The following is a 72,089-nucleotide window of genomic DNA, read 5'->3' on the forward strand; positions in this document are numbered from 1 at the left end:
CAGAAATAATTACACAGGTGACTTCCACAGAGTATGACTGCAATTCCTTGTATTCCTTCGGAAAACCCAATGCCTGTTATTAATTAAGCTGCAAAAATAGGAATCTGCTGCAGTTCTTTAACCATCAAATAGTCTGCTTTTCTTTTATATACATATGTTCTTTGAAAGGATACTTGTTCCTGACAACTTTTTCTGCAGAAACAGAGTTTCATTTAATATTCAACTTATGGTATGTTTTTGTTCTATATCTTAATCTCTTGAGGGTACTGCTTTGAAACAACTTAGCCAATGGAAAGCTAACATGCAGTGATGTTTTTAAAGATGTATACAGAGCAAATAATTGTGCAGGAGAAATGACACTGCTGTGAATATTGACTGTAAAACCCACTTATATTGCAGAACATGCATGTGTATGAAAAATATAAGGAAGGTGAAGACATTGCAAAAACATTAGGATGTTTCTGCCTATAAGTGTTTGCTGCCTTTGAGGTGGTGGGTTTGGTTTGTAACCAGGAATCATAGATCATGCTGGCTTCTGGGTTGTTTGGTTTACTAGGCAGATTCAGACATTTTTCTTCTATTTTACTCTTTTGCTCTCAGTGGTCATTATTTGATATGATCCCACATTATTTGATATAATCTCCCATAAAAGGGGAGAAAAATACTTTTCAATTAAAATACTGAAGAAATAGCGAGTAGACAGGTCTTATATCTCTTGTGTCGCTATAGAGCGGCCCTTGAACTGCCGGTACCACTTAATTTGTTGGCATCAGTCTGAAGGCTGCTGTTAATGCTACCAGCAAGAGCCAAGATATGGCAAGTGGCTATAGCAGTGCACCCAGCCTTCCTCTTGTTGGTTGTCCCTTGCTTCTGCTTCTTGCTTCATTGTGTTCATGAAGGGGTGAGATGGACGCTGCTGAAGTCACTGAAGAGGAGTATGGAAATACACTGAGGCATAATCCAGGTATCCAAAGTGTGATGACAGTGCTCCAGGTATTTGTCTAGTCTTGTTTAGAGCTGGTTTGGGCGTAAGGTGTAAACATAAGCTCTGAACTACCACACATGATTAGCTTACACTGGAGAGCTCCTCCAGTTATCAGCTAACCTAATTGTAGATCAAATTTCAACCCTAAAGGAGACTGCAGCATATGATGCATTTAACAGTGAATGGAAATAAACAAGCAGTACAAAAACAAGCTTTGTGCCACAAAGATCTGTTTTTTGAAACAGATTTCAGTAGTGCAATGAATAAAGTCAGAAATAAGCATCAAAAATCTTCAGGGAATGGAAAACATGGGATTGGGTAGCAATCTTGCAAAGCCAGGTACAACATTTAGTTGACTGAGCTATGCTGTGGAAATAAACATAGGATAAAATAAGCACAGCAATTGGAAGAAAGGACAGTACTTGTAATTCTAGAAAAACGAGGAGGAAAAAATAAGGCACCAGGCAATTCTAACAGGTAAATGATGTACTAGCATCAATAAATGTCTCAGAGTAATATTGCAGAAATTGTCTAAGGGATTTAGTTAATGTTTTGAATACAAATCTATCAAAACTAATCTTTTTTTTTTACTGAGTTGGGAAGGTTTTTTTCCCTGAGTATCTTCTCACTGCCAACACTGTTAAAACTTATCTCAGCAATAATTCTGCAAGAGAAATCTTGTGCTAGCCATAATGGAGCAGTTTGATAAAAATCATGATGAATAGCAGACTTGACTCAACTGTGCCCCTCAGTTAATGAATAACATCCATTTTTTATTAAATGATTCAGCCAAAATATTAAAGATGGAGCAATCAGGCAGGTCAGAAGCCTTGAAGTGCTACTATATTTTATGAGTTTCTTATCAATTAAATAAGTTTGTTCTGCTATATGTCAATGTTGATTTGCTCTTTTTTTTTCTTTTCTGGCTGAAGTCTGGATTCCACATTCCTTATAAGCTTTGTCTCATGCATTATACAGTGGAAATATGCATCAAAAATTACTGGATTCCCTTCTTTAGATTTCCTCCTCTGCTGTTTCATGCATCAGTATTTCAGCTTTCTTCATTATACAGTTAAGCACCTGATGTGGAGACAGGGCAGGTTTGAATGAAGTAGGTGTGTAAGATTGAGGGGCTTGGGGTACACCTCACTCTTCAGATTACTTAGAGGTCACTAAACTTCTGGGGATGGGATCCCATGGCTTCCCTCTGAGAATTTTGGGCTCCCCCACCCAGATATGGCAGGGGTTCAAGATCCAGCTCTCTCCCCATGGCTGGATCATACCTAAGTTGAAATTGGAAGGTCTTGTTTCTAGTCAGTCTTCCCACAGTGTCCCCTGAGAGTGGCTTATCCCTGGTCAAAGGCAGAAGACCAATCCTGCAAATCCATACCTATTTGCTTAGGCCTGTTTGCATGAATAATGGCAGGAATGCTTTTCAGGCTTGGGTTGTTTAATTTAGAACACAATTATGAGATCATGGCTTATATTTTTTGGCAGTGAGCATGATCATTAATCAGGATGCAAGGTTTTCAACTCACTGGGAAGACCCCATTGTGGACTGATTGCTCTTTGGGAGCAAACGTCTTCCACAGCCTTCAGACCAGCTCACAGCTGTGAAATTGTGCCAATGATTAGAAAGGATAAAGATCAGTAAAAGACAGTTACAGTCATGTCAAAGAGATACACAATAGACAGATAAACAGAAAAAAGCCTGTATCTAATATCCATGTAAAGTTAAAAGTATCTTACACCAACAAATGCTTTCAAAGTCAGTGATTTGGTGGCTTGTTTACTATTATTATTGTTTACTACTCCTGTGGATAGATGCAGATTTTTTTTAGAATTATTTTAATTATTTATGCTTCAGCAGTGGTAAGCAACTTAAAATAGATATATTTTGATGAATAATGTTCAGATAAATATTTCAAAGGGTACAGATTAGAGGCAAAGGGAAGCACCGCGTCTAATTCATCTATTATGACAAACCAGAAAGTGTTCTAAAATACTTTTGCTTTCCAGGAAAAAATGTTCCACAGTTATTGATTTTTTGATAATTATTTCAAGGAGAGCTGTGTGCAGTTCTGCTGCAGAGACAGGGATACTGTGTCACTGCTCCAAACCACTGCAAAACTTTTCTTTTTTTATATGAGAATGAAAGATCACTTAATCAAGTTATTAGTTGAAATTTGTCAGCCTGATAGATATTGTTACACTTAAACTACATTTTTTTTTGGTCAAAGTTGTTGAGGCATTTTGCTAGTGTAAAAGCTGTATCACAGTCATTCTGTAATGTCTGTTTGTCACCCTGTGAAAAGTCTAACTGCAGCATTACTGATTTCAAGAGAAGGAAGAGACTGAGGGATGCTGTGTAGGGACACAAAGTCCGATAAAACTTTTGGGGGAGCAATAGGATTTCTGTGGGGATTGCTTCTGTCCAGCACAGTAACTACCATATGCTGCTCATCTCTATGTAGACAGTCTTATTCTCAGGTGCTTAAAGACATGACTTGTTAGCATTTTGGGATTGGGATAATCTTTCAGCCAGACTTTGAACTATACTGGGGTAGTAATGTGCTTCACAGCCATACTTACTTTCCAAATGAAGAATGGGGAAAAAAAGTAAGTCTCTAATCTTGAGAGAAGCATGGAATAATTTGAATATATGGCCTGAAATTCACAGGTAGAAAATGAGTTTACTGCTCCTCACCTGCTTGCCCAAAGCAGTGTGGCCCAGGTTCAGATGGGTCCAATTGTGAGCATGCTGCTGTGAGCAGTTTCAGGAAAAATACCAGGAAACTTTGGTGACATCATTGTGTCACTCTTGAAAGGTGAAGGAGGCTGGTATGGAGCTGACACTGTTTAGTATTGTTCAAGAAAATGACAGCTTGGTCTGAATAACATGGCAATCATAGTTTAAATCATATGCAAAATAGCACTAAACATTTTATCTATGGATTAGAAATGAATATAGCTGGTACTTGAAGTGGATTAAAAATTATGTAGAGATGGGGGCCATAAAATACCAACTGAGAGCTTTTAAAGATTATTGAGGAAGAAAACAACAAAGGTAATGAGGTTTGTATGGTTTATTGCATTTCGTCTTGTACGATTGCAATTTACAGTTTTTTTTGGAGCTGAAGTCAGCATACTGTTTTGTCTGTATTGTGTGTGGGCTATACAGAACTTGGTGGCTAAAAAACCTAAACAATCTATTACATAGGCTAATCTTTGCCTTTTCCTTCATATGCCTTTATTAAATGAGTATTTTCAAAAGAAGATAAGAACAAGAAATAGGGTGGATATCTTACTTTTACTCTGGAGAGAGTAATATTATTTTCATTACTGACAGCATGACAGTTTGCACCTATAAAAATGCTTTTCATCTATGCATCCTGTTCTCTTCATAGTGCAAGTATTATTCTAATCCCTGCATTATGGCTGGTGAAACTGAGTCATTGTGTAGTTATGTCTTTATCCAAGGCTGTGTGGCATGTAAGTGACAGATCTTGCAATAAAGGTACTGAAATGAGCTCTTTAAACTGGGTTAAAGACAGTAGTATCATCAGCAGCAAAAGATCTTGGAATTTGGGGATGAGATGAAATCTCAGTTGGAAGTCCCTGTGTTAACACATCAGATCAGGTTGAGACGTTGTCAGAAGCAGAGTGTGTTAGTAAAATGAAGTATAGTGATGATTCACTGGTGAAATCAAACCTTCAAAACAGCCTTGTCACTTTCTAAGTAACCCAGGAAAGTTTCAGCTACCATCTTCTTCAAATGATATAGTTTTCTTTGAAGTATCACATATTTAGAAGGTTTGTCTGTCCCAGTCAAGGTGTCTGAAAGCTGCAACATGCACAAGTCAGTGCAGTGGCCACAGGTTGCACTCAAGACAGCTGAGAGAGATTCACCATCACCAACAGAGGGGCTGGTTGTCCTCTGGAGGCACCTCATTCTCTTCACTGACTGTGCAGTGAGAGCGACAGATTTTGCCACAGTTATCTAGCCTCTTGACAACCAAAATTCAGAGAGATGGCTACCTCAGAAAAATAATATCTCTGAGCCACTCTTCAAATTTAAAATTTTTTGACACTTTTGTTGTCAAACTGCTTCAGTTTATGAACTACAAGATATTAGTGGAAGTTCAGATCTCATCAAAGTTTTGAATGGATGAGGTCTGGAATACATGTTGGAAAGGAAAGAATGCAATGTAAGTCAAGATAGCTAGAGGTGATGTGGCAGACTAAAGGGATGTTAGCATGCAGATAAAAATTTCTTAATCAATTAAAAGAAGATGAATTGCATTTAGTGTTGCAAATATTTTCATTAAATAGTCTGTTTGTTAAATATTTCTTGATGTTTTGTCATTCATATTTAGAAGTTAGGTGCTTGAGAGGTCAAGAAGAAAGTTTGCTTGGGATGTTTCCCAAGGCAGCTGCACAGGCAAGGAATGCTCTGGTGGCTGCCATCTTTTATAAACCAATGTATTCACTCTTTTGTGAATAACACCTGATTTTGAGTTATTTTATTATCTTTTAGGTCACTTTCAAAACTCAGATGTGCTGGGAGGTGCTGGAGGTGAGAGAAGTGCTTTAGGGAGTTAGGTTTAAGGCAAGAAGAGATAACCAAGTAGCATAACTGGACTCTGCCTAATACAGACCATGGGATTTCATGGAGTCAGTTGTGTGTTGAGCTCTAGCTGTAACTGCTCAGAGTGTCTTCCATCAACAAGATTTTTTTTGCCAACAGCATAAAATAGAAAATATACCCATATCCTCAGTATCTTGTTGATGATTGAAACCTTGTTAGTAGTAAGATACACAGTAAACAGCATACAAGATTGAAACAGATCTCCAGTAATTGAATGTTTTCTTAAAGACACTTAAAATGCATAATTTTAGATAGCACTCTACTTACTTTTACTTCAAGTAACCACTAAAACTTCTAAGTAAGAACCAGGGGAAATTTTTCTTTTCTGTGTTTAACTTTGCCAGCCTTTAATTTATCTTGGACTTTTTGGTTGCTTCTCTGTAGTGAATTCTTTGTTTTTGAAGTGGATGTTTTGAAACCAGACAAGGGAAAGGATTATTTAAATTTGGAAAATGTTATTACATAACTACAAAAAATTGGCAGAGAGATTCAGAGAAAATATTCCATCTGCCACTAGTTTTAATTAAATCAAAAGCCCAGAACGGAAACAATCAAACATGCACAAATCCAAAATTCAGTCAAATTACTTGTATAATCTGAGTTATTTTTATTGTAAAATAAAATGACCTCCAAATATCTTTTCCCCTTTTATCTACTATGTGTTGTATTATTGTATAAACCAGAAGACTTTACAAGTAAATAACTCTTTCCCAATCCATGCTATTCTTGTTAATTTATGTTTTGAATGTCTGCTTATTATATTGTGTAGCCCTCAAGCCATTTTAGTTTGTATTGAAATCATGGTTAGCCTTTTTACCACCGATTTTTCTTCTGTTCCCTCAGAATATAATCTTTGGATGGTTGTTTAACTGATGAAGAGATTCGTATTGGCATAGTGGTATAAAATTAACAAAGAAAGTTTTTTAAGTGCATGACAAAAAGTTTATTAAAGGTTCTCTCCATATTGACAAGTAGTTTATTTTCTAAAACTGCTAAGATGTCTACTGATGTCAGTTTGAATTAGAGATGGCAATAAATTAATGGGCATTATAAGTTAACATGAGAGGGGAAAAAAATGTGTGTTATCTGGCATTAAACAGATAGGAAATGAAAGCTGATGGGTGTTAGAACAGTTCTCACACTTGGAAAATATTTAGGAAATTTGTTAACTATGCATGTCCCACACTCACTTCATGAGCTACCATTTATAATGCTTTCTGTATGCAATTCATCACTGTTATTGTCAGCATGCTTTCTTTTATTCGCTTTTGCTGTTCTGCCTACTTGTGCGCATAAACAGAAACACATATTATTTCTGTTTCCTATAAATAATAGTAATTCAGACAAAAAAACATATAGTTACTATTAGTGTATGAAAAATACAGTGCAAACCATGTTCAGTTTTCAGAATGTAAGTACTTTTTTTTTTTTCTGTTCATAATTTGAGAGGTAAAAACAAATTCTGTGGTACCTCTGCAAAACCTTAGTAAAGGATTACTCACCTTTTTAAGAAAACAGTCTACATGTGCATTTGTATTGTGTAGATGCGTAGATTTGAGAACTCTGAAGTTTTTGGCTTCTTGTCAGTCACAGAGTAGGTTATGCTGGAGATGCAAGCAATAGAGAAATGCAAGAAATAGAGAAACTAGGGTTTCCCCAGATGTCACACCCTGTATCTGTGATGATGGAGGGATGTCTCAATGTGTCAGTTGCCTCAACCTATGGGGATATGTGATAGGATTTGTAAACATACTGGGAGTAACAGAATAATTTGGGTTGGAAGGGACCTTTAAAGGCCATATAGTCTAACCACCCTGCAATAAACAGAAACATTTTTAATTAGATCAGGTCACTCAGACCTCTGTCCAACCTGATTTTTACTCTCTCCAGGGATAATTTTTTTCCCTTGCTTAGGTTTTACCTGCATTTACCTCTTTACAGCATAAGATGTAAGGAATATATGAAACATTACTGCCAGAAACTAACACCACGGCGCTCAATCTTCAGAACCGTGATGGTGTAACACCTTTCCTGTTTCTTGAGATGCTGTTGGTTTGAGTCTAGTGCTGTGCTCAAACTGACATGGCTGCAGCAGATAATATTGAGGCAATGATACCTGCTGTGTCAGTGTATCCTGAGGTAGCCCTTTGCCTCAGACATAGGCAAGATGTGCTACTGCTTCTGGGCTAGGTCTGTTTTTGCTTCCTTTCTTGGGAGACATTCTCATACTGTAGGTGAGAAATGTGTGTGCAGTTTCCCCTTGGTTCTCCTTTTCCTGAGAATGTGTTATGAGGTAAAACTGTGTGTGTGATAGTGCCAGGTCTGGTGGCCTCTGTGGAGGTCCCACTGCTGCTAACAACCTGCTCAGCTGCCTTGGAGAGCACCCACACTCCACCTTTGCTTCCAGACCTGTCTCTGCAGCCATGGGGAGTTTGAGTCACCTCTGGCCTCAAGTGTTTCTGGTCAGTGGCTGGATGAGTGCCATGTATTGAGGTGTGTGTTCATTCCTCTTCTGGTCAATATTAAGGGATGCACCATGCTGTTGAGAACTGTGCTGTAAGGTTTTCCTTTCCTCTTGCTTTGGCTCATCTGCCACAAAGGAAGTGTTATCCACTGGTTTATTGAGCTTCACTTGACTGTCTCCTACTAGACTTATTTCTTATCACGTCTCCTAGCAATCGTATCTTTGAAGAATTTGTTGCCGTTTTGCCATGCATCAGTAAACTCAATTCCCAATGGGACTTGCACCTAATATTTTCCATACTTGTGTAAAATCAGTTTTTCAGTCCATCGCAATCTACTGTCTGTTGCATATATTCAGGAAGGTGGCAGTCTTGAAGTGTTTTCTGTTGTCTTAAGAATAGCTGGAAAGAAAAGTGAACTGAGTAAGATGGCTATAATTAAAAACCTAGCAATCTTAAAACAAGTGTAATTTTAAGAAAAAGGTGGTTTGAATAATTTTCTGCAGTGTATTTACATTAGCATATGTCTAATGCAGCTGAAAAAAGTAGAGTATTCCAGCATTGTACCAGAAAGATAAGTGTGAATTTTGATGGGGTTTTTTTTTGTGTTTAGCTCTTTCCTTCATGCTTTTAGTCTATCAAATTATTCTGTAATATTTGAAAAGCTGAAACATGCTGTACCTGAATAAAGTGTAAGCCACTAGCAATATAAACATACTTGATATATGAGGAAAGAAGAGAGATGCAACTTTTCATAAGGGTAGTGAAATGAAAAGATGACCTTAGAGCAATTTAGAATTTCATAAGGTACCAGTGAAGTTTCTAAGTTCTGACAAGTTGATTACTGTTAGTGTGTGAGAAAAGCCTCTTGAGAGTACTTGGGAAAAAGGAATTACAAGAGTTTTCAGTCACGAAATTAAAAGCGGTTTCCCTAAAAGGTGCTGAGATTTAATTTAAAATTTGAACCTTTGAGATATGTACTAATGACTCCTGCTCCCCATACATTGAGACGGTAATGAACAGGATTGTAAATTGCATGCCAAATGATTATAGATGAAATCATAGTGAATAGAAGGCTCATGTCTGTTGTGGCCTGGGACTTAAGTACAGCTCTGACACCCAGCTTAGGTCCTCGTCTGCTGTCATGGTGATAGTGGAACCCTGGAAAAAGTTAAAGATAGAATCTAAAATGTTAGGCTTTGTGCTTTCCCAGATCAACTGCACCTGCGTAAGCAGTATGATAAATTATATAATTGTTAGATGTGATGATTGTTTAGTAATTAAATGTAATTATTATATAACCATAAGAAGAATAGTGAGAAGCTATGTTGGAAATTCAGAGAGGGGCTAAATTTATATATACAATAGAACAACATAAGTTTAATAATTAACATGAAAGTTATGTAACGATAGAGTATAAAACATGATCATTTCGGATGTATGGTCGGAGTCAGATTTGGGTTGAATATACCCCGATTCCCAGAGCTCTTAATAAAAAGCACCACATATAATCCCCCGTGATTATGTGTTTTTGAACGCTAACAATGGATGCACCTCGGCTGTTCTGGGGACATTGTGGTGAGTGCTGTGAGCCAACTGGCTGCTTGATTTTATTTTTTCTGGGGAAAATGTATAGAATCTAGGCTAACATTGAATATTTGCACACATAGTGATCTAAAAACACTAAGGCATAAGGAAAAGCTGAGAAATACCACTGTCTTCCTAAGATTTCTATTAAAGGGTTTAATGTCTCAAGTTAGTTTCAAAAAGACATGAAAAATTCAAGCCCCATATACTTTAGAAAGATACTTTTAACATAGAACTTGTTTTTAATTGAGCTGATGTTCAACAAAGGTATTTAAATATTTTAAAAACCCTCTATTCATGTTATCTGAATCAGTGGCCCATGAGGAATTTAAATTAGTTAATTTCACAGATTTAAATAACAAAAAATTGACTCTGCATTTCTTTCAGAAATATGTAGCTTATTCATAATGATATGGAGATCTGTAGTGGAGTATCTCAACAATGATGAGTGCAATGAAGGGTATAATTCTCCAGATAATGAAAAAGCTCTTCATCTTTGATTAACTGAGGAGGTCCAAAACATCCACAATATTTTTTCAGGATGAAGAATAACTAGCTTCAGAAATGTTTTGCATACCCATTCAAGAGTAAGAGCATAGGCTAAATATAAACAGATCCCACTGGATCATATTGGATCTTTCTCCCAATTGGAGCATCTCATTGTAAACTGAGTGGCTGATTTTTTATTTGATCCTTTAGAATAGGTGCTATACTCCTGAGGATGATACAGGATCATTTATAAAGTCACGGTTACAGTTTTTCTTCTGGATTAGGTCCTGTTTGCAATTATTTACATATATTTTAGGAAATTCCTAAATGATATGAGGGGATCCTGTGGAATATAATACTCATACGACACTGAGAGAGACGCCGTTAGATAACTTTGTACTGATTCAGTGTTAAAAGGCTTTGGTGATAGACTGGGGCATTTGGACACTACACAGCGAGGTCAGACACATGAATTATAACACTGACTGTCTTGTACAGCAGCTAAATCCCAGTTTTGGCCACATGCAAAAAATTCTAGGTCCTGTTGATTTCCTGTATTTCTTTCATTCATGCATGGTATTATAGGGAATACCTACATAGATTTGTGCATGCCTTATCCATACGGTCTCATTTGATCCTATTCTGAGTATCTCTGAATTTCCTGGTTTTAGGCTATGATTCTCTCTTGTATCCCTGAATTTCATCAGCTGTGGGGTAGGACTAGTGATGCTTACGTCTATGTGAAAAGCTTTGTGTTCTTCTGTTGAAAAATGCCTTATGAGAGCAAGGTGTTATTATTTACAAATTTAACTCTGGGCAGCATTGAGTGATACCACCAGAATGTTAAAAGACCTGTAAATCTATTGTCCACTCCAATACATTTCAGAAGCTAAAAAAAGCAAGAAAAAGCAGCAAACTGCAAAGACAGGAAAACTACTGGCATAGCATGGCAGGCTGGGATGGCAAATACAATTCTCTTTCTTGCTTAAAACAAGAGGACATCTCATGTCTATGCAAGTTGATGTAAAGTAGGCCTAGGGGAGTCAAGGAGGGAAACAGCAGACACAGACAGCAATAAGGCACTCTTTGGAGCAACAACGAAACAGATGGTTCAATGGCCCCCTGTCCACTCCAGAGAATATACAATTACTTACAGGACAAAGCCCATCTGGTCCCATAATAATCTCAGAATTCATCATGGCTAAAACTGCAGTAGGCTTTTTGCCAGCTGTTTAAATTAACTTGCCCCTCTATAAACCCATCTAAAAAAATTCAATCCTCTCCACCCTTTAACCTAATAGGTTCACCTCTTGCCTTGTGATCAGAAAAATGGGAGAAACCTGTGCCACCTGTTAGCTTTGGGAAGGATGGCTTGTGCCTATTGGAAACTGCTGCAAATGAAGTGAGCCATCGTAAAGTTTTAGAGGCCACCCCATAAACTTGTTTCAAATTTTGGCACCGTGACTGATTGTCTGAGGCCAGAGAGACAGAGGAGATAGCCTGTAAAGCTGTGTAAAAGTGTAGCTCATCATGAAAGGACTGTATTTTCGAGGCACTAAGGCAAGGACTTGTGCTGCACTCAAATGGAGCAGGTGATTGTGCTGTAAATAGGAGCTTGTAGAGGCAGAAGGAGAAAACAATATAGCCATACTGGGATACATTGCAGATTTGGGAATTGTGGAACATCAATGGCTTTGTTTAATATTCAGGGCCTGTGAAGTCAGGGCTTTCTGCCGTTTGCAGTCACATCTGGACAGCAAGGTGCACACAGGAGACTCTCAGCTCAGGGCAGGAGCCAGTTTGCTGTGTGTGTTAAAGACTGTGCAAGGCATGCCTTTGTTAAACTGGGCCCTGGGTATTTACATGGCAAGACTGCATGTAGGGTGCAGGGCAAGAACAAAAGGTGCTCAAATTCAGGCTTCAATCTCCTGGAAGTATCCTTGGAAAGTATCCTAAGCACTTATTTCTTAAGTCCTTTCATGCACATTGTGTCACTTTGGAGGAGTCTCTGGGCCAAATAATATATACAGTTAACTCCTTACTAAATTTTATCCTCTGTGAACATTATTGCCATTTTCAGCATTGATCTGATTTTATCTTTGTAAGAGCCCAGCTGGTTTCAGTATGCAGTTGGCTTACAGAAACCCATTCAACCTTTTAGCCATTTACTTTAACTATCAAAGAGGCATGATTGCTACCTGCAGGAGACAGAGGGAGAGGAGAGGAGTGGAATGAAGAGAATATAAATATATATGTGAATATAAAACTCATCTGTCTGCATAGGAAACCAATGCTGTCCTAAGGATAAAACAAAAGCCTTCTCCCTCAGTCAGACATCCAGTCTTGTGGAATGAATACTTCCTCTGAACATCTTTCTAATTCCATCTCAATCATTTTCATACCTGTACTGCTGCTAAGATTTTAGTAACCAGCTGCCATAGAAAAATGTAGAGGCGTTGCAATATGTTTTTGGAATCTGGAATAGGTTTCAGGCTGTCACTGGCTCAATTTCAGGCTGTTTGACAAGCTATAATCTGTCCTTCTTGGAACAATTGACAATTTTGCAGGCAGGAGCTGTGCAAATAGCCCAAAAAATGGACAGCTCTTATTTTAAAAATATTAGTAAGAATAACAAAAAAACCCCCTAAAACTTGCAGGTAGTCTTATTTTGAGTGCTGTTTTTCAGATTAGTGAATGTAATTTTTGTATTCCACCTGGTGGTACAATTCTAAGTAAAGACTGTAAAACTATGACTAGTTTAGCACTTGTTAAGAGAGGAACATATGCCATTTATCCTATGGGAATGTACAGTGAGCTGGTATGCCAGATGACACAAAGAAAGGAATATAATTAGATATTATATTAACTGTCACAGTGCAGTCGTAACATCTAGGAACTTTGGTAATAAGAAAAGCTGCTACTGCATGGGAATTTGACATTGACACTAGAGGGTCCTCATCTCAATACTTTTTGCATGTTTCATCACCATGACCTGAAAACATCTCACTGATTCTACATCCTTTTTTTTTTTTCTTTTAAAATATATAGTGCACAAATTTTCTTTCAAAAAGTTCTAATTTCATTTTGTAGCTAAGATCTTGCCTGGTTTACCTGGTTCTAGTGTGGTTCTTGCAACTCTGAGTGCGTGTGTTGGTGTGTCTGTTGCGGATGGGCTTTGTTGCCACAACAGCCCCACTCCCAGCCTTGCTTATACCGTAATCATTGGGTATCCCTGAAGTACAGATGTGCCCTCAACTTTCTTCTACTTCAGCACTTCAAGTGTGCTTTTTCTTAATATGTGTTAAGAGAGTTGATAATTCCGTCTGCAGCGATTTTGTGCAGGAATATACACCATCCTGTGTCCTCAAGCAAGCCACGGTATTGTGAACAGCACATAAGGATCTTGTACCCAGAGATGAATTTTATCCCATTAAGACCCAGATGTAACTGAGAGATTCAATGATGCATGAGGTTTTCACAGGCTGCTAGCATACAATTGAATTTTATCTGCATTGACTACTGTGCAAACATCCCCAAATCCAAACCTAATGACTGTGGAAGGTATTAACCTCTATCAGTACTGTACATGACACCTTGGCATCCTCTGTGTTTACAGTTTGTAGTGAGTGCTTCATTAAGATTTCTCTGTGTGCTTGCTATTCCTGCAACACTGCAGGGACAGATTAGAATAATATGAAATGTTTATAAATCTCATTTAGGAATTAAAACAGTGAGCACAAGACTGCTACTTTCATGTAGGAGAAAATAAGATTTCAAAGCAATTATAGAAAGTTTAATGTATCTGGTCTTCTGTTGCTTCAATTCAATACCAGGTGTTACTGTATGCAATGATGATGGGAAAGCAGTTGCTACCTACTATTGAGCAACTGGAAAATAGTTTTGGTTTTTTTTCTCTCACACTCATTTCCTCTGAAGTAACACCACTTATTTGGCTTACTTTTACTCCATAGCATTCAAAATCAGATATATTTCTTTCTGTTTTTATTTTAGTTTGATTTATTTAAGGAAGGTCTTAAGGTGCATGTGCTATTCTGTGTCCTCAGATTGTGTATTATTCTTAGCAGAATTTTAAAAGCTGACCAAAGCACCTATTTTCACTGCTTCAAGCCTAAAGACACCAAAGTATGTTTTAGCACCTTCATACCACTTAAAGCTTGGTAAATTTTTGAAACTATCATTTTTATTTGAATATGTGGAGAAGACAACACAAAAAAGGAAATATGCTGTCATTTAGATTTCATTGAAGCTCCACGTCAGTAATTTAGCTAATTACACAATGCATAATACCGTGCATCAGAAGAGATGCAGGAACTGATCTGCTGGAGGGATGCAGGACTGGCTGTGCTGGTTGAATGGGGGAGAGAAGGTCTGAAGTTGCACTGAAGTTGCTGTTCCACCTTCTTACTGAAGTAAAGACCTTATGTACTTAGATAAGGCAATTTTCCTAGACCATGGTCACCCTGTCTGAAAAGTAAAAAGAAACTGCTGGAACAACCTCCTTCTGCTTTGGAATAATAGAAGGCATTACCTGCACAAACCCCCTGCTTTCTTCATAGCCTTTGACCATCACGACTACAAAGGCACTGCTGTCACAGATATTGAAAGGTTTTTAGGCACTTGTCTCCTGAAAATTTCACATTGCTCTGAATGGTTAGGATTGCTCAGATGACTAGGGTATCACATTTCTGAAGTGCTCAAGTGACATGGCATTTTGACAAGTTCTGGCTTTCCTATAATTTCTATGAAAGCTTGCTGCTGCTACAGATTTGAAGTGGTTTAAGTGTCATCTCTGGGAAAGCAACAAACAAAACCAGACAAACTTCTGGATACTTGAGACCCTTTGTCTGTCATCAGGTCTGAGAGAATATATGGATCTGTGTGTGACAAGTATATCAAGACATGCACATAAATTGAAAAAGGGCAGTGAATGTTGTGGTGCAACATGTAACTTTTGGCAAGTGGTCTAGCTGCATTACCAAGGGGTAAAAATCCTGCTCCACATATAGAACAGAAGGAGCATACACTATTTTCATGTAGCTGCTATGTGCATAACAATGTTAACCAGTGTTCTGTTATAACAAGTGTGATCCTATGTGTCTTCTAGAACCTGAATAATGGGCTCCATAGAGATAGTGTTCCCAAGACACAAAGCTTTTCCCTTTCCTTGGCTTCAACAGTTTCATAGCAACTAAGAAAGGTGCTCCTGTTGTATGAATCTTGCAAGGGATTAATTTCAAATACAGGTCATGTTTAGTGTACAGACTTGAGTCAGAAATATTCTTTTATAATGTCACAGAAATGCTAAAAGTAATGGGACTCAGTTCACTCAGTTTTGAGATGGGAAATGGGATTGGACTTGGCTATAACTGCTGTCATATAGTGGAGATGCTTCTGACTGCATTTATTCCAACCACATTTTCAGTTCAGGGGGAGATTGGTGCTAACAGTTCCTAGATCTGCATACTAAAAAAGAAATACTATTCAAGTAAAACTTCAAGAATTAATCTAACGTTCAGGCTGATACTAATGTATCTAGCGTTAATAGTTATGAAATGAGTGCAGTAAAGAAGTGCATAATATAAGCCAAATATAAGCCCAAGACCTACTGGTATAATAAATTTTCTAATGAAGATAAATATTCTATGAAAGTTGATCAGTTACTCTGAAGACACCCTGTGGCTTGTGTCTGGATTTTGCATTATTAATTATTTAGCTGAAAAGGAATCAAAAGATGAATGAGACTGAGAATGGTTATTTTTGTCACCCTTGTTCATCACTCCATTGTTAATTGTGTTGTAGGGAATAAGTAGAGCTTTAATAGGATCTAAAGGCAACATAAATGTGTGTCAGAATTTACAGTGGTCCTTGGAGAGAAACAAACCCAATATTTTTGTCATTCCTCTGAGTGATGCAAATGAAATCAGGCACTAAGCACAAGTGTTGCATGCAAAAATGTGCTCTAAGACACTGAGAAATACATAAGCAGATTGTTTACATCTGGGCTGTGTATTGGGAAGGGCTTAATCAAATCATCTCATATTTACATTGCACAGTCATCCTCTGTCACTGGTAGCATCAGACTCTTGTGGTGTTTTTAACTCCCCACGTGGTGTGGCAGATGTTGCTCCAGCACAGTCTGTCACTTGGGTGCTCTTCTGTGTAATGCAGAGCAGGATGGTGATCAGCTGCCAGATGTCCTTAACTCCACCCTCTCGATGGCTTTCTGCCTCTCCTTGGTGGCATCATGCAGCAGATCACTGTAGTCAATTCTTCTAGGTGCCTGTCACAGCACCAACACTTGGGCCATTTGTGTCAGAAGCTGTTGCAAAACAGAGAGCTGTCCCTCAGGAGCTTGTCAGAGGTTGCTCATTTCACAGAGGCTATAAAAGCTCATACATACTTGATAAGCGCTTCATATGAGATGACAAGACCTGAAGAAAAACCCTGCATCACCTTAACACGACCTTCAACAAATGAGTTCTGTCTTGTTTTCACAGTAGCAGCTACTGAAGGGACATCTGACACCTGCTGCATGTGGCTGCAATTTGATTTAATACTGTTCCTGTCCCTTGCTTACCTTGTTGATCACAAACAGTTTTTGCAAGTGTCCATTCCAATTTGCTTTCAACCAGAAGGGTGTTTATTAAATGATTGTGCCTACACCTCTCCCAGTTCTAGCACATCTTTTTTAGATCAAACACAAATGAAGAGGGGTTTAAAAGACACAGAAGATTGGAGGGGAGCAGGTGTTTGCACAGCAGCTCTGTGATACATAGCAACACTTGCTCTGTGGCTCCCAGGGTGAAGAGGCGCTGCCAGGGAGCCACTTCCCTCTCAGATGCTGCCACAGCACTTGGAGGCTTCCCCAAGAGAATGACATGGCAGAGTTCAGTAAGAGAATTTAAGGTGGTGAACTGAGCCAAAAAACCAGCTTCATGGCAACAAGCTGTGGTCATTACACAGTAGTCACACTGAGGCCATAGGATCCTAGCAGAGCCCTTGTGTACTGGACATTATAGTGGAACTACAAGATGTATTGTTTACTATCTCTTGGCCTTCACTTTTCCTTGCTGTTCTGCACTCTGCAGCAAAGGCATGGATTTAACCTGGTGTACAACCACATGGATAATAAGTGATAGGTAACAACCTTAATGAGCTAATGGAGCATGCGAAATATCATGACCTTGTCAGGAAGGGCAGAAGTTTCCTGTTAAATTACTGAATTTTCAAACAAAAGGTATAATGCTCTGAATGGCAATTTTATGAAGCTACTGCATTAAGTGCGGCTCTTGTGCTTTTAGCCATTTCAGTGAGCGTTTTATGTAAATTTTAGCCCAATAAGTCTCACAGGTTCTTTGATCTGAATGTATCTGTTGGACTTTGAACAGTGAATAATTGAATATTATTTTTTTAATGTTTAACTTGGTTTTGGAAGATGTGTCTGAGAAAGCATAGGCTATAATTTATTTCAGTACAAATAAAATATTAATCCATTGCTGTATGTGCTATTATTTGCAAGGGACTAAGTATCTTAGAATCTCCCCAGAGCTGCTAAGAACATCATTACTGGAACACTCAGTTATGGTGTTTTAATTTCATTTTTTTACTAACTGGCTTGGTTAATTGCAGCATGCTCTGTGGGGTGGGTCAAGGCACTATTTCATTGGTATACAATATTTACATAGAAATCTTTATTTTAGTGCCCTTAAGTGCTCTGGAGAAATATTTCTGATACATTTCCTAAAAAGCAATAGTTTTCCCATCCTTTTTTTCCCCTCTTCTCCCTGTTTCTGTGGGTGCACATGTACATTTTAAATGAACAATTAACCTGGCCATGTATTTGGGAAGTTTTCAAAAATAACTTTCTTATTGGTTTAAGGAGCAATAGCAAAACTAGAAAGCACATTCTGGCAGTGGAGGATGCAGCAGGAGAAGGGATGCAGACATCTGGTTTTGAAAACATCAATAAATGTCAAAACATATATTAGTCAATTCTCAAGTTAATAAACAAAGGTATTTTTTCCTGCAGGACAGATTAAATTTAGAACCAGTAAGGTAGATAATTTTAAAAAGTGTTTGGGATTTTTCTGTGTGTGTGGTAGTCATAAAATGAATGCATGAAAAGTGTTTTGAAGTCTTCACATAGAACTTCAAAGCAACGAGATATCAATCAAAAATGAAAGGAACTATTAAGTTCCGAGACAAATGTTGTGATCATGTCTTGAGATGGGTGCTGAATGTCTGCCTGCTTTCCAGAATTTGTACAGTCACATATTCACAGAGGAAAGCCTCTTGAATAATTCTCAATCTTTTCGTAGAATGGAAGCTCTTGAAAACCAGATTCAACTACCTGTGGAAAGGAGGCACATATGCTACCTATAGATAGAGAGAGTCATCCTCATCCTTGGTGCACATGCAGCTGTTGTGGCTCAGGTGTGGATTATTTTTTTTGTTGTCTAGCCCAAAGATTTACTGCTGATTCTGCTGACAGAGATACTTTTGATATTTCCAGAAGGCAGTCTGGGAGTATTTTTCCAGAACCACATGGGAGAAGTTTATTGGGTCGTTTTCCATTTATTTTGAATTCTGAATTTATCCCAGTGTCTACTCTTAAGTGTCACCTTTCTTTCAATGTGTGTTCTTTCCTCTCCTTTCACACTTTTCCCCATGCCTCTCAAGGATGCTTATTCTGGTCCCAGTGAACACAGGGAAGAAAAAAGCAAGAACAGTGCCCTCTCTGGGTATGGCCCAGAGCTTTTTTAAGTTAAAACCCCCAACAGCTTCAAGCTTGAAGTCCTCTATGCATGCTCTCACTGTTTCCTTTATTATGTATCCCCACATAGTCCCTAAACACTCAGAACTGACTGTCTGGGTGTACAGAAAAGGATAATGAATCAGAAGCCCCTCTAAATAAATCTGTACACTTTTAGCCAAAAATTTAAAGCAAAGTCTACTAGCAATGCCACCAACCCTGTATTTCTACTGTTCTTGAGAGTATCGCATTAAACATCAGTAACCTCCTGAAATATTTCAATATTGTTGTTTATTGCAACATATTAAAATGTTTTATATTCCAGTTGATAAAGAAGTTTTTCAGCTATAACTTTAAAAGCCACTGGTAAATTTACAGAAGAACCTGTAAGCATCAACACAGTGCTAAATTCTAATAAAAGAGGAAGGAGCCTGGAAGCTGATAAGAAATGTGGTGACTTAGACAAAAAAGATAGTTCAGGCAAGAGTAAGCAGAGAGCACTGAATTGTAAATAAAGAACCTAAGCATTTTCAGGAAGTCTAATGCAAATACTGAAGCTGTGTAATAGAGCTTTAAATAACACAACTGTAACATATGTAATACTAAGGACAACACTGATCTGGTATCAGTAAAGGTGTTAATCTTCATATAATTGTATGCATTAGCCCCTACATTTATGTAAGAATGAAATCTTATGCTTGAAAGTCTTCCATATTTTGTGTCTATGTTTTCCTTCTGTGGGTTTTACCACAGCTGTGAGGAAAAAAATAACACTGTAAGATTAAACAAGAAGGGTGAGTAGATGTTCAAGGGTGTAAAAAAGGTGAGTTAATTCTTCCTAAGACTGCTGAACTGTCAAGCAATGGGTTGATTTTGGTAGTGGTGGGGTAAAAAAGAATCGTGTCAAGGTGGGATATGCTGGTGCTTATGTTGGTGGCTGAGGTACTGTGGTGGTTAAGTCGAGGAACAGGAGGGGAAGCAGCTCTGGCGTTCCCTTCCCTCATACAAATCTCACTCTGATCTTACCCACGCCTCATACTCAAGTCACTTGAAAGCTGATGCCACCAGTCATTCCAAATTATAGGATGTTTTGTGATTTTAGAGGCTCATTGTGTGTAACAGACCTTTAACTGCTGCTATTGCCAAGAGGCATCTTCAGCACCATCTCAAAGAAATATTCCTTTGCTGTGGGTGGAGACCTGTGAAAGAAGGGAGGATTTCCTTGGCAAAAGTTGTAAATATGTACCTGGCTGAGGCTCAGATGTGCTGGGCTGCTCTCATCTGTGGAAAAGGATAAAACTGGTAGCATATGGACTAGGAAAGAAAGCCAGCATACTTCATCCCTGAGCCTTACAGAAAAACATGTCTACACTTGTTTCTCATGGTTTCAGGAAAATCTAGTATCATAATATTCTTCCAGTTCAATGGAAACTGTCCAAGTTTAATTGTTGTCTTTTTTTAACTGAGTAGACACTACCCTGGCAGCAAAACACTGGGAGTCACATCCAGTTTAGCATTTATGGTACAGCAAGCTAGCTAAAATAAAAAGTAAGGGTTTCTTCACAAAGGCAAGTTCACAAATTTAAAGTATTTTCTGTCTGTTTTAGTCTTCTTTTGAATCACAGATGTACTTGAAGTGCTTTTATTCAGTCAAATCAAGTGAAAAAACATAATAAATGCAAATGATAGAATGATATTTTCTTGTGTAATGAACCAGCTTGTATAAATGTGATGAGGAGTTTGATATTGTTCTTGTAGCCCCCATTACTGGTACAGTGTAAAACAAAATGTTTGGGTTTCTTTAAACCATTACTGAATTTTTAAAAATCTGAAGAATCCTTGATTTATAAGCTTTGAATGTAAAAGAGTCACAGATTTTCATGTCAGTGAAAAAACTGTAATAACCTGGATCCCCTAGGGAGGTGGTTTTTTTTGTTCAGTGGGGGATTGTGTAGGGAAAGTCTGTTTCTTACCTGAAACAATGTGTTGTCAATGAACTCAGATTCAGCTGTTACATTTATATATGCTGTGAATATTAGTGTACTTATGCTACCTGTGAGGAAAAGTGTCCCTTAAATAGAAGTATTCAAAATTTATTATGATCGTCTTATATCTAAAAATTCTGGAGTGAAAACAGATTTAATGAAATATTAACTACTTAGGAGTTTGATGATATATGCAATACTTTATTCATTTTTTCTTGTGCCAGAAAGAAACATTTCTGAGTAGGAGTTGACTGGTTCCCAAATGGAAAAAAGAGGAGGTCATAGTTTAATGTGTGATGTGAGTGAACAGAATCAGTGTTTATGCAGGTGACAATTAGCTAGAAATTTTAACCAAAGAATTATCTACTATTCTAAACTGGTGCTTTAGATTGTTTTTATTTGCTACATTTCACAGAATATCATATTCAAGATGTCCATCAGTTCTTCAAGAGAACAAAAATGTGTTAAGGGCATAATTTATGTATTTTATGTAAATGTATTTTTAGTGTGTATATTAGCCCATGTGCATAAAGCATAGCACCTTTGAGATCCGTGCTTTCCCAGCTCAGCAGGCTTTCATGTAACTTGCTTTGGAAGAATAGGGGCTCAAGCAATTTATTTTTATGAAAAGAATTATCATTTCAGAAATTGGATTTTAGAAGTCTCTAGATGACACATATTCTTAAAATTCCTGAACAGACAACTCCTAGTTTTTAACCAGGGAGAGAAATATTACAGTTTGAATGCACAGCACTATGAACTTAAGGGAATCAAAACTCACTTGTTTCACATACCTTTGAAACACAGCCTAAATTTCCTCCTGGACCTTCTATAGCATGTTGCACTTTGATAAAGCATCTACTGTGGTGGATCACCAAGAAATGAATATTTCATCACAACACCTTTGATTTTTAAAATTTCAAAATGCTTTAGTTTTATGTTGAGGCTATTTATTTTTTGATCATGCATTTGTTTCAATTATTAGCATTTCTAACCAAAATAAATGCAAATCCATTGAATTGCTAGATGTTGAAATGCTGAATGAATTGATTTGATAAATGATAAGCAAATGATTTGAAAAATTCTAATTTTGTTGTCCTCCTGTTGTCACTACTTCTACTTCTCTCATCTTCCCCTTTTCACAAGAAGTTCAATTTTATTAAATCTGCATTTTTTTAAAGTTAAAATAATTTGTGAAACAAGAGTGCTTGTAAAGGCACACTAGCCATCAGCTAAGTTGTTAGTACACATTTATTAACAATTTGTTGGTATTTGCACACAGTCCACTGCCTGATTTGAAATGGTAGTGGACATTAACTTCACAAATATTTGCTCTTTAATTAAAAGAGTGTGATTTTTTTTCAGACTCTATATTTTTTCAGCCTGCTATTAAATACATTTTGCAAGACTTCAAATTATTACATAGAGATGGTTTAAAAAGTTTTGGTTCTGCTTCTGAAATTCTTTCATTCATAGAACTTCTCTGAGAATTTTTCTATGGGAAAGATTCAAATCATTAAGGGCACATATAGAAAAAATAATTCTATTGCTGATGGTAAATTGAAGGCCCAGCAAAAGAAAAAGTTGAAGGTATTAACTTATTTTTGGATAGAAAAATGAACTTGATAAGTGCAAGTAGTGTTGCATAAATAAAACTGCCATCCTTTGCTTTAACTTTCTCAGTTGCTGCATCATCTCCCATGTATAGTTCTAACAGTATATCAATTCACCTGGATCACCATTGTACTCTCAGAAAGCTTTGCTTGCAGATCCTCAATAGGACAGAGAACTTTGCATGTTTCCATTTATTTCTGCACATTTTGTAGAGATTAATTTAAGTGGCAGTTGTGCGAGTTTCCTGCCACTGGGGAATCCAGATTTTAGTTGAACTCCAGGACAGAAGATTGAGTCTGACTACCTTTGCTTTAATTCCCCCTGCTTCTCATTTTTCCTCCTTATGACTCAGAAATAAATTATTTCTCTGGGGGTTAAAAAGCATAAGTTTTTGACACAAGTTCTTCCTCAAATATTAAATATAGAGGTAGTTCATGCTCTGTTACTAACCACATGGAAGAGTGCCTGAGACTAGTGTGTTTTGCTCAGAAATGTGTAATTCTAAAAGCAGGCCTGGGCCTGTATTCATATTGCCTAGCTGGCTTTGTTGGAGTATTCAGTGAATTAAAGTGATTAGATTAGCGGCCCTCTCATGATGGGAGTCTCTCTGCAGTCACTGGAGGGACAGAGACTAGGCTCTAGAAGTGTTTGCCTGCTGTGATCCTGTGGAGTGGGAACAATCCAGCCAAGAGGTGGCCACTGACACAACCCCTCGTGTGGCACCTGGCTGTCACCCTTGTCTTGGAGCTGGGCCTCCCTCAAGGTACTTGGGCCACACAATTCTTACCTCTGTTGATCACTGGACAAGTTTAAACTGTTAAAAATTCACTTTGGAAATAAAATGGAAGTAGTATAGAAGTATGTAAATTGCCTCAAAACTGATTCAGTCTTAGTTTTTCCCAAGGGGTGAGGAAGGTTCAAAGCCAGGCATTTAACATTGGAAGCTTTGTGGAAGTTAGGACAAGGTCAAAGGAATGTGGGAGGAATTTTAGTTAACATGACAACTGCTGATCCATGTAACAATCTTAGAGATTCAGAGGGATTTGTTTTCTTCTGTTATTTTCTTTTCCCTATTGATTTCTTGTTCAAGCTATTGAAATACTGATTTAACTGATTTAATCCTACTGTACTTGCAACATCTATGTGATGCCAAAATACAGAGGGTGTGCATTACATCTTTAGGTATAGATAAATTAATTTACTGTGGATTATAGTGACTGTCTCTTGAGCTACAGAAGCAGCCTTCAGTTCCTAAGCAGGGATAGTGAAAGAGGAATGCTGAAGCTAGAAGGAAGAAATGCAGAATCCTTAGTTTTGAGCCTGAAGTTACCACAGCGTATTTTTTTCCCTGCATTAGTTCTGCTGACTTACTGTAGCATGCACATGAATAATATTTGCATGTCCAGTCCTCCATATGGTTTTCTGTGCTGTTAACAGGCAATCTGGTTTTACTTCAGCTGTCATTCAGCTGTCACAAATCTTGCCAAGTCTCTGCTAAGGCCTGTATCTTGGCTGGTTGTGTGTGTGTGCCTGGAGCTGTGCTGTTCAGCATCCACTGGGCAGCAGGTAGCCTGGCTTCTCCTCTAAATGCCCAGCATTCCACGACACAAGCTCCCACACAGCACAACACTCACTTCTCCTTCCTCCTTCCAGACCTTCCCTGTGAGTGCAGCTCAGTAGCAGGACAAAGGGGGAAGCCATAAAACCACTTCTATTAAAGATATTCTGGTTACTTGTTCAGGTTACTTATACAGTGGGAGGGAGGCAAAAAAAAAAAAAGGGGGGGGGGGAAATGGAATGGGTAGACATTTGATTTCAGTGAGCATTTCATCTAGAAGGACATTTTTGACACAGATTACATCTTGTTCCCCTGTTGCATTTCATGTCTTAGAGCACAGGAAGCAGGGGAACCTGAGGTTGTTCTGGTGTTTTCCCCTTACTCCTGAATAGTCTAAGTAGAAACATAGGTGATGTTCACTGTTGTTTTGAGGGTGAGATATTATTACTTGGCTGTCAGTAGTCATAGTAACAGTTTTCCCATTACTATTTAATGCTTCGTGCTGAAGGTTTCTTTAATTCTGTCAAACTGTTTTTCTCTTTATTTTTCTTGTCAGAATTTTTTCCCCTCAGAGTTTAAAACTAATTTGACAAGTTAGCCTATAATTTAACATGTCATAAACTGGAGGTGCCTCCCCAATTTTGGTGCAGAATCTGTGTTGGTGCCTAATAGTTGTATTTGTTCTGCCAAATTCTTATAATGCCCTAAATTTAGGACACGCTTTTCAGCTGGTGTTGATGGCCCAAGCTTCTGCTGGGCTTTTAAGGCATGTCTAAACAGATGGGCACGGACAGCTGTAAGCTTCCCTGTCCACTCTGTGAGCCAGCCAAAATCCAGCCAGCTCTGCTCTGGAAGTTGTGGAGCTCCATTTGTGAGATGCTGTGCCCAAGCGTTTATCTACTGCTGCTTTGGCAGAGTTTGCAGGTCTGAGCTGGCTCCTGGCTGTCCATCCTGGAAAGTGAACAGGAATGTTCATGCCTGGCTCCATTCTGTGTGTGTGTGTGTGTGTGTGTGTGTGCCTGAAGGAGTCAAAGCCTGGCTCACGTGGGGTGTGCAACTGGCTTGGCTCTGCCAATCTGAGAGGAGGCTCAGGGGCTGCTCTCTTGTGTCCTTCAAAGCAAAACTGAAATACTGGGTAGTGCTGGCTTCTGCTCTAAGCCCCTTGCCATGTTTGTCACCTTTAGAAACCCTCCCATGGACTGGTGTGGCAGTCCCCAGCTCATCTTTGAGCACCTCCTTAGGTGGATTTGTTGGCTTTAAAATGTGCAATTATTTCATAAACCTTGCCTGGCCTGAAACCACAAGTGCAGGAAGACATGCTACCTGCTGTGTTTGAAACAAATTCCTTTGAATGCCAAACACACTGTAAGGAGCTCATGCTCTCATGCACAAGGCTTAACAGTCTTTTCCCATTTTCCACATCTTTGTGTGCCTGCCATCTGCTAATGTGCCTTCTGTAATTTGGATTATAAGGTCCCTAGGATATTGCTGTAACTTTTAATATCTTTCCTCTGAAATGTTGTTGGTAGTTATAATAATGATAGCTAATTAGAAGAAATAGAACATTGACAAAAGCTTTCTTCTCAATGATCTGGTATTTCTAGTTTGATTAGGTAGGTAGGCACAAAGCTTAGAGACACTTTCTGCTTCAAGTATAAATTTTGGTAGATGGTGCTTCTGGGAACTTGCACAGAGGGCATGTCAACACACTCACACGACTGTAATACTTCAGCTGAGGCTGAAGCATTTAGTGCTGCACAGCACAAAATGCTGCTGAGAGAAAGAAAGCATTCACCGCTGATACACAGAATTTGGTGCTGCTGCTGCTGTTTTTGCTTTTACTGTTCCAGATGTTGAAAATGAAGCTTTTGGCTGTCAGCTCTGGGGAAATATTCAAAGGACCAAAGAGAAGCTAGCTCTATAACTCCCACCAAGCGTGACCGTGTGTAAAGAATGTAGATAGCATGAGTAGGGTAATAAAAAAGTACAAACTATTTTCTGGGCTCCTGACTTTTGCATTTTTGCAGTGTGATATAAAAGTCAGAATGATGCCCAAAAACTTCTGCTTAAAAGATAAGGATCAGTCTATAGGTACTTTCCTCTATCTGGCTGCAGGAGGAATTGCATATGCCATGTATATAGGCCGACTGTGGACTGTCTAATTAGGAGAGTACAGAATTGGAGGAGTCTATATTATGCTAAATCCTAATAAGAAGCTGTGCACTAAATTATCCTCTTGCAATTCAGCATCATGCTCATAAGTATGGAATTGATTCAAAACTGTATTTTTTGGGCAGGGATCAATGTTAGACATTGAAACCAGGCAATAGAAACGTTTACTTTTCTCTGTTAACATTGGTTTCTATTTGCCTCCATATTAACTAGAAAACTTGTTTTTTCTTTACATTGTTTACATCTTAATAGAAAAGGAAGCAAGAGCTGGCATCAGGTTTGATTTACACAGAGAGAGAGAGAGAGCCTCCAGATGAGCATCAGATCTAGTGAAGCGTGTCCCACATCGCAAAACCATCCATCTCCTTTTTTAGTGAGCTGGGTTTCTGCTCCCTTGGGATGCTAGATCTAAATCAGCAGGTGATACAGGCACTGCTCATTTTGACTGTGGTTTTCTCCCTCCTGTATGATGGAGTTGATATCAGCTTTTCATGGGCATTGCAGCAGCATATCAGCACAAGAGGCAAAGCACTCAGGTCTGCTTTTAGTCTCGGTAGATCTATTCTAGAGAGAGAACAGAAGTGCCAGAGAAGCTGAATTGATATCACAGACTAAAAAGAAGAGGTCCTATTATGTCAGTTAGCACAGCTTTATAAACCTTGCAGTGTTTTATGAGAATATTATTTGGTTGCATTTCTGCCATGCACATTCTTAACCTGTCTGATGGTATCTGTATTCCCCAGTCCTTGATCCCAACACATTTGTTGAAGCTTTTTGCATATGCCCTCTACTAGTCTCCTTCAACAATTGTCTGTGGGCTTTTTGTTTTCCTTTGGCCAGTTTGTTGCAATTTTTCAGACTGACAGGCTTTGTGCATGTTCAGAAAGATTTTCTTTCAAATATGAAGTAGCGAAGTCTTTACTTACTGAACTTGAACATGAAAAAATATTCACTTACCCATACAAAATTGCAAGCAAGCATTTGCTTTCAAAGCAATGTCCCTTTGTGGCTTTTTCTCACATGCTCATTAAGCACTGCAAAGTGTCTAGGAACAGCTAAAGGGATTTAAGATGCTTTAAGAAAAGACAGCATTCTTGTTCCGTTGTTATTCATTTGTACTTGTTAGTGTGTAGAGATCCCTTTCAGGCCCACTGGAATTGCTACCATCCAAATATGTCATAATAGACAACCCTTGTCCCAGGGATTTGCCAGGCTAAAGAAATCATGGGCAATGGTCCAGAGAAAGGGACAGCAGAGAAATGGAATTGCTTGGCTGAGGGCAGCCAGGATTTACTGTGATCTGGAGAAGAGGGAAATGTGTGCCTCTGCCTGTGCCAGGGCTCTGTATAATATTGTAAGCCTGTCCCATTATTTTAGTGCTGAGCTGAACACCTCTGCCCTCATTAAGCAGTCACTGATGGGGCACGTTAGTTGCAGAAATTAGTAAATCTTTTTTCTTAATTTTATTAATTTACTGTTAAATTTCCTCCCCAGACTGATATTTTAAAAGATAATTGTTAAATTCTAGGCTGCCTGGTTCACCTTGAGGAACCGAGATCTTAGCAAAATATTTTTGGATTAGTAGATTTTTGTGACTGAATCACATTGGGGCACATATTCCAGCATATTCCTAGGTATATGTAAAGACACATGCCTTGTCATACAGAATTGGACCAGTGGACAGAAAATGCCTTTCAACACTGGGGAGCATGATTCTCCTCCCCATGCCAGGCTGCAGAAGGTGGTTATCTTTATTGTAACCTGCCAACACATGGAATTTTGTTGCTGAATAAGTAATGAAGAAGAAAACCAAACAATTTTCCACTTATTTTTTGTTGTCGCAGGAGCACTTTTTCCTCTGAATCTCTTTACAGAGAGAGTATGATTTACAAGGATAAACAGTGGATGGCTATACAAAATATATTTATTTGAGAGGGGTGCGTGTTTGAATACAAGTTAGAAATGGCATTAAGAAGGAAATTCACTGTCCCTTCTCTAAGTTTATTGAAAATCCAAGCAGAACGAGATATGTCCATGCTCACTTTCATGAAATGATGTGATAAGATATATCCCAAACAGAATAGAACTAAAACCACCAGGATTTTGTTAGTGGAAAACTGGTGCTTATTATGTATAAAATACTTGTATATTTTGTATGAAATACTTGAACACCATGAAAGCCTGGAGTTCAGAAGCATAAAGTCATCAAATTCCCTTTGCTATTGAAGGAAGGCTGATACACAAATAATTTTAAGTGGCAATCTGCTAAGGATGCTGAGTTTCCCGTCCATGTTATTCTCCAGTCTAGAAATAGACAGTGAAAGGCAGCAGGGCTGCTGGAGATACCATTGCCTATCACTTGGCAAACACGTGATCATTGAACAAACACAGATATCCCCCAGACGTAAGCTCTCTGAGTGCTCGGATGGTGCAGCTGAGGAAGGTGGGTGAATTACAGGGCTCTCTGGGAGCCACAGATACCAGGAATGCTGATGCTACATCAGCACTTCCCAGCAGCTCTGCTCTTACTCTGAGTGATGCTGCTGCTCCCTGCCCTGCCCCGAGTCTGTTAGAGGTCATTGTCACACCTCTGCAAAAACAAACCAGAACAAGAAATTTTTGTTTGCACCTATGTACAAACATGACTGTATTCATGCACCAGTGCAGTGGCGAACAGTGGTGTGCCCCGTTCTCTTTGGAGTTCCAATGAAATGGAACATAGATGTGAGGAGGTGATTGCACTCACTCATGTGTCATGTCTTGTAACAGTTATGATTGGGATGACTAGCAAAGAGAATTACTCAAGTGCCCTAATTTCTGGAGGAATGTGGGAATTGCCACATTAAATGTGATTAGTGCAATAATGACCAGATCAATACCACTTCTTCAAAGTGAAATAATATCAAAGTTAACTGTGCTTAAGTAACAGATTTTAGATTGCCTTAAAAATCTGAAAAAATACTATTAATTTTTCAGTTTAGCTCCAAAACCAGATCAAATTCAGATAAAAGATTGTGGGTTTTTTTCACTTTCAAACAAAGGGGCATTTTGAAAATGTGAGATTAAAATGTTTAACCTTTTAAAAATGCGATTTTTTTACAACTATATTTCACCCATGTAAACTTGAATTTGTGAATATCTGTTTATATCAATGGCTCAGGTCAGATCAGGTAAGCTTTGTGTGCTGTATGGCTAAGTTATTTGGATGAAAAATTTCCCTAAACCTTGAAAAAAACCAATTAAACCCCCTAAACTTCTGCTTCTAGCTACTATTTTCGTTTGAACCATGAAAATAGTTTATTCAGCTTTTCTATCACTTGTCTCTAGGCCAAAACTGTCAATATTTTTTCTAAATAAACATGGAGATAGTAGTTTTATTATGCAGGTTGAATGCTTTATATATCTCTCCTAGACTTGCTGACATAATGATGTCTTGTGGCAATGCTTTTCCAAGATTAGTATTGTAACATGTAAAAAAATATGTCCTTTTATAGATTTTCTTGTTTCTGTGAGCAGTGCTTTAGAGATTTAAAAAATGTTATTGGATTTGCCTATAAAGATAATGAGTTTTGATCCTGTGGCACCAAGTATGAGAGTATATTCATTGTTTATACACAGACAGTAGAGCTAGAAATGAAAACTTTAAAATATTGACAAAAGCAAAAGATTTTTGCTTTCCCTGACAAATGAGAGCATATTAATATAAGTTTTGACTTAATTTTACAGTAATATATGCTCATACAAGTATTCTCTGAGCCTTGCACAGGCACTGCTGTGTCAATCAGTACAACAAATTCCTTTGCCTTGATAAATTGATTTTTACCATATTTTGGTGCTATTGCAGGACCATTCTATGCAGGAGAGCAGTTACCTGAGGTCAAGCAAGCAGCATTTTATTTTTAAAGGCAAAATTATGTTCCCTGCATCTGTCTAAAAGCATTACCTGGAAAAGGAAAATCTGGACTTCCTGCTCGCTGGTGTGTCAGACCCAGCACCCATGTTGTCACATCTGTGTTAGTTGAGGCTCTCCACATCTTTTGTCCTGGAGCATCTGGCCACAGTGGGCACTGTTTGAAGGCAAAATGGGTGGAATGCAGCTCTGGACTTTCTCTGCCAGTCCACGGACAGGGCATGGCTAAAAGAGCACACAACTTGAGTGCAACAGGGCCAGGCAAGGGATCAGCTGCTGAGATAAACTTAGGAACAGGAGTTAAGTTTGACAGAAGATTAACAATTTGCCCTGGAAACAGCTGAGAGGGTAAAAATGGAATCAGAGGTTTTGCTGGGTAATTTTGGCATCTGGGAGTAGAAATCTGAGAAAAGCTTCGTATGTTGGGCCTTATGCATCAAGAAGTGCAATATTAGCTGTCTGATACAACCCCTGAGGCTGGTATCATGTTGGATATTGTGTGGGGATGGCTGGTTTCCTCAGGATCTGCAGGAGCTGATTGATGGAGCTGTCACAGCCCCTTATGTGTCAGAGCCTGGGGAGGCCTGTGAGGGAAAATTTTAATGGTGCTTGTCATCAAAGAAAAATTTTGTGCTTCTCACTTCAGTGGTCCTGCTGACACCATCAACACAGGATCATGGTAGGCTTTCTCTTGCTGGCCTGATCTTTACTGGGGCTTCTCACAGATCCTTTTCACTGAATGTGTCCCTTCTGCACCATTAAAGGCAGTGACAGGACTCCAGCTGCTCAGAAAGATGAAGTTTAACAGCTCTAGAATATTCTAGCTAGATACAAAAGTCATGAATATGTAAGATTTAAATAAATGTCATCTTGCTTGCAGGATGAGAGGAATAAGGAATGCAGTATTTACATGAGTTTTGCTGTTTTGTTTTGTTTTGGTTTTTAAAAAAAAATTCTTTTGTGAATGTACGCTTTCATAATTTATAATTTGTCTGCATCCACACAGAAGCTCAGGTTGATGTAGGCTGGATGTGTTGGTGCTGGCAGAAAGGCTGGTGGGACACAGGTTTGTGCTGGAGAAGAGCAGTGTTTGTCCCCAAGGATACAAGGCAGAGCAGGGCAGGAGTCCAGCTGGTGAAGGAATTTACAGGAGCTGCAGCTCTGGTAACTCTTGCACAGGGAGAGGAGGGGGTGATGAGGACTGCAAAGGCAATGTGCCATGGGTTCTGATTCCTTCTCGCAACCTTGGAAATTGAAGGAATAAGGAGAGATTGTAGTATGTGTGTTAGAGGTGCTGTGCAAGGCATAACAGAAAAGACAGGAGCTTTTTCTAACCAAGCCAAGTAGCAGCAGCAAGGAAGTTTAGCAGTAGGTAAAATTCAGCAATTTTACCTTTTTGATCATCATGATAAGGGGATATTTATAGCTACTGTGAAAAAAACTATACCTTCATAAAAGCAAAAGCAATTGTGATTACTTCCCTTAATCTTTGCTTCTTTTTGACAGTGACACTTATGAAACATCTGAATGCTCCATCAGCTTGTGAGTAAATGTCATTAAGTTAACATAGTTGCAGAGTTTTCTTTCGTATGGCCAAAGACTTCATAAAATAAGTCAGGAAACAAGTAATGAAATAAGTCAAATACAAAGCTATAATAATAGAGTTTTGTAATATGTAAGCATGTGACAAAGTAGTGGTAAATAGACTTCAAGGCTAAAAGTTTTTTTTCCTAGTATAGCTTTTTGCTGGTATTTAAAAAGTTGCTTCTCTATTTATTGCCTTCCCTGCAGAGTGAGTTCCTGGAGATGCTGCAGTGTGATTGGGTGTTTCTTTCAACTTTTAAAAAAAGTTTCCACATTAAAACTTAGCACAAATATATCAGGGGATCTGTCTTGCTGTCAGTTTTTCAAAACAACTACATTTGAAGTCGGTGGGGACATCTCTTGAACAAGGTTTGTCATAATATGGCCCAGGGCTACTAAGTTGCCTGCTTGATAAAAGTTACAGGAAATGTGTTCTGATTGTTGCACTCTTGCTCTTTTTGCTGAGTGCTTTAATTACCAGCTTCTTCTCGTTCATGGTTTCCCCATGAACGTGGTCTTTCTGCCAGAATGGCATCAGTTGAGAAGAAGGAGGAGAATTTAGTCTGACAGCTGTCCCTCTTGCAGAGCAGCTGGTACATCTTCAGCAGTAATGGAACACCAAAGAGGAGGGACAAGAGTCCATAGAGAGGTAGCTCATGACACTTGGCATTTTAGGACAGGTACTCAAGGGGGTGCATTAGCACTGCTTGGCTGACTTTGAAAGAAAGCTTTCACTTTAATGTGTCTAAGGCCTTTCATCCTTTTAGACACTTCCAATCTGGAGATAGTTTTTGGTGTTTTGTGCATTAGAGTTGATAGTAAATCAACGAGGATTCTTCTACTTGTGGAAACTTCCAGACAACAATTGGAAGACTGAAGATGTTTCTGTTATCCTCAGTAGAATGGCTTGTGTGAGCATCTACATATTGGTAGAGTTGGCAAGCAGCTTTAGCAAACACATTACTGCTTTTTATATTGCAGCTTGTAAAGATTAAGATAGCCCTTAATATTTTGGTCAACTTCAGAATCAGATGTAACTTTAATATTCACTTCCTGGTTACTGTGGCTTCCTAGTAAAAAGGGCATGTATTTCCCAGTGAAGGTCAGATATGGAAGAAATTTCACTGAAGTTATTTGCTTAATTCTAGATCAGTAAGTCCCTGAAGTGAAAATAGTTGGAACCCAAGAATGCATTCAAGGAAAGCAATTTAGCACAAATTTCCTGTTTGTCCTCTTTCCAAGGCATCTGCTTGTAACCAACTGCTGTTGGAGAAATGCTTAAACTGAATTTGTCTTCTTAGAGTTTTAAGGCATCTACTGCTTCTACTGGAATAATTTATCTTTCCACTCTTTGGCTTTGCCTATCACAAGTGAGTAGTGGGGCATCTAAGGCAAAGTTGCTTCTGCCCAAGTCCCTGGTTTGTGCAGATAGCAGAAGTTACTTTTCAAGTGTGATGAATTAGAGAAAGGGAACTAAGTCCTGTATCTTCAGAGGAAACTGGTGCGCACGACCTCATTCATGCACAGCTGCATCAGAAGCCTGATGTAAAGACAAGGCTCTGTAATAAGAAAAGGAAAGAGAAGAATAAAACTTTAACATCTGTGTGGTTCTCCTATTCCAGTGCAACACTGTAGGAAACAATCCCCAAAACATGTACCTGTGCTCACCTTGCTGGTATCAGTTGTTCTCAAAAAATGTGGTCTGTGCAGCAAGTCTCACTTTGAGCTAGTTTGAAATACTGAAAATATTTTTTCTTTCTCTTTTTCTTCTTCTTTTTTTTTTTTTAATTTAAGAAAACAGCATAATTTTTGAGAATGTCTTTGTTACAAGATGCTTCCCTGTCCAAGAGAAATTTCTGATCACATATGTGAATAGAAAAGTATAAAATGACTTCGTGTCTCCAGTCACTATTTGAGATACAGATAATCAAAGTTCAGCTCAGTGCTTTTATTGGATGGGGAATGTTGCCTACGTGTCTTTCAACTAGTAGGGAGGTCTCAGACTTTACTGGAAAAGCTGATACTTTTCTCAAAAGAAAATGCATTTTGCAATTCACACTGACTCTAGACACACACCCTGCAACAGGCTGACTTGTTGACTTATCTGTCTACTTCTGCTCTTCTCATTTTTATAAAATGTCTTGCTTTCTGAGCATCTGGAATGACAGCTGTCGACATGACATTTGGTAAGAGATTAGCAAAGCTGGAAAGGAGCTGATATCAGCTTATGCTATGTGAAAAACCAGGTTATTGGTTTCATAAGTTCTGACACCTGAATGAATCCTCTGATTTTTTAATAACTACGTTAATAACGTAGTTATTAACATAGCACGACACCAGCTTTGATGTGTTTTCATTCCTGTGTTCACCAGTGCAGCCTCATGTCTGTTTCCTCACTTATCTTTTAAGTGTAAGTTCACATCCAGTTGTTTCAGCTCCCTTCCACAAGAATATCTTCTCAGTCAATTTTCCAGGGCCAGTAACAATGGGATTTTCATCTTTCATTGAATTTTCACATGCTACTGCGTTTGAAAAGTAAAGAGAATCTGTTCTCTTTACCCTTGACACTTGTTTTACAAAGGGCATTCACAAGAAGTAACCAGAGCCAGCTGTTCTTCAGATAAAAATATAGAACTTTATTGCCACTGGGAGAGTTATGTCCACTTTTACAATCTCATGGCATGCCATAAATGGTTTTGCCCTCTGAACTAATATATTTGGAAGCATTTTCCTGCGTTCTAAGCCTTGCTGTAGAAAGATGTTTCCAAATGTTGCCCTCTAAGCAGCTAATCACTTGCTGAGCTTCCTACACTTCAGCTTTTAACCTCTGCTTTCTGACTGATGAAGATATTTTAAGTCTGGAAGATAAGGTTTTTCTACTATAATATATATAGGGAAAGCAGCTTTTTACAAATCCAAGCATACTGGGACCTGCAATATTTCACTTCATAAAAGTATCAGGTGAGGAAGGATAATTGCCTGAGTACGAACTTGAGTAACTCATTAAATGCACCAAAATTATGAAAGCAGTTTCTTGATGTGACATTAAGATTAGTTAAAAAGAAAAAATAGCAGCTGCTTTGTCAACAGAAACAAAGAATTCAACACTTTCCCTTATCCTCTTGCCAAGCTGCTGCTTAGTCTTATCTTTTAATTAAACCTGAACTTTAAAAACATGTGTCTAGCACACCAGTTTATTAAATAAAACATCAATAGGCAAACAGTATTCTTGTCAATTAGCATTCAGGTCAGAGGTTTCTGGTTGTTATTTTTTCCTCCTTACAGGATGGATATATTAAAGGTTCCAGTTTTGTTGCAACTTAGTTTAAAGTCACCAATTAAGAAACAGAAAATGCTGAAAATATTTTTAGTTTCCACTAGAATTATTTTCTGCTACAAACCCACACTCAACTGCTTAATTTCTGTGTTAAACAGAGACATTCTCCCAAGAAATGAAACCCAGAATAGCAATTTTTACTCCTTATGAGTCCTTGATAAGGAGTTCATAATATCTCCATTCAAAAGGGAAAACTTGATTTGTTACATTTTCTTCACTTCCCAAATAATTTCACTGGTTTTCCCATTTGAAAAATTTTTTAAAGTTATTTTAAAAACTTTTTGAGGAATTGAGTCTGTTTGGGGAATTGGAGATAAAACCCTAACTACAGTGAAGCCTGTGGGAGTTTTATCATTTTTTGGAGGCCAGTTTTCATAACATTCCTCAGGTGAGACTGAATGAAATTGAAAATGGCCCCATTCATTGCTATGCAAGCCCACAGTTTTGTCATTCATTCAACAAATTGAAGTAAAACTTCATGACTTATATACCCAAGCCCACAGCACTAGAACACAATTCAAAGTACCAAATGTCGAAGAATACCATTTCTGGCAACAATGGCTAAAATCCACATCATTTTAGGCTTGTCTCAGGCTAAAAAAAGACTTTTTTTTTTCCTAAAATAGGAAATACTGATGGGATCAATGATATTCTTGAAATTAAATGTATAGTTTTCTAGGTTAAGCCTCAAGGGCTTATAAATAATAGAGAAATTAAAAAGCAATCAAGATTAGTCCCAAATTACTGGATGGTCAAAGAAGGAGTTGAGCATATTAAAAAATTGGTGCTTAAACACATGTATGCCCAATGAAAATAACACTTATATTTAGAACTCTGGTGATCTAAAATATTTTCACCACCTTGAAAATATTAACAGCCAAGGCTACCCTTTTCCTCAAACATAGGATGACTGCACTTTCATTTCTGTTCAATACAGCATTATATTGCAGTTTTGTGCACATCAATAATGCAGCATGGGTGTAAGGCTATAATGACTCATAACCTAGAACAAACATAATGTATTTATCTAACATGAAATGATGTAGTAAGCAATGGGGCTAAAACAAGCATCTAAGAAAGAATTCATGGTGGAAGAAAGCAAGACTGTTTCCAGTAACTCTACGCAAACATTAGGAAGGTGGTTAATTGGTAAAATGAATTGGAATTAATTATGCATGAATCCTGTGGCAAGTACAGCAGCACTCAGCTCATTAAGAAATCATAGTTTGGAATGCAGGGTGCTGTTCTGACTGCATTATATCCTCAATGTGCTTATGGCCACTTTTCAGAGGCTTGCAAGGCAGCTTTAGAGAGTGCACTGCCATTAGGAGAAATACCTGGGATTTCTGAAGCGTGTGGGAACTCAAGAATCCTTTGAACCTGTGAATTCTCTGACAGATGAGTGAAGACAATATGCTATCTTTAAAAATAGGAAAGGGCTAACACTCAAAAACTGGGGCCCCAGAGACAATTTAGAAACAAATAACTAATCAATTTGCATTTTAAAAAATCAGGAGATAATTAAATGGTAAAAAGTGCTGTTGTAGGTTTTTAAAAAAATGATTCTGTCAAAACAATTTAATTTCCTTCCTTGAAAAGGTAACCAGCATAATATCTAGAACAGGGAAAAAAAATATCTGTATTTTAGTACTGCTTTTTTGACACTCTCATAAGCATTATAAAGTATTATGGTCTAGATTTAAACGTGGTAAAGAGGATGCACAACATGGATCAAAATTTCCCCACTTTAATTAGTGTGGGACAATGGGACATGCCTTTTTAGGGAAGAGGCAGATAAACAGCATAACAGACCATAAAAATGATACAAAATTTATAAAGAAAAATCTAGAAATTTAACTATATAAGACAATATTTCACTATGGAAGCTGAAGGGTTTTCTGCATTGCTAATTAATGACAGAAAAAAATTTGCATCAAATCAGATTTACTTTAGATTTGTAGAAAACCCTCTAAAATATTATGGAGGATGAAGTATTGGGATGATATATGTGGTGCATCCAGAGATTCATGGTGTCACAGAACAATTTAGGTGGGAAGGGTCCTTAAGAGGACATTTGTTTCAACTCCTCACTCAAATCAAACATGAACAGGTTGCTCAAGATGAAGTCCAGGGAAGTTCTGGTTGTTAACTTCTGGTTCCAGAGGCTTATACTGAGTTAAATACAAGATGTAGACAGATAGAGTCCCTTTATTTTTAGTGAATTACACAGTCTGGTTGGTATTATATGCAGAGTTAAGGAAAAGAGAAGGATTTTAGAAATAGAATAGATTAATATTTTAGGAATATTTTAGGAACGTTCATTATTTTTTCAAGTAGGATTTCTCGGATATGAACCCTGTGATAAAGCTTTGGAGATACAGAAGGAAACTAAAATTACCAGGACATTGTTTAAAAACCACACAGTTCAAAGAAAGCTTAATAGAAGAAGCCGAATCTTCTGCTGTTGTGGGTTTAGAAGACATTTGAGATGAAAATTTTAGCTATCAAGTATTTAAAATAGAGGAAAGAAAAAAAATTAAGAAGGTGGTATGTGTGCTCTGTAGATGCTTGCAGAAAAAATTCAAGCTAATAGAAGGAATACATGCAGTCTAAAATGAGAAAGAAAAGTGACAAGGAGAAAGAAATTGAAAATTCCAAATGGCAGAAGTAGTCCCAATCAGCTGCATGTGTTCATTTTCAATAAAGATGTCTAATGAGGGCATAGAAATTAAATCAGAGGATTTGTGCTGCAAGCAAATAACTAGCAACAAGAATTAAATGAGAAAGAGCATAGAGTAAACAAAGTGATGTTTGCTGAGAATGTTACAAAACAAACAATAAATATGCAGATTCATACAATATGCATAGAGAATATGAAAATAGTGAAGGAGAAGTTGTCTGAAATTTCAGAAATTCTATTTTTCAAATTCATGGGAGCCAAAAGGGTTGCGCATCACTTTTGGAGAAGTAGATTTGCCAGCTGTATAAAAGAGTAGCTGGAAAACTATTGCATAACTTTGGTAGTGGTCGATTATTTGAGAAAATATTCAGACAGAAAAACAGACAGTTGGAAATATTGTAGACTATTTTTTCGCTTATCTGGATCAAAATCCAGCTTCTTGCTGAACTCAGGTTGATATGTGGTGGTCCTCCTCTGGTGCTCACAGCCTCCTCACCTGGGCCATGATCTTGTAGGTGATCAGCAAAGCACATCAATAATGCAGCATGGGTGTAATGCTATAATGACTGCTTTTACGAGTGGCTGATTGTTTGAGTCATTGTCCATTAGCATTCCAGTCTCCTACACATGGGTAACTGAAGTAATAATGGTACTTTTCTGCGATATTTAAGGCAAGATGCAAAGCAAATGTTGCTTTTGAATTTTGGTTGAGCAAATATCATGATGGACCTTTAATGATGCAAAAGTATTTTGCCTTTAGACTAGGGAATGAAGGTTTGGTGAAACATTGAGGAAAGAAGGAAAAAGTCTTGTAGATACAATTAGGATATTACACCGTGTTTAGAATATAATTTTCTGTATGGTATTTTCTACTCAGAATGTCTTGCTTAATTTTTTGTAATGGAATGTACTCAATCCCATTTTCAAGATAACATTTTGGAACACATCAATTACCATGATTATCTGAAATGAATTAGTAGTTCAACGAAATGTATTATCTCTCTTTTCCAGGGCTGGATTACCTTTCCTGGGAAAAGGACAAATGGCTGCAAATAAAATGTCTGTTAATCATGATAATACATAAATTGAACAGCTTGCCAGGATTGCGTTTATTATTTTGCTCTGCAGCCATAGTGGATATTTCCTTCAGTTTTCCTTCATGGAGTTATATTTCTTCAGCCAGCTCAGAAAAGAAGAAATATAACCTATTTCTGTAAATGTGGACATGTCTGCAGTCTTGACAAAACATTCATAATTTGTAGTATGAGAAATGAGGAAATAGAAAATCTTTAACCATCTTTAACCATTCTACCATTACATCCCTGGGAGTATTGGAGTCCTCTGCTCAGCAGAACAGGCATCCCACATCAATTTTTTAATGTCACTGACCCTGTGTGACCCTTCCTATTGAGCTTCTTCAATAATTTTTAAAGAAGAATTGACCTAAAATGTACAGTGTTTTAAATCCTTCTTGCAATCCTTGTCTTTCAAAACATGCTTGTAGGAGAAGGTGGTAATAGCAGAATACATTCACTCTCTAACTGTAATGCTTAGCCTGAATCAAATTTAATTTTGGTATTTTGGTTGCACCTTTTGCTGGATGTCCTTTTTTTTTTTTTTTTTTTTTTTTGTGAGGAGAAGGAGGAAATTCATAAATTCATCTTCCCTCTTGCTGAAATCATCCTAATTAAATATTAATTCATCCAGAGACTGTGCCCACTTGCAATCAAAATTAATCAAAATCACAACTGTTTAATACATTCTGACATGAAATAGACTGAAGAATTGTTCCTCAAATGAAAGGGTAAAAGCCCTATAATCTTGCTGATATTTGAGAAATCATCTCTTACCATAAAAGTCACTCTTACCAGATGCCACAAGTCTGTAAGATTTAATTATTTATTAAATTTGTTTTTTGAATACTTTGTTTCCAAAACATATCACTTGCAGTTCTTGTTTCTTATCTACTTCTTACTCTCTGAAATCTTCTATAAAATCCTGTTAAGGTTTTGCTCTTGGAACTGCTGGATTTGTTCCTTTTGATGTCATTATAACCTACTGTTCAGCTTCTGGGTAAGTGTCTTGAGACTAAATGGGAGAGAGGTCTAAGTGTGGGTTTAAGAATTTGCATTCTAATGGAGATGCAAATTGCCTGTGATTGTAGTTGAGATGAATGTCAAGGAAAGAAGCACTGGTACAGTCTTGGGTTAATGTGGTGTGTCCAAGTGTGTTAGCAGCAGTAAGCTGATATGAATATTTCTGTAGCGGGATGACCCTGCTTTTCTTAGGAAAAATGAATATAATATTTGATCAGACCTGTAGACCCATCACTGATCTTTTTCTTTCAGCCAGAAAAAGAAAGAAACAATCCATCCTTTGATCACCAAACCCTTTTTTTTGTGTGGAGGTTTACTGGGCTGTTTTCTAAGAAGAGAACAAAAAAGTATCCTTGCATCACAGGAACAAAAATAATTAATTAATATGCCATGTGTAAGTGGCTGGTCCAGCAGACTGGCTCTCTCCTGTGCCATTGCAAGTGTCTCATCCAGCTGGGGCCATGTGGACCCCTCATGCAGAAGGGACTTAGAGGGGTCCCAGTGCTGCATCTCTCAGTCTGCCTTGAAGTCCATTGAATCTGATGGGAGGTTTCCTGAAGACTTCAGTGGTATTTTGAACACATTTTTCTATGTGCTTTTGAGTGTAATGTAGGCACTCATGGATATCCATTCTCTGAAGATAGTCTGACAGAAATTTCCTTCAGGCTCTATACTGGAGAATCTTGGATGTGGTTTTAGGTTCTTTACTCAGCCAAATGTGTAAAATTCATGAGGTCTCAGGGTTTTGTTCCTCCAGTTTTCACAAATATTGGTAGTTCTATCATGGTCTGCATACTGCAATTTAGTGATTATATCAAAGGAACTGAAGTGCTAATCCCCGTTGAGCTGTTGACTGTGTAATGAGAAGCTTCTGAAGTCTTTCAGAGTTACTGAAACAGGTGTTGTGAGGGATAAGAACATCAGACCAAGGCGAATAAAATCATATCACAGAAGCTCTGCTTCCACAGAAGAAGATTTCCTTATGCCATCCAAGTTAGCATGTGGTTTCACAACCTTTTGTTGTTTTTGAAATCAGTCTCAGGCTCCAACAAAGCTCCAGACCAGCAAAGCCAGAAAGTGAAACTACACAGACCAAAAATTTACAATAGCAGTGGCAAGAACAGGTGTCAACCTCTTTTGAAACTACTAACTGGAGCACTAACCTTTATGTTTGCTTTTGCAAGACAGACAAATATCTACTGGGAACTAGGTGGAGGTCATCCACACATTTCATATGGGTCACTGAATAAGGATCACAGGGTAGCAACTTTCATTTTGAATCAGTAATCCAGAGGTGAAAACCACCATATTTCATTATTAATGCCACAGGCATTCCAGGTCTCTGCCTTCATTTCTTTATCCTACTGCTTCTATCAACCCTTAGGAACATGGTTTAGGGCCGAGCAGGCTGCTTTTTCTGACATTCAAAGGGGATTTTTACCCTTAAAAGTTGTCTGTTCACAGTGGCAAAAGATGCATCTGGAAGAGAAATGTAGCATGTATGAAAAAATACTTTTCAGGGAGCGAAGGAAAGGAATATATAAGAAGAAAGAGAATAAGCTGTATTCTTTTCATATGATAAGACAAACTGTAATGTAATGAAAGTAAGTAAATAAAATCACTGGTGGAAACCAGAAAAGTAATAGTAAAGCTTCCTTCAAACAGATGGTTTGTTTTTGTTCCAAGAGATACATAAAAAGTTTTGTTATTATCTAAGTTCGCCTTCCTTCAATTTATGTTGTAAGAGGGAAGAAGAAAGATAAGAAAAGGGAAACTAACAGCTATTTGGAAACACAATAGTGGAATTTGCTGTTTCAAAGAATCAACAAAATGCCCAGGATTGGATATTGTTGTGCAATAGTTATGCCAGAGTACTCGATTTTCAGCAGGCTTAATTCTCAAGTGACAATCCAGTGGACCAAGAAATCAGCCTCTGGTAAGTGAAGTCTCATATAATGCTCATATGGGCTTTTAAAGATTGACTGTGAGATGAAAATAATAGCATCTAATTATAACTGTAAAACAATTAGAGATTATTGTTACCATCTTGTTGTTAGGATGAAAAAGGTTTCAGTTCAGGCTACCCCAGCTATCCTTATGTTGCCTTCAAGTGACAACCTATGCTTGCACTGGTGATGCTATGGACTGAGGCAGTGTGTTTACTATAAGTTGGGATTTTTTCAAACAGCATGTTCATCCAAATTTTAGGTTTCCCAGAGGGAAACAAAGAGAACAACTCCCAGGGTATTATTTCTTCAAACTGAAGCCATCTCTCGGTTGGTTCAAACTTACTGAGCTTCGCACATCTTTAACTGTTTCTTTCAAGGTAACTTTCTTTCATGTTGGTGTTTGAGAGCCATGTTTGGATCTTTGTGCCAGACAATTAAATGGACTGTGGGACTACTATATCTTAATTAAATCTGATTTTTTCATATCTTCCTGCTAGATGTGCTTCATCATCATATTTACTAACCAATTTTGTAAAGATAGTGCAATGGAATTGATTTTTCTAGCAAGAATCTATTCATGCTGTGAAAGCTACTTTTGGTCTTGCTTTATTGGCTCTCATTCTGCAAGGAGTTTGAGGTGTTTAGAAGTCTTGAGAGCTGAGCCTCTGGTGATTTTCAAGGCACCCCTAGAATTCACCTTGGTGAAGTTTTCTATGTACATCAAGTCATCAAATTCCCTCCTGCTGCTTCCCAGTGGTGATAGAGCTCTGTAGCTTCAGAACTGGCTCTGTCAGGAGGAATTGAGTGCCTGGCCTTTTGAGTGGTGGTGAGGCAAAGGTCAGTCTGCATCCAGCGGGCTGGGCTTGCCTAGAGTATTGTGCTGACCTCAGTGTCCTGCCAGACTTCAGTGCAGGTTTTTTCAGTGCTGGTCAATGCACATTTTGAGACACCCGCCCTCTGCACAGAGGTCACTGTGCACACAGCAGTCCCTGGAGCATAACAATGGGATAATCTACTGCTCTAGCAATCTTTTGGGGTGTGAAAAATCTTTATATTTAAAGAAAAGTTTTTCAGGAGAATTTTAGACATAAGATAACCAGAAGCAAAAAGCCTTTTCTAAGGGTTCTCCTCAGATTATGTCCCTTTTAATTTTTTTTAAATGAGAATAGATCATGTTTGACTAGAACAAATGAATGAATTTTATAGGATTTAATAACTGAGTCAGTGACTCAGATACAAAATTCTTTTGACCCAAGGAGAAAAGAAGTTCCAGAGGAGCAATAACAATAAAACCAAAACAGCGGTAACACCACCTCTACCAATAACAGAAGAAAATAAATAAGTAATAACTTTTACCTAAACCATATTAAAGATCATAAATATATTGTAAACATTTTGTGCTCAATTTAATATTTAGTCTTACACAAAACCATAAATTTCAATTGCGGAATACAAACCTTAGCAATATACTTTACTGGGGCGTGTGTTTGTTTTTCCACTCTTTGACGTTTTTATTGGAAAGGTGGGTTTCTACTATTAGTCTGTTAACAGAAGTGAGCAATTTGTCTACCTCATGCACCTCAGTGTGGGACCAGCACAGGATTTTCTGGTTTGCAGAATCACCTTGAGGTATTATCAATCAAGCATAATCAATCATTCATCAGGCAATACTTTGAAATTTTTACACAACCTCACTTTGTTCTTGTCTTCCTCCTGTGCTCACAGCAAGCAAAACACTGTCAACAAGGGCCTTTGAAGAATAAACTGAAAACAGGAAACTTCGTTTCTTCCAACCTTTCTAATCAGGGCACTGCAGTGTGTTTATTAATAACTGTTGACTTGTGAAGATAAGAACCATAAAACATTTTTCTGTGTGTCTATCTTTATCATTAAACCTTCCTTAATTTCTGAAAAGCAATATAACTTTCAAGTATTCTCTTTTAAAATCTAAAAGAGAAAATTGTCTAACCTGGAAAAACACCCAGTAAATCCAGACTGGCTTCACCATTGTTTCTGGGTCTTTTAGATTTTCTCCAGTCTTTTAGATTTCATAGCAGAATTACTACAATTCTGCTCTTTCCATTACTCTCATTAATTTTAGCTGCAACGAGGGTCCATTCTCCAATTCCTTGCTTTTTGCAGAGATATAGCCTATATGTCAGCTGATGCTCTGTGCTAGACAGGATGTGTCCATGGCCACTTGTGAGGTTTGTCCTCTCTCCAGGAACCTGATACAAGCCCGAGTCTGGTCATGAAAATGTCTGTACACACAGAAAGGAGTAAGTGCTTCCAGCTCTTAATAGGTATATTTTTAGATGTCAAGTACAGGGCACATGTGGCACAAGGCAATAATCAGCCTTTCTTGGAATCTAGCTATCACCATTGGCTACTCTGATATTTTTCCACAGTCTTAATTTTCCTTAGATTTAAGACCTTCATCTCTTTATTGTGTGCATAACTTGAAAATTGTATAGTCATTTCTCAGTTTGTGTAACCAGTTTTCTTAAAACTGAAAAAAAATGTTCACTAGGCACTAAAAGGTGCTTCCTACAGGTTTCTCATTGCGGAGTGTGCTGGATGTCTGCAAGTGAGAGCAGATAATGTGCTGTCCCCCCTCCAATTTTCTCTACTGTTCTTTGATGCTGCTGCCATGGAGAGAAAGGAGAGACCAAAGTCTGCCTGGAAGCCTGCCCTGTGCCAGCAAGCCTCTGTGTATCTAACAGGGTAATGCAGGCTCCAGACACAGGGACAGCACTTTTTGGGTCTTTTTGAAGCTTGAGGACACTGTCAAATCCAGACAAGGGAGGACGATGATGTGAGGCAAACTGAATGTAGCTTAATGATTAGTGTGCTTTCCTGGGAGGAAAGTAACCCAAAGTTTCGATTTCTGTGTTTTAATTTTAGCTCAGTAATGGACTCAGGTTAAATGTATGCAAATCTCAGGGAATGGGGTCTGAAGCCCCAGGTCCATCCCCTGTAATTGCTGTCCTTCCCACTGCATGATTTCTTCACTCTTTGGATGCACAAATGCCTGTCAACAGCACAAAGAGCTGAGAACAACCATGCTGTTCCCTTTTCCATATATCCTTCATGTTCTTCCCATTATACCTACTGAGGTCCTGTTCAGAATGCTTTTCTAGATGTAGGGGAGAGGAGATGGCCATAGTGTCATCCCTCGGAGACATGTCTCATCTCCTTGCCAGGAGTTATGATAGACATGTATATTGTAATGTGTGCACAAGGAGAGGATGGGGAGAAAAGGCTGTCATCCTTCCTTCTAAATATTTTTTAAGCAAATCCAGCATTCCTTCATTTAGTGCCCAAAGGCTTTGAGCAGAATCTATACCATATGCATTATTTTAGCAGACTGCTCTTCCTATCTTTCATTTATTTTGTTCACATGAATAATTGGAAAGCTCAATTAGGACCTTTGTAGAGCACTGCAAAGAAATGCTACTGCTGATTAAGGTAGCATCAGAATTCAGGCTGGGGACACTTAGTCACAAAGCTGAGGAAAGACAAGTAACCCCCTGCACTACACATCACACGTGAAACAGAAGTTGTGTCTGTGTCTGCAAGGTTATGCCTACGCTTGTTGAAACCTGATGTTATGCCACATTTCTGCTGTTTATACTTTTAACACAGGTGAGGAAATGGCACTTGAAGAAGAGTTTGAAAGGTCTCTTATTTCAACAGCAAATCAAAGAATAATGGAATGTTGAAAGGGAGTTTTAAAGATCACATAATCCCAGCCACCCTGCCACAGGCAGCAACACTTTCCACTGGACCAGATTGCTCAAAGCCTTATCCAGCCTGACCTGGAACCTTTCCAGGGATGGAGCATTCATCTCTTCTTTGGGCAACCTATTCCAGTGTCTCACCACAGTCATTGTAAAAACTTCTTCCTTATGTCCCTTCTAAATCTATGCTCTTTTGGGTTAAAAATGCTTCCAGTACATAGGCACTAAGTATTTTTCTTGCAAAGGCTGAGTGAGTACTGTCCCCATAGTATGGCTGAAAGCATGGTAGGAAGCCAGCTCCTCCTGGCTGGACTGGGACATTGGTTCTGAGATGACTTAAACACTCTCTGGAAATTGCATCAAGAATCTAGGAATAGTGGGGAATGTTGGTGGAGAGGTGGACCTGGTGTGCCACGAGCTCTTGACTGCTGAGCAGATGGTAGGAGGGTAGGGTAGGCTAGACATGTGTGATGGTCATAGAAGGAGTAAGATAGGTTTTCAGTTAGGTTATTAAAAGGGCTGGGTGAGGGTTTCAGAGAAGTTATGTTGTGAAATGACATCTAAAAACAAGGAAACAGAAGGTGAGGATTTCATCTGTCTTACTGAAAAAGATCCCTACACCAGTGCATGCAGACAGAAAAGCACAGCTTAAAGAAAAATACTGGGGGCATTCTTGACTGCATTCACCTCCCAAGGAGAGACTTCTGAGAAATGAAGTTGGAAATACCTTTACAGAAAACTATGTAAGTTTTTGATCAACTTTCTGTCCAAAATTGTGTGCTGTGCACAAATAAGTGTGATACACTTTTGCAGTGTCTTCTAAAGCAAAGGACCCTACATTTATTTGAAAACTGCATGTAGAATGATATACCACTTAAAAAAACCCTAATCTGTATCTGAAGTGTATTTTCAGTGCAGCTTTTCTGTATCTAAAAAAATTGTAGCAAGTGCTGCCATATAAACTTAATGATCTGTGTATTTAATGATGATAATACCCTGTAAATTTATAGTTGGCTACACATTGATAGTGTTCTGTTCAATATCTAGAATTTATTGGCTAGCACAGAGGCTGTGAAACAGAGTTATTATGGTCTGGAGTCCAACTATTAATGTCTTAGAGTCTCAGATTACATCCCTGCAGGAACTAGGAGCATGACAGTGACTGTGATGGTCACATTCTATGAACAAGTTAGGTACATGCCTTCAAGAGAAGAAAAGCTTTGCATTTTCTGTCAGGAGTAGAAAAATGATTTTACATGGGCCAGTAAAGGTAGAAACAGTTGCCATAGGGTTTAAGTAATTTATGCATAGGTTTTTCAATTGTTTACATTGGACTGTCAGATGGAAGTCAATGTGTAAAAATAATTCTAGCTCAGCTCTTAAGAACAAAACTCTTGAAGCACTTTGGTCAATAAAACATGCCCCAATACAGGAAATGACAAAGTGACTTTTGCAGGAACATCAACAATGCAGTAAATATGCAGGCTGAATTAGAAAACTGGACTTTATCAGGTGTAGTCAGTGGGAGAGATCACTTGATTGAATCAGCAAATTGAATAGTAATTTGTTCCAAGATTTACCATGAAGTAAAATAATGTATCCTAGTAGTTCTGAAGTTTCATACCTTTTCACAAATATCTTGTAAACTGTACTAGCCGGGAAAAAAGTTACAGCTTTGGATTTTCCATGATCTGTGATATTTATAGATTGCATGAAAACTTGCTGGAGGTAATTTTTAAGTTCTTGGAAGATGATAAAGGTAGGGATGATGGAGAGTCATTTTCAGTGTCTGAAGACTAGTTATATATCTTTCATAATATGCTTTGTGGTACAGACTTGAAATTAAAACAGTCTGATTTTATATGAACTGAAATTTATATTAATTGAAGGGTCAGTTTCAATAAAAAAATGATGAAAAATCCATAAAATTTAATCCTTAACTAACTAAAAAGATATATTGAAAACACAGAAAAGGTGCAATTATGTTTCTCAGTGGTATACATAAGCTTCAATGTCTTGACCTCCTGATTTTGCTTTACTGAAGAAGATTAGCTTCACTTGATTCAGACACTTCCCTTGAAAAATGTTGACTTTTCAGAAAATTGTGCAAGCGTTTTCAATGATCAACAAGTTGGATATGGTGCTCTTTGGTAAGAATTATTGTTTACTAAGACACTCAGGACAGAGTCTGCACTTGCTTCAGAAGTAGAACTAGTCTAATGGTCTCTCTTCAAATCTTAGTTCTTACAGTCCTTTTAAAACTCACAAAATTTATTAAGTCCTTTCTTACCTTGTAATGGGCACTGTGAAAAATTTCTTCCTTTTCTAAACACGGTACAGTCTGCCAAGCTTTCTAAGTATTGATTTTGTTGAAGATAAGCTTCAAATTAAAGTTTTTCAGTTGTACACATTAAGAGTTTCAAAACAGATTTCAAAAGAAAGACTGTCTCCTTCATCCTATTATGTTCCTGCAGTCTTTACTTTCAGAGGTTTCTCAACTCCCTTTCAGTGCATAAGTGTTGACAATGTCAAAATCTTTAAAAAATTGAGCCCTGAATGGGCTTTAGGAGTTTTTATTTTTTTTGGTCAGGTCCTAGATTTGCAGAGCCTTTGGCATAGAGGAAACTGAATGACTCCTGGTGCTCTCTCTGAGGTGAAATAGCTTTGCACCTCAAAATAATTCTTTATTAGCCCGATTGAATTGATGGTGTTTGAGATACATCTAAACTGCCCAGAAGAGTTGACTTGCCTCCAAACCTTGTTCTGACCCCGAGTACCTGGAAGAGGTCACTAAGGGCTTTTCCGTCTTTGCAAAAGCAGTTTTCTCCTGCACAGACGTTTCTGTGTGCATCCCAGACTTACAATGTGCAGGAGCTGGTCCACAGCTTTGCACAGCACAGCATTGCCTCAAAGGTAAAAAAAAAAAAAAAAATCTTAATTGTAAGTTTTATCTTTGTTGAGTTTCTACTGGTTAGTCTATAGGTGACGATTATTCAGCATGCCCTGTTTATCTCAATTGTTTTTATCTTGAAGAGTCACGTTAGATTTACTGCAGACAAAGTATCAGATGCAGCCAAACCCTTATGAAAAGGGTTTGTTCTTTAAAAACCTTCTTTTTCAGACCATAAAGTACCAGAATTTCCCCCTGCCACATTTTTCAAAATCCTTATGTTTCTTTCTTCTGTTTTTGTTTGGAATAGTGTTTTGGTAAAGGATTTTAAAACAGATTTTGATCCCTGACCAGAAAAACTTTGACTCCTTTGGACCTGCTTCACCAAACAGAACACATCCTTTATTTACTGAACAGCTCTGCTTTGTACCTCTCTGGTGTACGTGCTTTGCACTGCCAGGAAAACATGTTGCATATTTATTCAAATAATGTGTTGTTCTCTTTGCAGCTAGGCAATAAATGTTATCTAATACCTTGCCACACACCTCCTGTCTTCCCTCTTTACCCTACCATAGCAGCTAAAGCAGGTATTTGATAAGTTTTTTTGATGGTCTCAAAAATGCCTTTCTTTCTTTTTCTATCTCTGATCACCATTAATTGGAAAAAAAATTCTGGTCCCACTGGCTACATCTGGACTACTAAGTAGCATTAGGCCAGGGACCATTTCTTGGCTGTCAGGGCAAATGTCACAAGCTGCATCCAAACTCTGAGGCACTTGACCTTCTGCCTCCACTGGGCCCCAAGTGGATAGAGGGTAAAATTGTTATTTTGTTTGTGTTTCTTTTCAGTTTAAAGGATTTGAAATAGTGTGGGGATTATGTAGCAGCCTTTCAGAACGGTGTTTTTAGAGCAAGAACCTGAAATCATGCTGCATGCCTCTGGGTGTTGCATGAAGGCAACAAGAGAGTGCGAAGATACAAAGCCAAAAAGAGCAGTGTTGGAATAGTGCTCGGCTGGGATTTCGTCCTGGTTAATGCAAGGTGTATTCTAAGGGAAACTGCAGCTGAACAAGAGTCTTGGGGATATTTTCAAAATGTGTCTGCCAGTTTAGCAGAAGCAGAAAAGACACTCATCGTGCATTGAGTACAGACTGGCAAATATACTGAAATGTGCTGATTTCATATCCCAGTCAAGGATCAAAGGGATGCCAAATAGCAATGAGTAAGAAATTGGAGGATATTTTCTGGATGTATTTCTAGGTTGGAGGGGTTTTTTTGTGTGTGTTTATTTGCTTGGTTTTTTTTTTTTTTTTTTTTTTTTTTTTCTCCCTGTAGCCTAATTTAGAATATTCTGCCCTCAAAAATTTCCAGGGACTTAGAAAAAAGTTTGTCTATTCAACAATCAACATTAATAGGTACAGTTGATCTTTATTCATTTATTCCTTCTGCCTTAGACAGGGTGTAGCCTTTCCTAATAAATTGGCATCTTTAATCTCCACCTGTAGACTACCTCCAGCCTGAGCTCTGAGGTCGTAATTCTTATGATCCTTCCCAGGTATTGGTTACATCTGATTTTAGTATGAGACATAAACTTTAATCAGAGGTAGGGAGAAATCTAAAACATTTGGATTGCCTCTCTACAACAATTTCATTTTTTTTGTCTTCATGAAGCTGAAAACTTTATATCCCTGTAATTTTCCAACCTCTTGAAAGTAAGTTCTAACGTTCCTCACATCTGTTCAGCTCAGTTAATTTCAGTGGAGTTGCAGGGTTCTTTTGCAGTCAGTTTTTCTTGCTTTCCTCTCCTTGGCTTTTTAGTACTACAAAACAATCTGATCCATAACCCTCATCTATAGGCTGGTCTGAAACAAAAAAAAAATGGAGAACTGAACAAAAGAGAATGTCAGCCTGGAATGACACTAATTACATTCTTTTCACTGGGCTTCACTTGCAGTTCTTTTAATCAACAACAAAAGTTTCTGCATTCAACATACTAAGCCTAATCCCTGTCTCTTACACTACACTAATGAAAATCAAGAGGAATTCTATTGATTCCAGTGCAGTTAAATCAATGTAAGAGAAATTTAAATTAGGTCCATTGTAGGCAAGATATGTGGCTGCACCTAGTCAAGCATTTCTGTAGTCCATCAACTCTCTGTGTAGTACAGAATAAATAAATACAGAAGATTTTCTATCCCAACCTGTCAAGGCAACTGCTCAGAAATTAGCATTCAAGAAGTTCCTCATGGCATGAAATTATTCCGAAACTATACTGGGGAGAGGAAAAGATTATATGTATTGTTAACTCAGAGTACATTATACCCCATGTGGAAAGCCAAGAATATTTGTTATATTAGCCCAGAAAAAAGTGGTTTAAAATGAGCAATGAAATGCATAAGAAGAAATATATTTGAGATGAAGCAGCGACTATGCGTTTTATGTTTTTACCTTGTAACTACTCACTCTTTCAGGTCAGTGAATTCTCATCATCCCTTGCTAGCAGGTGGAAACTAGATTAACATGTGGCAGGAAGATAATCTTGAAGGTGTTTCCTTCTGTCTGATACTGCAAATGAGGTTCCTGGACTCGGCCACAGTGCGAGGTACTGCATGTATGTGGTAGAAGAGGGTCTCAGTGGGGTTTCTTTTATTGTCTTCTGATCTCAAGGCTGTAGTATGCTCTACACAGGAATAGGTATTTTATACACCACAAAACGGCCATCTAAGACATCTTGCATATGTTTTAAATATAGGGGGTCAGTTTGTACAATAACTGCCTTTTTTCATTATAAAGAACAAGGAAAAAGGAAAGGAACTGGAAGTAAAAAATCTGCTATTTAATACAGAATGGTGAGAAAATCCATCTAATTTGAAAAATTTAGCTTTTTTGACATTGGAGTGTGTTTGAAATTCCTGTTTTTGAACAGCTCTTTCAGAACAGTAAAAATCTGGTCCCCTTTCCCCAAAAAATCTAAAACCTGGTGGAGGGATTTTGTGCCAATAAAGGCTCAACGTTTCCAAATACACCAGATGTTATATCAAGAAACACTGTACTTTCCTACTGAAATGATCTCTGAAAAACCCAAATAAACAAACAGTACATTCCCCTTCTTTTTATTTCCTCAATATACAGTGAATGTTTTTCTTACTAAAACGAGTTTTCATTTTTTGACATTTAACTCATGTTTTAAAAGATTCAGAAACATTTCAAATGGATGAAATTATAAATTTAAAAAAAAATCTTGAAATGAAAGATTTACCTTTTATCACGTAAATAATATGTATTTTCTAGCCCACTCACCTGCAGTTCCAAATACCTTGATTTTTGCCTCACAGTTAATTTTATTCTTTATTCCCAAAAAACCAGAAAAATCTATAATTTCCCCAAGAAGTTTTTTTAACATACTTTCCTATGTCTCTCTGCAGCTCTTCTGTGTTCAGAGAGTAGGAATTAAAGCTGTTTTCTGCAGGCTCTTTTCAAATCCCTGTGTGATGTGTAGTCTGCCAGTGAACTCTGCAGCATTCAGTCACTGACACATGCAGAAGAGCATTTTTGTGAGATGCTTTTTTTAAAAATTTTGCTCTATCTCTTCTGTGTTCACCTTTTCCATTAACTCACCCCAACTGTCCCATTAAATTCAATATTAAAGCTACCTTTGATTTCAAAAGAATCAGGTTCTGGCTGATGACTAACAGCAACTGATCAGCCTGGTGCTGTGGAGCAATAAGGTGCTCAATGTTCAGGCTGCAAATAAACTGCTTTTCAGTAGGATGACATTGTACATGGTCACTTCCATATCATCAAACAATACTCATCAAGAGGGGTGTGACTATGTCAGCTTTTCCTCTTTGTTACTGCTGCACTATTTTGATGTCAGTAGTGTCCTGCCTACTGGGTGAATAAATGCTGAAAAATGGAATCCAGTGAAATTGTGGAGTTAAGTGCAGATTTTCAGTCATAGCAGTTTTATTAATACCAATGGGGCTGCATACTTGAATACCCATTATACCAGGCTATAATGTAAGCCTTGGAGGACTACTTCCATGTTCTTTTTGCTACGAGAATTAGAAAAGGAATCCCAGGATTCTTTTGGATCAGGCTGCAGCAGTTTGTGCGATGACAGAAACAACAGAGGCCTGACGCATCAACAGGAGGCTGAGAATGAAGGACCAGAGATTTTGCTCATAACTCAGCAATGGGTCCTTCTGAGACCTTAGACAACACTTGCAAATCTCTGAGCACCCCAGATTTGATAAAGACGTGCTTCAATTTGCCATGCATTTTGAGATATGTGAAGCTACGTGGTGTAAGGCCTGTGGATAGCCAGAGATGTCCCACTGTCATTAATTATTAAAATATAATGTGAAAATTGGTGGTACACCACATTCAGAAACAGAGGCATGAAGAAAGTAGTGAGAAAACAAAAAGAAATGGTGAAAACACTTGGGAATAAAAAATTCCATGTGTTTTTGGGGAACAGCATAAGTCTTGCAGACTCATTTTCCAGATTTCAACTATCTTCAAAGAGAAACTTTTCACCTTGGAAGCACCTTTCTTTGATTCAAAATATTCATATTCACTAGTTTTTTAGTAAAGCCTATGATAGAGTGTCTAGTCAGTGCACTTTCTCTTTGTTCTGAGAAAGCTTACACTTCAAGACATCCTTAGATCTTGAAGAAATGAGTGATATTAACTCCATTTATAGGTACTAAGGATCTAATTCCTTTTATTTTTTATAAATGTTCTTCCAACATCACCAATGCTACTTACAGCAGTGCTTAATGTTACCAACATAGCAGAAAAATACCTATTTATTTATTCCTAACTTCAAAAATTTTCCTTAATATGGCAAATACTTTCCTCTGTGAATAATTGTTTTTTTTCTTGGTAGTATGGTTTTGCAAGTGGATATAATTTGTGGAAATATTATTAAAATATTAGAAGGCAATTTTTTAATCCTTATCAAAAACTTGACACCTTAATTCAAGCATTTGTCTATTTCAGTAAAATAAGAGCATTTGTATTAAAATTTAAGGGCTTAAGATGACATGATTAATGCCATCTAAAAAAGTTGGTCAGTAGTTTTGCTTTTGGAAATGAGACTCGTGAATCCTTACTTTTGCCCTGTATGGAGCATTAATGAAATTAAATGGATAAAAGCTAGAAAAGGAAATAAACTACCGGGTCTGTAGTTAAAAAGACTTTTTGTAGAGTTACTGAATTCAAAAAGAAAACTTTGTAGTTCACAAAGTGTGTCAAGAAATTACTTAAAATTGCACTAATGTGGTGGTAGTGGTATCATGACCTATTATAGAAACCCTCTAAGAAATTTCTATTTTTTCACTGAACTCCAAACCCAAGGAAACATGTAATTATTAATATAATTTTCTTGCTGTTGGCAACATTATTACTGTATTATCCTCCAAATAACGAGAAATTGTTGTGTAGCTTCTAGCCAGTTGCTTAACTTAGCAGCAGAGGGCATCCACCTAGGACCAGCCTCCCGGCTGGTGAGGCACATACCAGGAAATGGGCTTGCTGGCTTAACAAAATTCACTCTGAATCTGGTGTTCAAGTTTGCAGACAGGGTAGAGGTAGATCTTCTGGTGCCTCTTCAAGGTCAAATCCTGAGAAATGAGCTCAGAGAGCTTAAAAAGGGAAAGGAACAACAACAACAAAAAAAGATGCAGAGGCTTTAATGGAGCAGACACTAAAATCCTCTGCTTGTGAAGAGTCTAAAAGTAGTGGTCTAAGGAAGGAAATGCTCCTCTATCTTTGCACGTGACTGGACTGAAATAGCCTGCTTTGGAAGTGGCAAAGGCATTTCTTTTAATTATATGAAATAACCTTATAATATATAACCTAATATTGATATATCTGTACCCTCTGCAAATGATTCTAGTATTAATTGAAGGTATCCATAACAAGTCATTCTCATTCAAGTCTTTTTTTTTCAGGCAGATTGTGGAGCAAAAGAATTATGTAGAACAGACTTTCAGATGACATCTTAGTGGGGTCCTTTCATTTTAGGCATGGTGAGGACCTGCCTAGTGTTAATCTTGAGACCAGAGGAGTAGCAAAATACTTAATGTTGTTATGTCTGTCTAGGTCCTGTAAGACAGTAATATCTAGTGCTCATTAGCTCTGAGATTTATTTTGGGGAAATGCTCCAAAACATTACTGAATTCTTGTTGTTGGACCCCAAATCTCACCTAAAAAACAATAAATAAAGGAATCTGGAGAACTTTAAAGAGTTACCATGGCCAAGAACAATAATTTTCTTGTTTCTATTCTTAGCATTTCTATTATTTTGGTGACTAAAAATATTTAAAATCTGCAGTTGTATGGGCTCAAGATTTAGATTAGACATTATGCAGTCAAAAATATCACTTCTTTGGTTTTAAAACTAAAACTTGTATCAATATTGTATAACCACCTTGCAGCACTTTAATCAGTGTACTTTTAGAACTGCTTTGAAATTTGTCTTCTGAAAGAAATTTTTCTGCTTTTCTGTCTAATTTGTTTAATATCTCTTTAGAGTATCTTCTCCTACCCTTTGAAGTTTTGTCCAGCAGCTTCATCTGTGCTAATGTCATGCTTCCCTGGAATTCCCAGGAATCTTTCCATCTCAAATTAGGTAAGACGGTAATTTGTGGCAATACATATTTTTGCTCTGTCAATGTGAGTAGCAGCTTCTTATTTCTATTCATGATCAGAGGATTTATTTATAATGGTATAACAAATTCCTGCAGGAGTGGAAAAATTTTAGAAGCATCTCAAATATTTAGCTTTGACAACAAGTCTTATAATGAAAAATCAGGGTAATACTGTATCATCGCAAACTCTTACCTAGCAATCATTTGCTGATCTAAAAATTAATCTCTCATTTAGTTTAAATAATTGTCAAGCAGCTTAAGTGTTTCTAAGTCTACATAGCATACGCTTCTGTTAATATAGTGAAATTTAGCCGGTCACACAGATTCGAACCGTGTGGTTTGCAACTAAATGTGGATGTATCGTATTCCTGAATGAAAAAGATATTCACAGCAGTAGCATGTGAGCCCACAAAAATGGTATGCAGGATGAAATGTTTATTCATCTATATTTCATGTCCAAAAGTGACATTTTGGGTCCGTACCATCCTTTTAACTACAAAATATCCTCATTGCAGATTAAATATTTCAGTCAAGCCATCCTGTGTTGCAGAACTTTTGGGACAGTTTGCCGAAAAATAATCACCTTAACCTTTCTCTCAGTTCAGTGGAAAAAAGCTGTTGTTTTCTCATTCCTTTGTCAAAGGGATTTCTTTATGTAATTGATATAGATGCCATTCCTTTTTATCCATCCACTTAATTTTTAAACTGATTCATCTGATAGGCATGACTGTAGGGGACTGGGTGCTTCCAGCTGAATTACCCTCCTCAAGGAAGAAATGATGGATGAATTTCATGTCTACTCTGTCTGTAGTAGTTGATCTTCCTGCAAAGTCATTTTGTCTCACATTCTGTTTTTCTCTGCAAAATTTATTCCCTTCAAATATGAATAACCCATCCTAGTTCTATGAATTATAACTCTTTCCCCTCTCTTGATCTCCTTGAAAACATACTTATCCATATGTTGCTTAAGAGCCGCTATCATTAGAATTTTGAAGGTCTTCCGTGGGAATTAATAATTTTCTGATTAGATTTCTGGAAGAATCACATAAAAATAAAATAAATTACTTTTATTTTTAAGTTTATCTTCTCATTTGGGAAAAATCCTTAAAATTATTACTATGTGTTTGAATTCAACAAGAAAATTTCACCCAACCATCTAAATAGTAAACCAATTAACTAGTAAAAAACTGTGCATAAATGAACTGCAAAACGGAGGGACTTTTGCTAAGAAGCCTATTTCTCATTTTTGCTAGTGAGGGTTTTGTAGTTATTCAGTTTGCAATTAAAATTTGCATTGTTATAAGAAACTTACCACCTTGGTTAACCCCAAATTACCAAACTGGCATCATCAAGCGATAATGAAATCAGTTTTTCTATCTATGTGTTGATAGAAATACTTTAGTATTTGCATAATTATATAAGAAACATTTGATTTCTTTAGCCTGGTTTCAGCTGTAGATAAAGATGTTGAAGGCATAACATTTACAATGCTCTTTTGTAGGTTTACATTATCTGTAAAGGTCAATGGAAACTGTCACATCGTCACTGTCCTCTCTGCCATTAGCAGCATTATCATTTTTGTCATAACCCAGTAGTTCTAGAAAAAATAGTTGAGTTAAAATCCCTTTATAATCAGTGGTGTGCAGGCTTACTTTAACAAGAAATCTTTGCTTCCAGCACTTACATAATACTGCATTGTGATATCATGGCTTAGAAGGTGCTGGACAAACAAGACAGAAGCCATTTCAAAATACATTCTCCTAGAAAGATCAACTTCCCTTGTCATTTGGGCCCCTGCCAAGATCCTCAAGTCAGCACTTACTTTACAGAGATTTTCAGGACATTGAAGTTAAACACACTCAAACACTCCTGAATCAGGATTTTGAGTTTGGGTGAAACAAAGAAAGGGAGGGATTCATGCATGCAGTTCTCGCAAGAACAATTATTTGCACATTTCATATTTATAATTCTACACATATTATCTACATATAAATGTATGTTGATTAACAACATATTGTACATTGTTCATCAGAGTTTTGTTGTAGTCTATTTATTTTCTGTGGAAGAGTGACATTACAGTTCTACAAGCCTTAATTGCAACACACACAAATATTGACAGGCAGACATTTATGAAGTGTATAAAATACACTTCAGGGCATCCTGAGGGAATTGCTTACTTAGGCATAGAGATCAGACAAAGCCTTTCTGGTCTAATTTCCTCTTTTTCTGTGATCCACTCTTGCAGTTATCTGAATTTTGTGATTTTTATAGAATTTCCTGGGTTTATCCAAGTGCAAATATTTTTTATTTATATTTTTATTTAGAACAGAGTAGAATAGTCTTAATTATTTGAAGTACTTGTATATATTTGTTTCATTGCTGGGTTTCTTTCATGGCAATGTCAGAGACTGGCAAAACATAGTAGGAATACTCCAGAAATAACAGAAGCAGCAGAAAAGGAAGCATGTAAACTCTGATGGAAATGATGAAGAGGGAAGGTTATGGATTGGCTGGGAAAAAGATGATCCTCCTCAGTTATAGTTTAAACATTATTTTTAGGAGTGGCTAAAGGATAGAGTAAGTGATAACCACTGGACAGTCACAACATCTTCTGAGGAGATTGGTGGAACTAGAGAATGGGACTTAGTTCTTGACTATTCTGGACTGAAAGTCAATAAGCCCTCAGGCTCTTGTCTGGCAGCTCAACTCTGCCAGCCCCCTTTACCAGCCTAAACGTTCTGTAAAGGACAACCTTTACAGTGTATTTTAACTGATGCTGTGCCAATTTTCCTACAGTGTCGTGTTTGCCTGATCTTATGAAATTAATAATGCATAGTTCCATGACAGCAAACATTATACTGAGAATAAGAGGGATTTCCCGGCCTTTCAAATTATGGTGTCTATGTAACTATAATAAAAAGCTGCCAGCTGAAGGACTAGCACTTCAAAGTTGGACCAACAGAGAAAATTAGGCGGTAGAGTAGAAGGGAAAAAAAGGATTTTTTAAATAAGTATGTTTAATAAAGTAGCTTTAATGGGGTTTTTCAATAAAAATTACAGATGGTCAAACTAACCAGGGAAGATTGTAGAAAGATGAAGCAGTAGGAGCTGCATTGATAGCCTGAAGTTGTTTGAGCTCAAAGCAGGTTTGCATTCCGCAGTGTACAAGTTCTCCTTGTGTGTTAAGGTAAGAAGATGATCTCAGCATGCCTGGCTTACCCCTGGAAGCAGATGTATGAACCACAGTGCCCAGAAATCTCTAACTGCCAACAAAGGCTTCAGAGTTTACATCACTTTTGAAAGGTCTTAGGATCCTTGTTGATAGCAAATATCCTAAACTTGTACAGTCTCCAAGCCTCTCATTCTGGGGAGTCATGAAAGATCCTTAAGCACCTCTGTGGAATGGACACAGCAGACCTGGCCTCTCCACTAGCCAGTCCCCATGAATATTTGGTACAGAAGCTCAGAGTGAGTTGGCTGAAAGGACCATGTGTCTCAGAGCAATATTAACCTGGAATTTCCTACCAGTGCAGCATAATGGCTATCTGAAAAAAAGTCTTGCAGGGGACTAGTATCGGTGAGCCTGGTGAAGGCTTGTTAGCAGTCAGAAGCTGCCTGTGGCATTGTTTAAAGTCATTCCTTTCGGTTAATTTTGGCTTATAGTTTCAGAAATGTGTTGATGCATATGCAGCATAGGAGTTGCTACTGAGAGCAGCAGACTCCAGATCTGAAATGGAGACACAGACCTCTTTCTGCATGCCCTGTTTGCTTTGTTTGTCACTGTACTTGCTTTCAGTTCCTTAGCACCAAGTGCCTGTGATTTCCCACTCTAGCAGGAGCAAATAATGTTTCCAGTTTGCTAAGTGTCTGTGAGAAATTCTGGATGATGTTTGCCTTTTCACTATAGTCTGTGGTTTGTAGTTGTACAGGAATGCTAAGGGCTTGAGGAGAGGCACATCAACAGGCTCAGCATAAAGTAATATTTGCTATGTGGTGTCAGTCATGTGCTCTCCATGAGCTAGGAAGGAGGGATACTGTTGTTTCTTGTATTCTTATGTAAATATTGGTGCAATTAAAATACTTATGCAGACAGCAACTGTAATGTGAAAATGTAAAGCCCACCATAGAGAACATTGGAGTAAATGCCACTTAAATATCATCCACTGAGTTCATTCTGCTCTTTCCTGAGAACAATAAAGTGCCAAAAAAGATGTTTGTGTAAAAAAAAAATCTTTGTAAGAAAGCTGATGGGGAGGCTGATGATTCTCTTTCCAAAAAAAAAAAGATGTTCCATTGATAATAGTCTAATGTGCTTTATGCAAAGATTAATCATATTGCTATGACAAACACATCAGAGGCTGGGAATTTCATGTGATTAAAGGATAATCATGGAGAATTCCCAGATTTCATGAGAATTAGAGAGGTCTGATAGAGAAAGCTAGTAGGCTAACCAAGGGGAATGGGACACTCCCAAATGCAGCATTGGCTTTAGTTCTACGTGCCCTTTTGGGGCAAGAAGTGAGTGAAATAGGGACTTTCAAACTGGATTTCAAAGGCTGGCCTATTCATCCTCTAGAACACAGCACTACATAATAACAATTGAAAAGAAAAAAACCCTGGAAATAATTGTTCTACTTTCTAGGTTAGTAAGGCTTTGGTTCTGCAGAATCTGGGAAATTGCAGGTCCACGTTTCTCAGATTTCTATTTTTTAGCTTTGTGTACATGCTTTGAGGAGAGATGTTTATTTCATCCTTTGCCTCCTTGGTTGGTACTGGAGTAAGCTGGTATAAACTAATTTTCTCAGGAAAGTGAGGTTTGCTCTGCACATAATGTTTGTAGCACTGATCTAAAAGATTTTCTGAATATTCCACAAGTCCACAGTGCTTACCATATCTCCCTGCATAATAGGCTTTGAAGTTCATGTGTTTCCAAGAGCTCACATCTGTCACATTGCACACTGAGCCTTGTTTTCTCACTTCCTGCATGACCAAAGTAAAGAATTTTAATTGCTTTCTGCACATTTGAGTCTGGCAACCAAAATTCAGCATCAAAAGTGTGATATCTGCAACCACCAGATGGCAAAATCTTTGAACATTTAATTTTATTTCCTGGCCATTTGGGAGCATTAAGAACTCTCCCGAGTAAAGAAATCGTTGCACACTAAAAGCAACATATAAAATAAGGGCAAATGTGTAAATGATTTCTTAAATAAATCTAAATCATTTTCCTTCTACATGCCATAGGAAAGCACCTTCCAGTGTAAATGGGCTTTTAATACATACTGTGACATGTTTAACTCAAAGCAATAATGTATGTTTTGTTTTTCAGAATTACCACTTTTATAAAAAGAGTGTACATATAAAGAGGTGGCTTGCCTTTATTTGGAGGGAAAATGAAGCCACACAGGCTTGCTGGCATAAACCAGCATATTTCATATCATTAGGACTGGATAGCTTTTCTACACCTGTATAAAGGAGAGGAAGGAAAGGGAGGAGGCAACACATAGGGATAGGTTGAGCAAAGGTAAAAGGTGAAGCAGTACATCAAACAACAGAGACATAATGTTGTAACTCCAAGACTTAGCACCAAACAAAATCTCTTGCCTAGAACTGATCTCTTTCTGCATGCCATTATCTGATATTTATTATTTTGGATAGAGAGTATATATGCTTATTGGTGCTTTAAAAATGATGAAAAGCAGTAACTAGTACTGAAAAGAGATTCAGCTTTGGTTCCAGCTTCATGTTGCATTTACCTGCATGAACTTAAATACTTGAAGACTGAATTGAGGCAGCTGTGACCTCTTTTAGCATAAATCATATGAAAGGTAATGGCCAAGGATGATGGAGACTATGGTTTTACGTTTTCCCAAATGCAGGGAAGGCTTTCAACCTTGAAAATTTAGCTGAAACTGAAAGATTTGAGATGAAGTTCTGGCCTTCAGAGAAATCAGTACATTTTTTCCTGTTTACTTTGGAGGGGCTTAGAATTTTATTTTCCTGGGAACTTAATGCAGACTCCAATGTATGAAACAAGCAGATGTTTCCTGCTTTGAAAAAGTAAAATAAAATGGAAGTGATTACAGAACTAAACATGACCAGCAGACATTGCAAAAATGATTCATGAGACATGTGTTACTGGTGTGTAGAGGAGGGAAAGATTTTATATTTTTGATCTTATGCTGGTTATTGCAGTGTAAAGAGTAAGGGTGAATGAAAAACTACCCGCCTCCATATCCCAACACCATTATTTTGTGCTCTGTTCCTTTGAAATTACTATAATACTGTTCCTACAATCCTTCCAATTATTGAAATGGTGTCTTTCCATAATGTCTTTCAGTGTCACAGATTTTTGTGAGCCTCTACCAAACATATGAATTGAAGATAATTAGATAAATCTGTGACTTTTGAAGCACCACAGACATTATATCCTTAGTAGGGAGTAGTTCTGAATAGACGAGAAAAAATAAAGATATCTCAGCGTGTTTATGTTGAATATGTGATGATATACTTGTAAAAATCTATTTACTTAGCAGGGGCCTGTAGGTTGACCTGAAAGGGTTGATTCTGTGTTTTCTGCTTTGCTATTTCTTTTTTTCACTGCACTTCCAGAAGAGTGATTTGATTCTGGTGACCAGTCTACATTTTTTTCTTTTCAGCCGGAGTCAGCAGACTTCTTTTCAGTAAAAATTCAGATTGATCCACTCTATGCTCATAAGGCCTGTGCATCTTTGGGGTGTGGTGAAGGCTACTGGATACTGGAGAGCACTGAAATAGCTCTTCTGAGCCAACATTCTGGTTTTTTTCTCTGAGAATTTTAGTACCCAGAAATGCTGAAAAGCCATGTAAGGGGAGGAAGAAAGCATCTGCAAATAGATGTATTTCACACAGATACTCAAACTCATGTCTTCTGACCCTTATTCCTGTGGAAATTATAGTCAAGAAGAAAATTTACATTTTGGAGTAAACAGAGCTTGCTGCACAACAGGGGCTGTTTTATGACCAGTTTTATAGCAACTCTGTAAATTACCGTGGCATGTGAATGTCCAGGTCCTGAACCTTTATCCACATGATTTTCAGTAATACTTTTCTCCCATTGTGGTCTGTGGTCCTACTGGACAACAGAATTAGGAGCGCCCAGTACTGTCCCACCAATTCCTGAAAATCTTCTCGAGGGGTGAGGCAGCTGTTGAAGAAAGATGATTGATCATAGTATCTGCTGGAAACACAGGGTTGAGCAAGGGATCTTCTGAGTCTGTCATTGCAGTGGCTCCTCATGACTGAAAGTGCCACAATGCTAAAAACTAGTGGCATCCCTTTCTAACAGACCTAAAATGTCCTCTAGCAGACTAAACAAGGTAGGGGCAGCTGTCACTATTTATTTTTCCATTCTGCCCCCTATGGATGCCCACTTGAGAGGGCATGTTCCTGCTGAGATGCCTGATTCTTAGTTATGTTGGCATAGAGGCCTGTAAACAACAGAAGAATTTCAAATGGTAATGAAAATCTCCTTCATCTGCAACCTTTGTATCAGGTCAGAGCAGCGCTGTCTTTGTAAATAAATCAGCATCACCGTCTGATGTTTGTCTTCATGTAAGTGTCTGCCTGCATTGGCTGCCATCAGCTCTCTTCAAGCATTGTGGAAAGAAATAGATACTTTTAGGATAAGATTAATCTGACTTATTTTGGACATTCTTTTCAAGATGAAATGGAATCCAAAAGTGCTTGTTTCACTCCAGTGATTATAAGAGGAGGTGAGGTCACTACTTTATAAACTAGTATCTCTGTCTCAGCAGATATGTTCCAGTATTAGGTTTATGCTGACTGACAGCATAAAGATCAATGAGATTCTGATTGGGAAGACTGGATTAGAGGTTTTCTTTTGACTTGTTAGGATTGATAAAAATTATTAAAAGAAATATTTGGATTCCCATTTCTCTCTTGTTCGGACCTCCACCATTTATTCTCCTGAAGAAACCTGTTATTTTGCCTTCTCATTATCCCTGGACCCAGTGGGGGGTGGTACTGAATGCTAGTAACAAAAGCAGAAGAGGAAATGAATATGTTGCAGACAGGGAGTGGCACAACAAGGAGTTCCACTAAATAAATACAGGGGAGCATTTCTCATTTATGCCAGCATCTTTTGAGACATTCCTCATATCTTCTCCCCCCCAGAACAGGCCCCCAGAGGACTTTGTTTTCATGGACTCATTGCTGGTATTAGACTGGTTTGCCGGACTTTGCTCTGCATTTCTCTGGGTGGCTGTTGTGAAAGAACTGTAAAGATCCCTTTTGTCTTTGCAGTCCATGAATAGTCCTTTGACCACAGATGAAAGCAGGGGCTTCAAAGTTATCAGTCCTATCATTTCTCAAATGACCATATGCAACATCAACTTTGACCCCAGAGATGAGCAGATCAAGAGCTAAGTAGTTTTAATCATAATACCATCAAATCATAGAACTATAGAATGTTAGGAGTTTGGAATAGATTTTAAAGGTCATCTAGTTCCAACTCCTCCTGCCATGGGCAGGGATACCTCACACTAGGCCAAGTAGCTAAAGTTCTTACCCAACCTGGCCTTGAACACTGCCAGGACTGGGGCATCCACAGCCTGCCTGGGCAATCTGTTCCAGGGTCTCACCACTTTCGCAGTGAAAAATTTCTTCCTAATATCTGACCTAAATTTTCCCTCTTTCAATTTGTGCCTGGTACTCCTTGTCCTATCACCACAATTCCTGATGAAGAGTCCCCATCCTGTTTCCCTGTAGGCCCCCTTTGGATACTGGAAAGTTGCTGTGAGATCTCTATGCAACCTTTTCTTCTCCAGGATGAACAGCCCCAACTCTCTCAGCCCATCTTCACAGGGTCCCTCCTCAGGAGTTGCTGCTACAGTCCCATGTCCTTCCTATATTGAGGACGCCAGAGCTGGGAGCAGCATTCCCGTGTGAGGTCTCACAAGAGCAGAGCAGAGGGGCAGGATTATCTGCTGGCCACGCTGCTTTGGGTGCAGCCCAGGGTTCCTTTTCCTTTCTGGGCTGGGAGCACACACTGCTGGCCTGTCTTGAGTTATTCAGCAACCATCACTGCCAGGAGTCTCTCCACAGGGCTGCTCTCAATCACTTCTCCACCCAGCCCATAGAGGTGTCTGGCATTGCCACTATCCAGGTGTGGGGCCTTGTGCTTCACTAGGTTGAACTCCATCAGGTTTGTATCAGCCCACCTGTCAAGCCTGTCAAAGTCCCTCTGGATGGTGTCCCCTCCCTCCAATGTGTTGACTGTCCCACGCAGCCTGGTGCCACCAGCAAACTTGCTAAGGCTGCACTCAATCCTACTGTCTCTGTCACCAGTAAAGATACTGAACAGAGTTGGCCCCAGTACTGATCCCTGAAGGACACCCCTTGTCACTGGTCTCCATGTGGATAATGAGCCATTGACAACAACTCCTTGTGTGCTGCTATCCAGCCAGTTCTTTTTCCACTGAGTGGTCTATTTATTGAATTAATGTCTCCCCAATTTAGAAACAAGGATGTCATGTGGGCCAGTGTCAGGCACTTTGCATAAGTCCAGGTAGACAAAGTTAGTTGCTCTGACCATGTCCAGCAATGGAGTCCTCAGTCATCCTAAACATAAAAAAAGTTTCCTGATGTTCTGATGGAGCTTTCTGTGTTTCTGTTTGTGTCCACTGCCTCTGATCACGTCTCTGGGAACCACTGGGAAGTACCTGACTCTGTCTTTATGCCCTTTTTTCAGTTATTTGTAACAGTGATGAGATCCCCCTGAGCCTTCCCTTCTACAGGCTGAACATTCAGTTGCAGCTCTCAAGCTTTCCTCACAGGAGAGCTGCCCCAGACCCTTAATAATTTCCATGGTCTTTCACTGGGCTCCCCAGCATGTCCATGTCTCACTTGTACTGGGAAACACAGAATGCCTTGGTATCCTGAAGCTTTAAAATAACTTATTCTGGTAATTTTGGCTTCTAGGTAAACTACTCGAGTCATCTGACTTTTGATAACAAGTTTTGGTAGTTTGCAATTAAGTCAGTGGTGCTAATTTTTACTATTTATATTATTATTTTGTTATTAATTCATACTGTTCTGAGGGCTTCAGTGGGAGCAGAGTGGGATGGACTCAGAGCAAAACAGCCACTTCAGATATCCTGAAGTGTTGTCAGTGGCATAGCTCAAAGGTTCTTCAGTGAGGAAGCTGTATGCAATTGGTGCATTCAGTGCTTTACACGTGTTGTCATAAGAATATTAGACATCTGTAAGTGCTTATATGAGTATGCCTAAGTATGCCTTGAAATGCATAATATGCACAGTAATACATACACCCCTATTAATCATGTCCAGTGGAACTTTATTTGGATGCTTTGCTGCTAAATAAGTCCTCAGAACATCGGCCTAGGTTGTAGAGCAAGTGTTATTTATTTGAACTGGGTGTGAAATGCTTGAAGAGATTTTAAGACAGAAAGGTAAGTGTGGGTTAAAAGCCTGACTGTTTCACTCTCTATGGTCACTTTATACCTGCCAAATACAAAAGAAACTGCTGCTACTGCTGGTTGTGGCATTCTGATGGTGCCCTTTTTGTCCATGAAATGATGAGAGAGGAAGGAAAATAAAGCAAACTTGCAGTGTCTGCTGCATCTGTGACCTCTGTCACTTTACTCAGGGACCTGTGCTGACATTCCTAATGACTTGAGCGCTTGAAAGAAGTGGGCACTGAGATTTATTTAGGCAAATCTCCACATTTGGCTTCTTTATTTTTCAGACAGACTGAGCTTTCCCCTTTATATATATATGTGTGTGTGTGTGTGTATATATATGTATGTATGTATGTATAAGAAGGGGGCACATACATACATATAGCAATGGCAGCATTTTATATCTTGTAAATATTGTGTAAATTATTATTATGTAAAAGAGTATTTCATAACCCTTGCAGATATTTTAAAATACATGAATTTAATAGTTTCTGTAGAGTACTATTACAATAGTATTGAAATGCCATGCGACCACTTCACACTTCTTGATGTTTAAACAGCTTGTTATTTATAAACAACTTTGGATACTGCTTGCTAATTAGAAAGAAACATTTATATGGTCATCAGCAAAAAGATTATTTGTGTCTGTTATTTTTTTATGTAAGACTGTCACATGAATAGAAATTACTTTGTATTCTATGTCTCAGATACAGCTTTTTGCCATTTGCCAAAAATTTACACTAAAATGGTTTTCAGTCTTTTTGTATAAGCTTTTAGGCATCCCAAAGTCCAGCAACTGACTCTTCTAATGGAAGTAACTCAAAAAGATTGTTGCTATTACTTCTGTTTTGCTACTTTTAATGACAAACAGATTTCCTATTTAGAGGCAGCCCTAAAGCATCCTGGATGTTTGGATCTGGTTCAATCAGGTGAATGATCTATTGAAATCAGTTTAGACTACTACATTCAAAATTTCAGAAGGCAAGCCCTGTCTCTTAGATCTTCCTAAACATTGCTTGTAAGGAAGTAATGTCATTGCTTGTGCTTTATCAGTTGAGTCAAGGAATAACAAACTTGATGTTTCAGTAGACATTTGACTTGACCTATGAAATGATAATTAGATTTTGAGGATATTGCTCACTCCTGCACAGACTTGGAGCATTCATCTTAGGCAAGGGAGATGAAAAAGAGGCAGAAGATAAAATGCAAAATATTTTTTAAACTTACAAACATTTGTGCCTGAGTGACTTATGTCAGTAGTAGTACACTTTCTTAAAATCTCACAGTATGCCTTGTAATCAAATAATTTGCCTCTAAGAAAATATCTGTAACATCTAATAGTATATAAAGGTATCAGATATATAAATATTGGACTCAAGATGCAGTAAAATGTGAACTAGTAACCAGAGTCAAGAGAAATGCATAATAGTAACTTCCCTTCAGGGTACTTCAGATTTGACTTTCTACTTATGTCTCAATGCTTTTGAACTTATATAAAATAAATTTGAACCAGTCGAGGATTTACTTTATCTGATAGATTTCATATAGATTGGAACTGCAGCCAATCTATATGAAAGCTGTGTCCTTTGCCGTGATAGAGCATTTTTTTCAGATTTCTTAGCCAATGCATGAATGAATGCAGCTTTTTCTGCCTTAGGAGATATGTTTTTAGTGCTTTGGTTGTATCTACATCTTTTTTGAGCAAAGCATTTTTTTCCATAATGTTGTTAAATCTAGCCTCAGAGAAAAGCATACTTCTGTTTGCAGAACAGCATAATCCATTTTTTCATGCTTCTTTAACATTTTTTATCTAGAATTGAAAAACTTAGGTTTGATTGTGGGAACTCAGCACAGCAGTCCTGATGTGCAGAGTCACTGAGACCACCCTTGGGGGGCTCGGAGGTCCTGGAACGTTGCCAGAAGTGTTTGGTGGTTGGACTTTGATCCTGCACGGGAAAAAACACCTGTATGAGGATGGGAGGATCACACGGGGATAAATGGTGAAGGGATAGATTAATTATAGAGTGAAACACAGGTTTTAGAATCTCGGTACAGGGGGGTTCTAAGGGGACAAGATGGAGGAATTAGGGCGTGTCCTGTCCTTCTTCTTTTTCTTCTTGTCATCCATCTTCGGTGGTGATGGTGGCACTTTGAGATTGGTTCTTACTGAATGTGCACTTGTCAATAAGGGTGAAAGGTATTGGGGAGAAAAGGTAAATATCTTATACGTAGTTTTTGGTATAAAGATAAGTGACCGCTCCGAGGGCAGTCAGTGTGCTCATGGCTGACGTGCTGTGCGGACCTCTGTCGGGCCGGGAGAAAATATTGTAGATAAGAATTAATAAACAACACTGAAGACCGAAAAGCCTGAAGACTCCTTTCGTCCTTTGGAGCGCGGGCTGCCCCAAGGCCATCCCGAGCCTTTCCAGGCCATTAGAACAGCCAAGGAACGGGACATTTGATTACCTGTTGGCAAAGTGGAGCTTGTTTTAAAACAGATAACTATTGCTAGACAGGCCCTAGACAGGCCCTTTTAGATGGTGGGAAGTACAAAACCAGACTCATAACTCCAAGTTTTTCTCAGCAGGCATGAATAAAGACAAAAGACCACCTCCCTTGAAGGAAAGACCACCTCCCTCAGCTTGCTGGCAATTGTCATGGCAGTGCAGTCTAGGATGCAGCCATCCTCCTTTGCTGCAAGGACACATCACTGGCACGTGGTCAGCTTGTTGTCTGCCAGGACTACCAGGTCCTTTTCTGAAAAGCTTCTTTCAGTTAGGAATAACTTTATAGTGCCAAATTTGCTTGAGAACTGTGATTTAAACTCTGAAGCTGAGATCTGAAGAAGAAGCCCTTAAGGGCTTAAATGCATCAATGATGAATGTCAGAGAGCAGTCTTCAGTCACAGAGCTGCAGAACCTGGGGTACCTGGCAGGGGGGTCTGCAGGGGCATACAGAAAGCTAAAAGCCTTTGAATACCACCAGCATGTATAGCTGGGATCTCATCCATATGAGATGTTTGAGCAGGAAAGTACCTTCTCCTTCCGAGAGTGATATACTGAGGACCAGAATATGTCCTAAATGCCATTCTCCAGCTACTCAAATTCCTGCCCCAAATCCTGCCAAGGGAGGCAGGTGTCTCCAGCAATTTTCTCTATAACTTGAGGGATGACCACTTTCTCCTGTTCTTTTCCTTTAACAACATGTTAGGGCCCTTATTCAGTATTTTTAAGTATCAACTCTAGGTTTTCTGTTGTTTGAGGGGGACCACTTCTCAAGAGAGTCTCTGAAGTCAGGTTATCATATGAAGTCCTTGCACTTCCCACAACAGGATTAAATATTCTCTGAGTATGAGAAAAGAGAGGATTCTTTGGCTTTTTGAGTCTCCTGGGAGTCTGAGGCCTGAACCTCACTTATGCAATCCTTTTCTCCTTCTCATTCCCTCATCTTTAATTGTTTTATAACAAGTGTGAAAACTTTATCAGAAAAAGTAGAAAAAGCCTTTCATCTTTCAAAAATTATGATACTTTACCTAACTAATGGATGTAGTTCACAGATACTCTGCAAATTTCATTCATAAATCTGTTTGAAGAAATAACTTTTTACCACACATTTGTACCATACATAGATATTTGAGTCTGGATTACTTTAATTAGGCGTCCAAACTCTTCAGATTGCTGCAGCAATCCAAGTAATGACTGTTGCTTATGAAACAGTTTATCTTTATCATTTTTATTTGAGTTGTAATGATGCATTTCTTCTTGCTGAATGACAAAGTTGGCCACTTGTCTCATGGTCAGGAGAAGAGAAACAGCTCAGGAAAATAGTCTTTAAAAAAATAATAATACAACAAGAAAGATTGTCTGTAAAAGATCAGAAATAACAACAATAATATTAATAATAGAGTTAGGTGTACCATGGTTTAGATATAGACAGTTAACAGATGTCCTTAAAAGCAATCACTTAAACCCCAAGCAATTGGTTAGCATTATCCTCAATGGCATTTAGACATTAGGCTGGTATAAAATAGTAATTTTTGATGAGCTTGGTGCTAAAGTATCTTTCTGCATAACTTCATCTTTTTCTTGTAGCTATTATGGGTAAAATTCCAGGTTAAATCACATTTCGCCTCATCTAGGCCATCCATCATCTCCTAAATGCTTTTAAATATCCTGGAAAGAAATTGTATTTTCCGGGTCCATGATTTCCTGAGGTCAGAGCAAAGCCTGTGCTGGGCAGAATGGAAGGGGTGTGTACCACTTCACACACCTCTACTGACTGTCAGTGCCTGGGGTGGTGTTACAACATCTTGGAATTCTTTCTTGAAGAACTTCTGAGGTAACATAGGTATGGTGTTTATTATAGCCAAGATTTAACAGGCTATGATAATTGTGTCATTCTCATTTCATCTTCCCTTATGTTTTGTTTTTGCCTGTGTTTTTTCTCCTGTTGTGTTTCAGATGAATTTTTTTTCTGTTTTGGTTGATCACATCGGCAATTAAAGCTGTCACTGGCCTTTGTTTTTCTTCAGTGAATTGAATTTCCTTTGGTTTTATATGTGCAGATCTATTGTCTTCAAAATATACCTGAGGTACCATCTGAGTAAACCCCTCAGGAATGTAAATATGATAATCACAGTCAATTAAGAGACTAAAAAGTGATGTGTAATCTGCATGTGAGGAATACTATGGCCCTGTTTAAAAAAAATTTAGTGGCTTTGCACAGGTTGTTCACTTCAAACTTGGTAACTGCTTTCTTGAAGACTGTGGTCGTATGTCTTTTGAGGTTCAATCACAGATTTGTCTGGTTCCCAGCTGTGGACATATTGTGGGTTAACTTGGCATTACTTCTTATTTGTTTATTCTATTTATATATGAAGTCTCTATTACTATGGCTACATAGATTTCTGCAGGAGCAAGTCACAGTTTAAGCCACTGTGGTTCACATACTCTCAGGAGAGATTTTTCCTATGTCGTGCCCAAATATGCCAGGGTTCATGAGTCTTTAATTCCAAGCCAATTCCTTCAGCTTAGCATGAATCTCTCTATGTTTCAGTGTTCTTCAATTGCAGTTCATTGTTCTAGGCCTTGACAAAGCTATGAGACAGTAAAAATTAGAAGATTTAAAAGGGTCTGTCATCTTAGAGGCTATTTCTGAGCATAGACAACAAGAAATCCCACAAGTATTTGGTCCAGTCTGAAAAGTGACTAAAGATGATCTTTTTATATCTTAATAATTATGGCAGGATTCAGTGTTCTCAGTGTGAAGCCTGTTACAAAAGACTGTTATTGGCTGATGCAGGACTGAAATTTTACAGCCTGTAAAGCTGCAGGGGAAAAGATGACATCATAACTATTGTTTTTGATATTTGGATCTACTATCTCAGTTCATTGACTAATTTTTGTATAATAGACTGGGTTTGAATGAAATCTTCAAATTTTTGTGGACACACAGTAATGATTAATTTAACATCCTGATACCTTGGCCATAGAGGAGACCTCTATTTTACAGGCTTTGCAAATAAAAAGACAAGCCCAACCCACACAGAATTTTCAGGATGTATGGACTAGAGTAGTCCCACTAGCATTTATATGTGTCAGTTCACAGTGAATGAGAACCACAGACAAAACTGATGTAAAGAAAAAGAAGTGAAAAATAAGTGCTTATGCCAATCAGATCTCTGGAAGAAGTCCTCAGTGCAGAGTTATTTTTTACCATCACCTTAAATGTCCTTGAATGTCACCTGAACAGCCTGGAGGGAATGTTTCTCCAGATCTTCCCTCTCTGTTGGTGATAGACAAGGCAGGGAATAATGTAGGGAAGGTTAGGGCTGTTATTTCTTGGTTTTACTGTTGGCCTTTTATGTCTGTTATTGTCCTTTAGAAAGTAAGGAGGTCCTTGTACTACTCTAACATGAGAATAACATTCCTGAAGGAAGCTGTTGCACCAGGATGAGAGTTGAGCAAGCAAATCCCTTGGGCCACCTTTGCAGTCTGGTCACTGAATCTGTTGAGCCTCACCACTCCTAAGTTCATTAATATACCCAGTTGTCCCAGCGGGAGATGGATCCTCAGAAAAAGGTAAGAGAAATCTGTGAGGTATTTATACATCTTATTTTTATATAATTATATGTATATATATGTGATTAAAGTATTAATGTAATCTAGGTCATCAGTAAGACTTCAGAGAAAGTACGACTAAAATTATTCACTTTGAAAACATATCTTTAAAGATATTGTCAGGGAAAATAATATCCCCAATGGCCAAAGCTGCAAGCCAAATACTAAATTGTTGATCATATCTATTCTTGTGGTTGTGAATGCTGTACCACACTAACAGTATTCTGTTTCAAGTGACAATTACAGCATAAGGTCAGTTTACTAAAAGGATTTCATTGGGTAAGTCCTTAAGTGAAAACATTTTGGAAATTAATTGTTCCATTAAGAGATTAATTGGGAGACTGAAGTGCTTGGGTGGGCAAGAGTCTTGAGGTG

This window comes from Melozone crissalis, unplaced genomic scaffold, assembly GCF_028551555.1.
Source record: "Melozone crissalis strain CALT ecotype California unplaced genomic scaffold, PUWL_Pcris_2 ptg000027l_1, whole genome shotgun sequence".
Taxonomy (NCBI): domain Eukaryota; kingdom Metazoa; phylum Chordata; class Aves; order Passeriformes; family Passerellidae; genus Melozone; species Melozone crissalis.